The sequence below is a fragment of the Meleagris gallopavo genome, chromosome Z (assembly GCF_905368555.1).
Source record: "Meleagris gallopavo chromosome Z, MGAL_WU_HG_1.1, whole genome shotgun sequence".
In the NCBI taxonomy this organism is placed as follows: domain Eukaryota; kingdom Metazoa; phylum Chordata; class Aves; order Galliformes; family Phasianidae; genus Meleagris; species Meleagris gallopavo.
In genome coordinates, this window is record NC_139435.1 from 66,891,347 (window position 1) to 66,960,656 (window position 69,310).

The window sequence follows — 69,310 nt, forward strand, 5'->3', positions numbered from 1 at the left end:
GCACAGCCTTCATGTGTGTCAGCCAGTCCTCCCAACTTCGTATCATCATTGAACTTGCTGAGGGTGGCCACTATCCCCTCATCAAGGTCATTGATGAAGATGTTGAACAAGACCGGACCCAGCACAGACCCCTGGGGGACACCACTGGTTACAGGTCTCCAACTGGACTCTGCACCACCAACGACGACCCTCTGTGCTCTGCCAGTCAGCCAGTTCTCAATCCACCTCACTGTTCACTCATCTGTCCCACACTTTTTCAGCTTTGTTATAAGGATGTTGTGGGATCAAACGCCTTGCTGAAATTAAGGTAGACATCCACTGCTCTCCCCCCATCCACCCAGCCAGTGACAACATTGTAGAAGATTACCTGGTTGCTCAAGCATGACCTCCCTCTGGTGAACCCATGCTGATTACTCCTGATAACCTCCTTTTCTTCCAATTGTATGGAGATGGCATCCAGCACAAGCTGTTTCATCACCTTTCCAGGGACAGAGGTGAGGCTGACATGCCTGTAATTACCTGGATCTTCTTTCTTGCCCTCTTTGAAGACATAATCCATCAGTGACCAGGGCAGATTTCTTTTTGTTTTCTGTTAATTAGTTGTGGGGCAATGCTTCTTGTCCTGGTGATGTTTCAAATATTTTACTTATTGGCCAGTCCATGAAGACTTCTAAGATTCATGGATGCCTAGGTTCCCCATCCAATCTTGCTGTGCAGTCAATGCAACTCACTTACTCCAAGTGGCAGCAGTGGCATGATGGGTGGAGGGAACCTTCCCTTTAAACATTTAGCACCGGCAGTGAGGTGCTAAAAGGAGTTGTACCTATTGATTTCTCTGGGAGCAGCTCAAACCCCCTCCTTTTCAGTCATACTATAATACTTTTCAGGCCCTCAGTGTACTCGACTCCAGAATCCAAGAGGTCGGCCTCAGGTATCTCCTGGGGCCTCTGTCCAGCAGCAGTCTAGAGGATGTTTTTTACATCATGTCCCATCCTTACTGGCCCCACGGTCACGGCTCCACCTATCTCCTGTTTAATTTGTTTGAAAGCCTGCTGTTTCTCAGGGCTCCACCTAAAATTATTATTCTTCTGCATCACCTGATGAAGAGCTCTTACAATGAGGCTGTAGTTCAGATCATGCATTCTCCAGAAGCTTACTATGCCCAGAAAAGATCATGGCTCTTTCTTACAAGAGCAGTGAGACATAGCTGTAATCTTGTTGACCACATCCACTGGGATGTGACGATGCTCATCTTGCCATGTTACACCTAAGAACTGAATTTCGTGTGCGGAAATTCACTTTGTTTCGCTTAATAGCAAAACCTGCTCATAGAACGATCTGTGCTGCTTAACATCTTCTGTCTACAGCAGCTATTCCAAAAGACCGCCAGTACCCACAGGGCTCCATAAAATACCCCCTTCTGAGGAAATCAATATCAAGTATCCATGGAGCCCCTGTGCCAGTCAATAGGATGCTTAACCAGTGAGGCTTATTTAGCCTCCAACAAGTCAAGTCTTGGGAACCCCCAGTCACTCCAGAAATATAATTTCTGTCCCTTTGTGATTCAAGGGTGTTACAGTGCAGTGTGCGCCGGTGTCCACCAGTGCCTCGTATTTCTGTGGTTCTGATGTGCTGGGCCATGGAATCCACTCAGTCCAGTGCACTCCATTACCCCTTTCCACCCCCTGGCTGGGGGCAGGGCCCCTCTAATTGTTGCCTCTGTAGTTCTCCTCCTGTGAATCATGATCATGGTCTTTTCAGCTTTTGCTGTGCCCCACAGCAACTGGAGCGATCACATGCATGGAGGAGTTCGCCTTGGTTGTTGATCTGTCTTGCAATTCTTTTTCCTGTGCTCGTGATGCAGAAGCAGGATTTTTATGACATTTCTTTGTATCTCCTCCCTGCTCACATAGCTAGCTCCACAAGCCAATACCTGACATAGACTCTCAAGCAGGAGGACATCTGTCTTTAATAGCTGAGATATTGGATGATACAGGTAGGGAGGAAATCAATTCAGTCAGCCCCTTCAGTAAGCTGTTTTGAAAGTCCTGATTCTCACCAGGCGTCTCTGATACCACCATGAGTTCATCAGGCTCATCACAATGAAGCACGGTATACATTTCCTCCATCATATCTTCCTGTTTATTCTCCATTCTATCCAGTCTTTCAGTTACTTTCAAAATGGCAGAAACATCGGCTTGTGCTCAAAATCATGTAGCCTAATAATCAGTTCAAATAAAAGGGGTCTCCTTTGCCCTGTGACATACATTCCTGCTAGTGTATTGGCATTCTTTTCTGGTGCAGTTCTTGGAAGTTGATGCCACATACTTGGCATACACATGACACTCCAAGGATGATGCTCTTGGTGTGGATCATCAGGAACAAATGTGGTTTCATTTCCTCCATGATGTCTTCCAATGCTGGACTAAAAATAATGGAAAAAGCCTTTTGACCGGGCACTTCTCTTAAAAAATCTGGAAAACGCACTGCTAGACAAGTGTATCTTTCCGGTAGTTTTATGAGTGTGTCAGGCATCTTCAGAAAAAAATTGCTTTCTCATGTTGCATTTCTTTGTCACTGACTTCAAAGATTAACGTGGAAAGAGTCTGCATGTCTTGTTTTGCAACCTAGCTTCCTTTTGAACATTGGCTGTTATTTTCTGCACTGTTTTTGTCTTCATTTTAATATCAGCGTCACCCATACACTGGATAGGACCCAAAACCCAAAACATGTCATTTCCAGCTTTGCGGTAACTTTTTAACCATGGTTAATTTTTCAGGTGTAAGAAAGAGCTAAAGAACTTCTACTGGCTTATTTAAAGTTTTCCCATACTGAAATATTTTTCCACTCCTGCTTCTGATCACATGAATGTGGAAAAATTGGATCTGAAGATACTTTTACTCTGTCCACCTGAGTGTGTGTGTGTCTGTGTGTGTGTGTGTTTGCTTGAATGGCATCTGCTCCTCCTCATGAAGAAGGCTTTGACTGGGAGTACAGTCTAAGATGCTCAGCTGGAAGGTGCAAAGAAATTCTGCTGATCTATGGCAGCCAGATAACAGGGAACGCGCATGAACAGCAAAGTTGGTCCATATAAGCCAGAGGTGCCTAGGAATTTGCTCTGCTTGCCAGCAAGCACCAAAGTCTATTGTGCTCCCTTTTGGCTTGAAATTACAAAGCTGGCAATCCAATCTCCTGACACAATGTGAGCAATGGCTTCTTTGACCTGACCTATACATGTGAGTGCCTACAGACAGATCTCATGACAAGATTAGAGCAGCTGCATGCCAGAAGTCTGCTTCGCTAAGTGTATTTAGCAGAGTATTTGCAGTGTGCTGGATGAAGTACTTGCTTTTATCCTAAAGGATTTTCATGCATCTAGAAACCCAGCTTTTTTGCTCTCCTTAAATTAGTCTCTTGCAAACTAGTTTGGTCAACTAAAACAACTCTTAGTGAATCCAGTAGATCTGCTGGAAGGTGTCAAAACAAAGAAACAGAAACTGCCTATAGCCAAGGTACAGAGTCCTTTTTCAAAGAAAAATTAGGGATTGTCATAGTATCCAACATAATGAAGACTGAACTCACCTGAAGTTTTCAGGTGTGAACAGGAATAGCAAGTTATCAGAGGTGAAGGTGAAAGAAGGAGAAACAGAGGAACTCAGAAGAAGTGAAAGTACAGCAGAATTGAAGTCTTCACCTGCTAATGTTAGGACCCTGACTAGAGCTGTTACCTTCCTATGGATGTTCATATTAAGCAAGTGATGAGGGGCAATTCTTCTATCCCTACAACTGTGTACCTTGTGGACATAATTAGAGGAATAAAACATGCTTTAATAAATATTCTGCAGCATTCATAAGCATTGTTATGAAATACATTTGTCATCGATAGTAGAGAACTGACATTTTCCTTATTTATCCTACAAAGAACATGTATTTTACAAAACCACGACGTCACTGAGGCTAAAAGACATCTCTAGAACTCGTATTGCCCAGCAACCTCCACCAAGAGGAGGACCAGGACTGTCCAAAGCCATGGCCAGTCAGAATCTAATTTTTTCCAAGAACTGTGAATTCACAATGTCCTTGGGCAGCCTGCTCCAGCTTTCAGTCACCTCAATGAAAATCTGTGTTTTCTCCTGTTTAAATGAAATTTCCTTTGTTTCAGATTGTGCCTCATGGCCCAAAGTATGAGCTAAGTAAATAGTCAAGTAAATAAATGAATGAGATATGAGTGTCCTGCACATGTTGGAAAACAAAGTGAGAGGCATGTGTCTGAATAGCTTGATGTACATGGGTATTGAAAAACAGGAACTCAGAATGCAGGCTAAAAGTAATTGGTTTTCCTAATTTTCTCTTTCCTGTATGTTTCCAATACTCAAACTCCTATATGAGTTGGTAAGCTATTATGTAGAGGCTGCCTATTAGGTATAAAGCTTTACAAGCTCATTGTTGATAATGTCAATGTCAAGATGAAAATTCAGGCCCATTACAATATGTGGTACAAAGCTTTCCAAATTAAGTGTGGGTGTTTCAAGCTTGGGTCTTATCTCATTTGAAAATGAAATATGTTTGCAGTGCTTGGATGTGGGAAGACTAATTAGCACATCTGTTTCAAAATAAGGAGTAGAAACCTATCAGAAGGAAAATGGGAAGAGACACTGTTGACAGTTATAGAGGGCTTTACATCTGGAAAATAGTGCAGAAAAGATGCAAATGCATCGATTTCTCTAATCTGAAAGCAAGGAAAATGGTATTTCACACTGGCTGAGTTTTCCAAAGCAATCCCATAACCACATTTGCTTAATTGCAGCAAGCTAACATATTGAGTTCATTCTCAGGAGCCTACTGTTTTAATCATAATTCAGTCTTTTACTTTCCCAGATTCCAGCTCTCAGTTTCTCCAAGCAGGTAAAAGGAATGAAGGTATCAGAAAGCAGACAAACAAATAAGTGTCCACACATCTCATGGCAAATTCTGCTCTGATGAATGGCAGTGAAAGACTGGGATGCATTTAACACTCCTAGGTGACATTTGAAAGCAGCTGTATTTTAAATTCTACTTCCCTATTTCATCTTTTTCCTATGATCTTCCACTGGTTGAGAAGAGTTCCCTCAAATATCTTGTATAGGAACACACACAGATGCTTCTTTTATTCTTTATAAAAGCAGACTGAGGACACTGATGGTGGTATCATTTTCATTTACGTTCAAAGGCTCTAAATATAATTTACTAAAATAACATGGAAATCAGCCTTCTGTTACTGGAAGGGCTTTGTTGATGAGACTGGGAGATGGCAGGGCTGCTACCTGTGACATGTCTTACTGTAACGAGATGAAAGGGACATACTCAAGTCCAAAAAAATCAGCTATGGCCCAGGTGAGTGTCTTACTTCAGGTTGCTCAGTGGCACCAGATAACTGTGTTCAGATGAATATCTGTGCTGGCTAGAACAGAGTGACAAGAAAAAATATCCCAAACTGTTATATGTCAAAGGAAGAGAGTGGTATATGTAGAATTCAATTAGAGTTGTGACAGCGTAAGAAGGAAAGAAACCACCTGTCATCAGAATCCTCCATTAAGGAGCATCTGCAAAAGCACACTTCCTTATTCCATTTTCCCTATTAGGTGGTTTCCTATTTTCTTCTTCCTATCAATCCACAGGAAAAACACCCCAAAGTACCCATTCTTGCATGCTTATCTTAATCTTAGGAATGTCTGCTTTTGAAAAAGAGTTTCTTTTCAATTTGGTTATAAAACAAATTATTGTTAAAAGGAAATTCACATGTAGCTTAATAATAGTGGCTACATGAGTGAGCTAATTCTGACTTTTGCATAGCAAGAAATAATCTGGAATTTTAAATTACCTAGAAATATGTATTATATATTTCAATTTATCTATTGATCAAAAAAAGCTGTTGAAAGGGTATCTCATGTGTGTACTGTGCACGAGGTCTCCTTAATGCTCTGTCACATTTTTCTCAAAGCTAAGGCCTACAGGAGCAATCAAGCTTAGTCAAAGTCAACCTGCCTTTTATCAGCATCTCATCTTCAGCAACTGTAATCATTCCTGAAAATAAAGATGTCTTTTGTTATCTTGATGTCGTCAATGTTGAACACAGCAAACAAATTCAGCCTGATTTTCTTAAAATCAGATTAATCTGTGAGGCACAGAGTAATAAAAGCATGATTTTGATTATCAAAATGAGTGACAGCAGTTGTCAGGAGAATGCACGTGTCACACACACAGGTAAACTCGCCACAGCAAAACTATCTGTAACCATTCACACCAGTGCTCATCCTCACAGAAAAAGCCTTTCTTCAGGAGATCTTCAGGAAGAGAGACAGTTGTAGAAGTGAAAACCTAAGGGATTTGAGCAGATGTGTCCAGTAGCTCACTCAGTAAATAAGGTAGCAGAGACAAAAGTTCAAGTCCTCTTTTGGAGGAAGCTTGGTGATTTTTACCAATAACATTATACTAACTACAGCAAAGTCTGCTTGATTTTATGTCCTTACCAAAGTACATGAAACAGATGTTCCACTTATTTCTTTTTTTGCCTGTTGCTGTTCCTTTTACACCAAGAGTAAATGATACTGGCTATGCGAATGATCTTCTCTAGACTATTTCTCTGGGATTTTAAAATTACTGTCTTCTCAGTTTAAAAAAAATGGAACTTTGGCACCATTTTCCCATTTGCAATAATCCAGTGAAATACTGGCCCCATTTTGATGAGAATAAGGTGAATCATACTGCTTTCTTACAAGAAGACAAAACATGCTTGCTCCTTCCTCTGTTCTTGTGCACAAGGGCCTCCCACCAGAGTACCAATTCAGTTTATATGAGAAATTTCCTCAAGTGACTCTTCTCCCTGTGCATTTATTCATCGTCCATTTTGTTGTTGTTGAGTTGATTTCATTAGTAGTAGTACAAATAATATTATTGTTATTTTAAGAGTTGTATGTCAGCAAAGAAGGTTTACAGAATCATTCTTTCCCCCGTTTTGAAAAGCAAACTGAAAACCGAATCACAGAATCATAGAATTACTCAGGTTGGAAGGGACCTCAAGGATCATCAAGTCCAACTGCAGCCTAACCATAGTACCCTAACTCTAACAACCCTCTGCTAAATCATATCTACGAGCACCACATCCAGACGGCTCTTAAACACATCCAGGGACAGTGACTCAACCACCTCCCTGGGGAGCCTATTCCAATGTTTAAGCACCCTTTCTGTAAAGAACTGTTTCCTAACGTCCAACCTAAACTTACCCTGGTGCAAGTTGAGGCCATTTCTCCTCGTCACCTGTCACCAGTGAGAAGAGACCTATCCCGCTCTAACTGTAAGCACCTTTCAGGTACTAGAAGAGAGTAATAAGGTCTCCCCTCAGCCGCCTCTTCCCCAGACTAAACAGCCCCAGCTCCCTCAGCCTCTCCTCATAGGGCTGATTTTCCAAACCATTCATTAGCCTCGTTGCCCTCCTCTGGACCTGCTCCAGTACCTCCATGTCCTTTCTGTACTGAGGTGCCCAAAACTGAACACAGTACTCGAGGTGAGGCCTCACCTGGGCCAAGTACAGGGGCAGGACGACTTCCCTAGTCCTGTTCTCCACACCATTCCTGATACAAGCCAGGATGCCATTGGCCTTCTTGGCCACCAGGGCACACTGCTGGCTCATGTTCAGCCGACTGTCCATCAGAACACAAGGTCCCTTTCTATCAGGCAGCTTTCCAGCAACACCTCCCAAGCCTGTAGGGTTGCCTGGGGTTGTTGTGACCAAAATGCAGGACCCGACATTTGACCCAATTGAAACTCCTGCCGTTAACCTTGGCCCATCGATCCAGTCTGTCCAGGTCCCTCTGTAGTGCCCTTCTCCTCTCTGGCAGACCAACACTCCCTCCCAGCTTGGTGTCGTCTGCAAACTTACTGAGGGTGCATTCAATCCCCTCATCAAGATCATCAATGAAGATGTTAAACAGAAGCAGCCCCAGTACTGAGCCATGGGGGACACCGCTCGTGACTGGCCGCCAACTAGATCCAACTCCATTGATCACGACTCTTTGGGCCCAGCCATCCAGTCCATGCTTCACCCAGCGGAGCGTACACCCATTCAGACCATGAGCAGACAGCTTCTCCATGAGAATGTTATGGGGGACAGTGTCAAAGGCCTTACTGAAGTCCAGGTAGACCACACTGACAGCCTGACCCTCATCCACTAAGCAGGTCACCTTGTCATAGAATGAAATCAGGTTTGTTAGACAGGATCTACCATTCATAAACCCATGCTGACTGGGCCTGATCCCCTGGTTGACCTTTAATTGGTCCATGACCAATTCGTTCCATAACCTTCCCGGGCACCAAGGTGAGACGAGAGGCCTGTAGCTACCAGGATTATCTTTCCGGCCCTTTCTGAAGATGGGCATCACATTTGCCAATTTCCAATCCATCAGGACATCCCCAGTTAGCCAGGACCGCCGAAAAATGATGGATAGTAGCTTGGCAATCACATCTGCCAACTCCCTCAGCACTCTAGGGTGCAATTCATCTGGTCTCATGCACTTGCAAGCATCCAGTTTTCACAGCAGGTCCAAAACTATCTCGTCATGGATCATGAAGGGCTTATTCTGTTCCCCATCCCTATCTACCAGCGCAGGAGGCTGTGTTCCCAGGGAGTAACAAGTCTTACTATTAAAGACTGAGGCAAAGAAGGCATTAAGTACCTCAGCCTTATCCCTATCCCCGGTGACCAGGTTCCCCTCGGCATCCAGCAAGGGATGGAGATTTTCCCTAGCCTTCCTTTTGCTATTAATGTGTTCATAAAAGCATTTACTGTTTTCCCTTACCTTAGTGGCCAAGCTCAGTTCTAACTGTGCTATGGCTTTTCTAATTTTCTCCCTGCACAGCTTCACTACATACCTGTAATCCTCAAAGTAGCTTGCCCACTCTTCCAGAGACCGTAAACTTTCCTTTTCTTGAGTTCCAGCCAAAGGTCTCTTTTCAGCCAGCCCTGCCACCTTGCCCATCGGCTTGTCTTCCGTGACATGGGGACAGTAAGGTCCTGCACCTTTAAAACAATTTCCTTAAAATATTCCCAGCTTTCCTGGGCTCCCACACTCTCCAAAAGTACCTCCCAAGGGAACCCCTCAACAATGGTCCTAAAGAGTTTGAAGTCCGCCCTCCAGAAGTCTAAGGTGGCAGTTCTGCTGACTCCCCTCCGTGGTTCAACAAGGATAGAGAAGTCTAGCATCTCATGATCACTTTGCCCCAGACGGCCTCCAACCTTTACATCCCCCACCAGACCTTTTCTGTTAACAAACAGCAGGTCCAGGATATTGCTTCCCCTCATCAGCTCCCTCACCAGCTGTGTCAGGAAGTTATCTCCCACACACTTTAGGAACCTCCGGGTCTGTTCCCTGTCAGCTGTATTCTAGTTCCAGCAGATGTCTGGGAAGTTGAAGTCCCCCACCAGAACAAGGGGGACTGACCTAGAGACCTCCTGCTGCCTTTGATGTCTCAGCATCTGTATTGTCCCGGCTCCCACGGAATGCTCTTCCAGTGGGAATGCTCTTCCCACGGAATGCACGGATTACTGCTCTTCCAGTGATCTGTGTTGGCTTAAAAAGGCTACAGATGCCCAAGAGCTTCCGAGAGCTTACTTCTGTCATCCAGGTGCCAGGGTCTTTCAAAACCAAATCCAGTATAATCCTGGCATACTCCTTGTCCTCAGAGCTGCAGTCAGCAATGGTCTTTTCAAGGGTCATGAGGACGATGCCTGTAGTCTGAGAAGCGTCGAGGAGTTTTCTAAGCAGCTATGGTAGGAGGGAGAAAAGGGAGAGAAGACAAGTCAGACTGAGTGTGAGAACATGGTGTGGAGGGAGAAGACCAGAGGAAAAGGGCAAAAGAAGACACTTGCTTCAGGGCAGAAACATGCTGTGGGCCCCCACCTGTGCCCAAGCTTGTCTCTCAGGTATCCCTAAGCTGTAGAGGCAGCTCTGGGGTACAAAAAGAGGCAGAGAGAGCAGGCTGGAATGCTCATGTCTCCTTACCCGCACCCTGAAAGTGCTGACCATGAAACCACAAAGCTTCCAGATCTGCTTCTTGGCCCTCTCACGCACAATTTTGACCCCGGAGGAGGTGAAGGACTTCAGCAACTGTGAGGAGAGGAGCTGCTGGTTAGCCTGGGAGCTGCTGATACTCATTCCAGCAGAAGCAGGTCTGCCAAGCTCCTGGCTGGAACCACAGCATCCATCCAGGCTTCCCCTGAGCTCGAGCCAAGCCCATCATGGGGCTACTGCCACTAGGGCCGCGTGTTGGCTCCAGCTGCTGCCAGAGCCGTTTCCAAGGAGAAGGCTCAAATTCTACCAAAGGGACCTCTGGGGGCAGAGCTCTACAATAGACAGACCTCGAAGATTCTCCGCAGCCAATTATCGATGCTGCTGGTGAGATGGCTGTCTAGCATGATCTGCAGCATGTTGTCCATAGCTTTCAGGGTCTGTAAAGAGAACAGTGGGTTGTGGAAGTCTTTCAGAGGTCGCTCTCACCACCAGGAGATTGCTGTGAACCTCTCTGGCTACCAAGGAAGGACAACCACACATCCACACACAGGGGCTGCAGAGCCACAAAGCCGCTGTGCGCAGACTGGGCTACAAGCACATGATGTTGCTGGGCCCAGGGCATGAGAGGTAAGGGGTGAGGGGCAGCAAGGCCAGGAGCCTGCCCCGCAAGGATCTTTCTTAACCTCTGGACTCAAAGAATCTAGGGAGCAGCCCAGAGGCCTGAAGTTCAGTAGTTACACCTGGTACGTACATGGTTGTAGAGGCAAATGTTCAAGACCTTCCTTGGGGGAAGGTAGAAGATGACATTGCAGCAGACGTTTAAGAGATGTAGCATTTCATCTTCTGAAATTGCGTTCACTTCACTGCAAGTAGGGAGACCTTGATGTTAGGAGCAGTGCCTCTGTGCTGAGGCAGGGGTGGAACAGGTCCTCCCCTGGACAGGGCTCCCTGGGATGGATGGGGAGCTCTGCCAGGAGGCACCTCCTCCTCCACGGGGCTGGCCTGGGTCAGAGGACAGTCCTGATGCCACCAGGTTTGGGGCAAGAGCCAAGACCCAGCGGGGAGCTGCGTCAGGGCCACCAGGATCGTGCCCTGGGGATGTGCTGGCAAAACCAGGGGCTGGGTAGGTACCTCAAGACAGCAATAGCATTCATGCAGTGGTATCTCAGTGCTGTGCTCAGCTGCTCCCTGGGCTCCTCGTGCAATAGAGCCTGCAAAGCACAACTGGAATGGCACCTGGCAGCCACCAGCACCCGGCAGCCACCAGCACCCAGCACCAGCAAACCCGGCACTGGCTGGTAGAGCCTGAGTAGCCCCAGTGCCCTTTGACCAACGCTGGCACACAGATGCTGCTGTCCACCTCCACTGCTGAGGTCTCAGCAGCACCTCGAGTCCCATCTGGGGCACATCGGTGTCTGTGCATAATGTCCCTGCCTCCCTCTTCCCACGCCCTGTGCTCCTCAAGGACGCAGGTACATGGGTGCCATGTCCCCTCACCTCGATGTTCTCTGACAGATCGTTTAGGAAGCAGAAGACATCCAGGCCCTCTGTCAAGCCCTCTTTTCCAGCAGTGCTGCACAGTGAGCAGATGCAGTTCAGGAACTGCATCTTCTGCACCAGATCCTGGCAGGCACACAAGAGACCAAAGAGTGTGAGCGCAGAGAGCCACGGTCAGGGGGACTGAGTGTTGCAAGGTGTGGAGCAGTGTGGCAGGCCTGCAGGGCAGCAGCAGCTCTGTCCAGCCAGCAGCCCTGCTGCAGCCTGAAGGCAGAGCCAGAAGGACCATCCGGAGATGCAGGCACAGCCAAGACAGAGACGGCTGCTATTACCTTTTCCTTGCAGATGATATAGTCTTCGATGCAATCTACGGCCTCCTTTTCCATTTCATAAACAGGCAGCCAGTCAGCATCTAACCAAGGAAGAGAGTGAGCAGCGCTGTAGGGGGGCCAAAGGCAGGTGCGAGCAGAGGTCCCCCACCAGAACAAGGGGGAGCGACCTAGGGACCTCACCCAACTGTTTATAAAGTATCTCGTCTACCTCTTCATCCTGAGTGAGTGGCCTGTAGCAGACTCCCACACTAACGTCAGTCTTGTTGGCCTTTGCTTTTATTCTGATCCATATGCTATCGACCCTATCATCAACATTATTAATTTCCACACGTTCATACTCTTTTTTAACATAGAGAGCTACACCACCGCCTTTCCCACCCGGCCTGTCGCTTTTCAAAAGCCAGTAGCCCTCCATCACTGCACTCCAGCTGTGAGAGTCTTTCCACCACGTTTCCGTGATGGCAACAATATTCTGAACACACAGTGACCTCCAGCTCCTCTTGTTTATTACCCATGCTGCGTGCTTGGTCTCCTTGCGGGTGGCAGTAACCCTAGTACCCTCATGACCACACTCAGGTGTTTCCACAGCCACCAACCTCACACCTGCCCTCGTGTTCTTCCTACAAAGTGGTGAGTCATCCTCCTCTTCCACCAGGGCACAAGACCATGGGGTCTTACAAGCACATCCCTCTCCTGCAAGCACAGGGACGTTACGCTCAGGCTCTGTATCAGTGACCCCAGTTACACCCCCACCCCCCTTCGTACCTAGTTTAAAGCCCTCTGAGTGAACCTAGCCAACTCCCATCCTAAGACCACTCTCAACCGGTGAGAGAAGCCACTCTTATCAGCCACTAGCCGGCCCAGTCTCATGTAAACAGAGCTGAGGTCAAAAAACCCAAACCCCTGCCGGGCACACCAAGCTCTGAGCCAGGTATTCATCCGTTGGCCCATTATATCGAGTCCCTCATTATTCCCTATAGCTGGAAGGATAGAGGAGAACACAACTTGAGCTCCAGAACCCTTTACCTGTCTCCCCAAGGCTCTGAAATCCTTTTTCAGAGTCCTTAGGGAAGTTCTGCCTAAATCATCACTACCAACCTGAAACAACAGCAAGGGATAGTAATCAGTGGGCCGGACTAGGGAAGGAAGTTTCTTCCTCATATCCTTAACCCGGGCTCCCGGGAGGCAGCAGACCTCCCTGTGCAGAGGGTTTGGTCAACAGATTGGCCCTTCTGCTCCCTTCAGCAGAGAGTCACCAATAACAATGACCCGTCATTTTTTCCTAGTCGAGGAAGTTTTAATGCTAGGCGAAGACCGGTCAGATTTGGGGAGCATCACCAACTGGGAGAACCATCATCACCACCATTGTCCAGTTGACCCTGCAGAGCACTGAACCTGTTTTGCAGGGGCAATTGGGGGGGCTGGGGACTCACTGGGATGGCGTGCCTGCATCGCCGAGCAGGGGCCTTATGCCACTGCCCTACATCCCCCAATTCTTTGTCGTTGTTCCTGGGGGGTGGAGAGGATAGTGGGTTCACTGCAGCAGGAACACTGTCTGCGTGTAGGTTCCTCTCTGTCACCTGTTTGCAAGGCGGCAGGGGGTGACTTACTTCGTGCAGAGCCTCATCTGGCTGCTGAGATCTAGGGGCTGATAGGGTTTGGTACCAGCAATCAATCTCCCTCTCACATTCCTTAATGCTCCTCAGTCTCTCCACCTCATCCTGCAGGTTGGCCACAAGGCTGAGTAAGTAGTTTACCTGGTCACATCATACACAATCGCTGCCTCCCTCACCTAGCACTGCAAAGGTCTGTAGTGCCAGGCTCTGGCACTCACTACAGCCAGAGGACTGCACACCAGCACCTTGGTGTGGGGTCTCAGTCTGAGTACCCTCATTGTTCTTGGCAGCAGCCTTCCTTTCGTACGTGTGCGGGGCCTCAGTCTGGGTCTCCACAGTCTTCTTGGCTGCCGCTTTCCTTCTGTGAGAGCATGGGACCTCTCTCTGGGTCACCTCGTTACTTCTGGCAGCAGCCTTCCGCCGGGGCACAGCCATGGCTAAGCACAATACTTAACAGCACTGTACAGGTAGCCACGCGATTCACAGACCCGACCCTTCCTGTTTGTCTCTCGTGGGCTGCGGCACGCCCAGGCTGTTTCAAGGCACCGGGGGCGGGAATGCAGCGCCCTTACCCAGGCAACGCCCACGCGCTGCGTCAGCCGCTCTCGCGAGAGCTGCAGGGTTGCTTCGTTGGCTCCGGGGTTCCCCGAGGGAAGGAACCCTCGGAAATCCCCTTGGGCCCTGCGGTCGGTCGCTGCTGGTCCGTCCGGGGCGGCTGCGAGGCAGCTAAGATCAGCGATCGAAGATGGAGCTCCGAGTCTGGATTTCTGGGTCTCCAAGATATAAGAAAAGATGGTTTTTCCCCTTGAAATACAAACCCATTTGTCTTATTCCACATGACGCTCATGCTCAGGCACACAGCACTCTGAGCAGGCAGGAGCTTTGCTTCCCAGCACCTCAGCTTTGCAAGCAGCTAGGAGAACCATTAGTTTCCTGCTCCGTATCTGTCACAGGCCCAGCAAAATGAGCAGGTATCACAGAATCACAGAATCACAGAATTGTAGGGGTTGGAAGGGACCTCTAGAGATCATCGAGACCAACCCCCCTGCCAAAGCAGGTTCCCTACACCAGGTCGCACAGGTAGGCGTCCAGGCGAGACTTGAATATCTCCAGAGAAGGAGACTCCACAACCTCCCTGGGCAGCCTGTTCCAGTGCTCCGTCACCCTCACCGTGAAGAAGTTCTTACGCACATTCGTGCCAAACTTCCTATGCTGCAGCTTATGTCCGTTTCCCCTCCTCCTGTCTCCACGTACCACTGAAAAGAGACTGGCCTCACCACTATGGCCGCCACACCTCAGATATTTATAAACCTGGATCAGGTCCCCTCTCAGTCGTCTTTTCTCAAGGCTAAACAGACCCAGTTCACTTAGCCTTTCTTCATAGGGGAGATGCTCCAGGCCCTTCACCATCTTTGTGGCCCTCTGCTGGACTCTTTCCAAGAGATCCCTGTCTTTTTTGTACTGGGGAGCCCAGAACTGGACACAGTACTCCAGATGAGGCCTTACCAGGGCAGAGTAGAGGGGGAGGATCACCTCCCTCGACCTGCTGGACACGCTCTTCTTAATGCACCCCAGAATGCCATTGGCCTTCTTGGCCACGAGGGCACACTGCTGGCTCATGGCCAACCTGTCGTCCACCAGGACACCCAGGTCCCTCTCTGCAGAGCTCCTCTCCAGCAGCTCATCCCCCAGCCTGTATTGGTGCATGCAATTATTCCTCCCTAGGTGTAAGACCCTACACTTGCTTGTGTTGAACCTCATCCGGTTTCTTACTGCCCAGCTCTCCAGCCTGTCCAGGTCTCGCTGAATGGCAGCACAGCCTTCAGGCGTGTCAGCCAATCCTCCCAACTTCGTATCATCAGCAAACTTGCTGAGGGTGGCCACTATCCCCTCATCAAGGTCATTGATGAAGATGTTGAACAAGACCGGACCCAGCACAGACCCCTGGGGGACACCACTGGTTACAGGTCTCCAGCCAGACTCTGCACCACCAACGACGACCCTCTGCGCTCTGCCAGTCAGCCAGTTCTCAACCCACCTCACTGTCCACTCGTCTATCCCACACTTCCTCAGCTTTGTTATAAGGATGTCGTGGGAGACAGTATCAAACGCCTTTCTAAAATCAAGGTAGATTACATCTACCACTCTTCCCCCATCCACCCAGCATGTGACAGCATCATAGAAGGCCACCAAGTTGGTCGAGCACGACCTCCCCTTGGTGAACCCATGCTGACTACTCCTGATAACCTCCTTTTCTCCCAGTTGTCTGGAGATGGTATCCAGCACAAGCTGTTCCATCACCTTTCCAGGGACAGAGGTGAGGCTGACAGGCCTATAATTACCCGGATCTTCCTTCTTGCCCTTTTTGAAGACCGGAGTGACATTGGCTATCCTCCAGTCTTCAGGGACCTCCCCTGTTGTCCAAGACCTCTCAAAAATGATGGAGAGCGGTTCGGCAATGACCTCCGCCAGCTCTCTCAGCACACGTGGATGCACCCCATCAGGTCCCATGGACTTGTGGACCTTAGTACTGCCTAGGCGCTCACGCACGTCCTCTTTCCTGACTAAAGGGAAGTCTCCCATTCCCCAGACCCTCTCACTAACCTCCAGTGTGTGGGAAATCTGAGGGAGAGCCTTTTCACTGAAGACAGAAGTAAAGAAGGCATTCAGTATCTCTGCCTTCTCAGCATCCCCTGTTACGAGGACCCCCCCCTCACTTAGTAAGGGGCCCACATTCTCCCTAGTTTTCCTTTTGCTATTAACATACTTGAAGAAGCCTTTTTTATTATCCTTTATCACTTTAGCCAGATTCAATTCCAGATGGGCTTTAGCCTTCCTCGTTGCATCCCTGCAGGCCCTGACTACATTCCTATATTCTTCCCAAGTGATCAGACCCTTTTTCCACATTTCATGGACCTTCTTCTTTCCTTTGAGCTTGCGCATGAGCTCCTTGCTCATCCACAAAGGTCTCCTGCCACCTTTTCCCGATTTCTTGTTCACAGGGACGCACCGATCCTGAGCTTGGAAGAAGAGCTGTTTAAATGCTGACCAGCTCTCAGAGGCCCCCTTACCTTCTAACACCCGAGCCCACGGGATAGCTCCAAGTAGGTCCCGGAAGAGATCGAAGTTGGCTCTCCTAAAGTCCAGGGTAGCAATCCTACTTATTGCTTTGCTTCTTCCGCTCAGGATCTTGAACTCCACCATCTCATGATCACTACAACCCAAACTGCCCCCTACCTTTACTTCCTTAACAAGTCCATCCCTGTTGGTGAAAATAAGGTCCAGTAACACCCCTCCCCGCGTCGGTTCCTCCACCACCTGCATCAGAAAGTTGTCTTCAACGCACTGCAAGAACCGTCTGGACTGTGCGTGCCTGGCTATGTTGGTCGTCCAGCAAATATCTGGATAACTGAAGTCCCCCATAAGCACCAGTGCCTGGGAACGTGACGCTACATCCAGTTGCTTTTGGAAGGCCTCATCAGCCTCCTCATCCTGATCAGGGGGCCTGTAGTACACCCCCACAACAGTGTCACCCTTACCAGCCTGCCCCTTGATTCTCACCCATAAGCTCTCCACTGCTGCATCACTCTCCCCCAAGTGAATTTCAATACATTCTAGCTGCTCTCTCACATAAAGAGCAACTCCACCACCCCGCCTAGCCAGCCGATCTTTCCTAAAAAGCACATAGCCCTCCATGACAACATTCCAGTCATACGAGCTGTCCCACCACGTCTCCGTGATCGCGATGAGATCATGACCTTGCGACCGCACGCAGAACTCCAGCTCTTCCTGTTTATTCCCCATGCTACGTGCATTAGTATACAGGCACTTAAGAGAAGCAGCATCCCCCCACCTCTCTCCAAGCCTTTGAACTCCACTGTCTCCACCCATCAAGTCCTGTTTGGAGCCTCGAACTGCCCCCTCAGTCCCAGCGGTCGTCATTTTGTCCCCTTCCCCCTTCATACCTAGTTTAAACACCTGTCAATAAGTCCTGCCAGTTCCTCAGCTAGAACCCTCTTTTCCCATGGAGACAGGCTGCATCCATCTGCAGCCATCATGCCAGGTGCCGAGTAAATTGCCCCATGATCAAAAAAACCAAAACTCCTGCGTTTGCACCAACTCCTAAGCCACTTGTTCAAGAGATGGGTTTTTAGGCTCAACCCACTATCGTTTCCTGCCACTGAAGGTACAGATGTAATAACCACCTGCACACCTGTTCCTTCAACTACCCGCCCCAGTCGCCTGAAGTCATCTTTGATAGCCTTCAGGCTTATCTTACCAACTTCTTCACTGCCAGCCTGTACTATCAATAGTGGATAGTAGTCAGAAGGGCAGATCAGTCTGGGAAGTCTCCTAGCAATGTCTCTGACCCATGCCCCAGGGAGGCAGCACACCTCTCTGCGGGTAGGGTCGGGCCGGCATATAGGGCCTTCAGTTCCTTGCAGCAGGGAGTCGCCTATGACAACCACCCTTCTATCCTTTCGGGTGTAGGAAGTCTTGAGGCGCGGGGTTGACCGCTTCCCCCGAGGCACCCTCACAGGTGGGCCTCCTTCCACACCTGCACACACCTCTCCCTCGGGTTCCAGGGCCTCAAATCTATTCCGCAGAGGCACCTGGGGAGCCGAGCATGGTCTGGGGGGGGGACGCCCACAACGCCGAGTAGGTATCTGTTTCCACCCATCCTTCTCTCTCAAACAGCTTTGCTCTGCTCGGCAACAAAAGGGCAGAGGCTCCGCCACTGAGCAGTGGATATCACCTTGCCCTTTTGGGAGAGAGTTTTGTTCCAGTCCCACACCCCCTAGTTCTACATAAGTATTGTGAGGGGAAGGAGCAGACTGGGGGCTCACTATATCCGGAGCACAGTCTGTCTGTCGATTCCTCTCCGTCACTTGTTTGCAAGGCGACTGGAGGCCACATGCCCCATAGGGAGCCACAGTCGCATGCTGGGACCTCGGGGCCGATAGGGCCTGGCACCACCAGTCAATTTCCTTCTCACAGTCCTTGATGGCCCTCAGCCTGTCCACCTCTTCCCTCAGGCAGGCCACCAGACTGAGAAGGTCATTTACCTGGTCGCACCTTACACAGGCATTGCCTCCATCGCCTGGCACTTCAAGGGCCAGACTCTGGCACTCATTGCAGCCAGCAACCTGAACGCTAGCATGCTGCTTTGGGATCTCAGTCTGGGTCACCACGCTCTTCTTGGCTACAGCCCTCCTCTTACGTGTGCAGGGGACCTCTGTCTGGGTCTCCCCATGTTTCCTGGCAGTAGCCTTCCGCCGGGACGCAGCCATGGCAATCCAGAAGACCCACTAGCACCAGCACAATCAGAGTAGCATTACCAAGTGTGACTAATAGCTCCACCCTGTTACTGAAAGTGCTGGATCTGCCCACGCTCTTTTACAGGTCGTCGATGGGTGCAACCGCAATTACCACCCTCTTCACAGAGACAAAAACCCCTCCTTCCCGTCTGGGTGGCCAGTGGCGTGCCACTGCCCTCTTCAACGCCTTTATTAGGGAGGGGGAGGGAGCAGGGAACGGAGAGCCGCTACCCTGGCAACGCCCCCGCCACGTGAGCCGCTCTCGCGAGAGGTGCCGGGCTGCACCGATGCCTTGGGAATCCCTGGATGAGAGAAAACCGAGCGAGTCCCCTATGCACCCCGCGATCAGCCGCCTCAGATCTGCCTGGGGCAGCTCCGAAGCAGCAACCTCGGCGATCCTTGCTCAAGGCTGAGCTTGCCTATCGCTCGCTATTGCTCGGCTCCTTGCCTATCTTGCTCAAGGCTGCGTATGTGTCCGCCATGAAGTTAGTCTTATTTTGTACATGGGGGAGGGGGCGTGGGGGGCGGGTGGTGGCCTTGGCAGACCTTGAAGAAAGGCCACGAGGCTCTTAGGAATGATGATGCCGGTTTGGGAATTTTTTTCTTTTCTTCAGTGGAGCTGCAGGCTGTTGCTGATTGTCCAGTTCTCCAAAGGATCTGTATCCCCACCCGAGGCCTCTCGTCCCCCTGGAGAGAATCAACAGCATTTCCCAGCTGAGTATCGTCAGCAGACGTGCTGAGGATGCACTCCTATAGCCCACCGCTGCAGAAACCTTGCATGTAAGCTCAGCACAGGAGGACACCGATGGAACAGCTTTGCAGTCCGAGTCTTCCTTGTAAGGACAGATGTGATGCACAGAATCAAACCCCATAAAGCATGTAAGGTTATAAAGTAGGTATGTTTATTATGGTGCTGGGTGCGAGGATGATGACTCCTAACTCGCACAGCAAAACATTTGTTGGTATATAGATATAGTTGGTATATAGATATGGATAAGATGACACAACAGGTTGCTTGAACAGTTCCAAGATCTCATCATAATGTTCCAATTAGGTTGGGGAAATCATCTTGATATGTTCTGCCTCTGCGCGCATGCATGCTGCTCTCTGGAGGTCACAGGCAGAGGTCTTCTCCAAGTCTTCCTCGCAAAGGCTTTCTGGTGTACTTTTTGCCTTTGTCAGTCACTCACTATAGACCCAGTTCAACCAGCTAGGTTCCTATTCTTTGTCTCCAGATGTCCGTGCTCCTGGGCTCCTTGCGTTGTTAAGGGGGTCTGTCTTGCATGACAGGAATGCATGTCATGGCAACGTCACTGTACTAGAATTACATTTCAGATGGCTGTGCAAGGCCAGCAGCAAAGTGCTGCAAGCCTACTCCGTACTGATGACTCCTGCTGCCTTTGATGTCTCAGCATCTCTATTGTCTCGGCTGCCACGGAACGGACTGCCAGATGGATGTCATTTTCCAAAGGCTGAAGGGCTGCAACGGAAGGAAACAGAGCAGAGATGAAACCCACCGACTTGCAGAGAGCCACCAGCATCCCCTCCTGACCACATCATCCCCACTCATTGCTCCTCCAGGCCCTGAGGAGCACATGAGACTGAGGGATCAGCTGGTAGCCACTGCTCAGGAGTGCCCCCCCTGCCCCAGGAATGCTCCTCTGCCCCTGCAGCATTTCCTTGCAGCAGGGCAAGGCACAGCTGCATGCTGCCCAGGCTCTACCTCTGCTCCCAGCCCCAGCACACACAGCACTGCCCTCACTCACCATTGCAGATTTCATTCAGCATTTCCTCACTTTGTTCCCGGGAGTGCTGCACAGCCAGCCCTAGGGAAAAGAGCTCTCGTCAGACCCCCACTCCCCAATATGCTCCCCGGAGCGCAGACTGCAGCTCAGCCAGCCCAGCTGCTTCCCCTCCTGTGCTGCAGACAGGGATGGTGCCTGAGGAGGGACCTGAGCACGGCTCCTGTTGGGGCTGCTAGCACGGGCAGGCTGTATCTGGGGGCTGCAGGGCTGCGCCTTGCTGCCAGGGCAGGGCCCAAAGAGGGACCCGGGGGTTGGGCTCACTGATGAATGTGACAGCCTCGCATCGTATGGAAGTCTGAGAATCCTTCAGGTATGGAAGGCTCTGCCACAGGTATCCTTCCACTGTCCTCTTGTCCTGGTGCAGCTGGAGAAGAGCAGAAAGGCATGGGACTTGCAGAGCCTCCCCAGATGCTGGTGCAACCCCTCCTGCCAGCATCCCCTTTCCCCCAGCAAAAAGGTGGGCGCTGTGCGATTGTCCTCACCAAACACCTCCTGATCGCCGCTATGTACTCCTCCCGGGCCCGCTGCTTGAGCTCCTTCCACTTCAGGAATTTTGCACAAGCCACGAGGGCTTCCCCAGATGCCTACACAACAACAGATGCAGGGAGATGACACCACAGACACACTTCCCAGCATTTGAGTTCTTGCTGAACTCACTCTCCGTTCCCATCGCTGCCACCGCTGAGGTGTCGGCACACCCTCGCCTGCATACTGGTCAGGTCTGTCATTTGTACCTGTGCTACGCTCGGGGTCTCGTCACTCATGTGAAACAGCAGAGGCAGCAGGACACTGTGGACGGTCTCCTTAATGTTTCCCTTCTTATACCACAGCACAGCGTCCATTAAATCTTTGAAGAGGCGGATGGAACACTCTCGTACTTCACTTGATACCTGAGGGAGGAGAACAGGCGGACCTCAGCAACGCACTCTCACTGCCCGTGGTGAGCATGAGCGTAGGCATGGCTGATGTGAAAGGAGATGCTTTGGAGACACACTCTGCACAAAGGCGCTGTGCAGTCGTGCAAAGCACTGAAACAGGTTTCCAGCACGGGATGCCTGTGCCTCAGAGTGTTCCCCCAGCCACCCCACCAGGTTAAAGGAGAGCTCCTCAGGCACCAGGACGATCAGGAGACAGGGCTGGCCCTCGGCAGTGCCTCCAGGGCACACGCTGCCCACTCAGCCCCCAGCTCCCTCCTATGGCTCCTGGAGAGAATGCCTGGTGTGGGTAGAGGAGGGAGCACTGGAGGGTTTTAAAGAAACCTTTGGCAGAAGATGCTTGGCACAACTGGGCCAGAGGCACAGGGGCCTCACACCACCAAGAACAACCAAGGTGTGCTGCCAAGACAAGGCCTGCTGGGCTGCAGAGCCCAGAAGACATCTCATTCTCGAGAGCAGGAGAGGCAAAGAAATGAGAAGGCTCTCCGGTTGAGCACCCACCCAGGGAGCTCAGCCTCCCACTCCCACTAAGCAGACTTACATGATTAAAAAGAGGCAGAATCTTCTCAGCCAGCTCCAGAGCAATGGGACTGGCATGCCTCTTCCCCAGATGGCGCATTACATTTCTGAAGATGTTCAGCACCTTCAGAGTAACGGGCGTGTTGGCAAACTGCTGGGTCTCCATGATGTCTGGAAGCAGGGCCCGTATTTCTCTTACCTGTACAAAACATACAATTTTCTTTTCATCAAGACAACAGTGGCTTAAAAGCTCTGATTACAGAGCACCAGCCACACACTTTGCTTGCTGGCAGCTGCCACACGAATGGCAGCGCCAGACTCTGGGCAGGCGCGCACTTATCGTGATGGGGAAGGTAGGAGAAGGAGGGCAGGTGAGCAAGGACGCCATGCCCCCTGCTCGGCCACCCCCTTTTCCAACAGGCCCCCAGGTAACCCATCTGGAAAGCTCCTGGAAATCTCCCCAGGCAGCCACCATGCCCCACCGCAGCCATCACCCCAACTCATGGGTCTTGGGCAAGGCCAAGGCACAGTGTTGCCCACCACCCCAGCGCCAGGCTGCCAACAGGAAGGCTGCATTTTGACTAGGTCCTGCTCACCATCTCAGGTCTCTCGGACAGCAGGTCCAGGCCTCTGAGCACCAGCCAGAGCAGTGGCAGGCTTTCAATCTTGAGAAGCCTCTGCAGGACTGCTGGCTTACACAGCTCTTTCAGGATGTCATCAGTAGGGCGCATCATCTGAAACAAAGGCAGCAATGAGAGCCAGGCAGAGGCAGCACGACTCCCTGCACCCTGCACTTCCTGGCTCCTCTTGCGGCTCAGGGCTGGGCACTGGGGAGACACAGCCTGGCCTGGGGCAGCAGCGCCTTTGGAGGGCCCCACCATCCCTCTGTGTGCCAGGCCTAGCGCTATGCTGAATGACTTTCTGGCCTGCTCCTCCTGCCCTCTGACCCCCCACACTCTTTGAGTCGTGATTGACTTGGAAGATTTGGCACAAAAATAACTCCGGATTTTGGTGGTGATGGGCACTAAAGCCTGCGCAGCCTGCATGGAGGCAATGGCTCTCCCCGGCCCCAGCCGTGGCTCTGACGCTGCAAAAGCCCTGTCTCAGGTTTCCAGTCTGGGGAGCAAGGTAGTGGGAGGCAGGAAGCTGGGCAAAGAGAGCCCAGAAGGAGAGCATGGTGCCTTGTCCAGTAACTCACAGTGAAGCGAAGGAGGCCCAATTCCGCTGTGGTGATGTTAAATATCTTGCACAGCTGATGGTCCTGGAGAACATTGCTCAGTTCGTCCAAGATCCTCTCTGAAGATTCCAGCACGGGAAGCATGCTGTTCCAAATGTCCAGGGTAGTGCTGCAAAGAAAGAGCAATGCTGTGTCAGCAGGGCTGGCTCAGCCACAGCGCCATGGCTCAGGCAGGCCCGGAAGACCCCAGGCTGTGCTGCAGCCCTGGCCCTGCCACTCGACGTGCTTGGGGAGGCCTGGTGGCCTGGCCTGGGCAAGCAGGAGGGGCTGAGATGGTCTTCCTCGAGGGCCAGGGCAGGAGCCTGACAAGAGGTTTTGGCCTGCCGTGGTCAGCATTGGCTGCTGCAGTCCTGAGCGGCCCACCGGCACTGGAAAGCACAGTGGGATGGAGCGCCTGCTCCTCGGGGGTGTCCTGCAGCTTTCCTTGGCTCTGACAGCAGGAGCGTCTCTGAGCTCTGCTCTCCTCATGGAACAAACATGCAGGGCTGTCTGAGCTGGTACCTGTCACACTGGGGAAAGTCGATCAAAACACTCCTCAGGACCTCTCCGGGAAACTGGATGGTCAGAATGTCAAGCAGCGAGAAGAGCGTCTTCTGACGTGATTTGCTGTTCCTTCGCAGATTTCTCTGGATGGATCCCAGAATGTCTGGCAGCTGTTGCAAGAACATGGGGAGAACGCTGCTGTCACTGCAGACATTTGCGCCCCAGCCACTGCTATTGCTGCCATTCCCGTTGCTTTTTGCTGGTTTAAAACAGCTTCATATCCCAAACAGCAGTGGAGGGGAGAGCATATCATTGGTATGGCTGATGCAAAAGGAGATGCTTCAGAGTCATACTCTGCACAAAGGCGCTGTGCAGTCATGCAAAACAGTGCAACAGGTTTCCAGCACGGGGTGCCTGTGCCTCAAGTGCTCCCCCAGCCACCCCACCAGGTCATAGCAGAGCTTCCCACTCCTACTCAGTCTGTGCAGAGGCCGTGCTTCTCCCTTGCCTAAGCCACAGCCCCAGCTCTGCCCCTGCCCTGCCCTGCCCCAAGTTTCCAGCCTGGGGAGGAGGCAGCGGGAGACAGGGAGCTGAGCAAAGAGAGCCCTGAAGGACAGCATGGTGCCTTGTCCAGTAACTCACAGTAAGACGAAGGAAGCCCAGCCCCATTGTGGTGATCCTGCGTGGCTGTTTGTCGTGGAGAACGCTGCACAGTTCATCCAAGATTTTCTCTGAAGATTCTGGCATGGTAAGCACCATCTTCCAGATCTCCAGGGTAGCGCTGCAAAGAAGGAGCAATGCTGTCAGCAGGGCTGCCTCAGCCACAGCGCCATGGCTCAGACAGGTCCAGCAGGCCCCAGGCTGTGCTGCACCCCTGGCTCTGCCACCCTGTGTGCTTGAGATGGCCTGGGGGCAAGAGGGGCTGAGGTGGCCTTCCCAAAAGGGCAGGGCAGGAGCCAAATGGGGGCTCTGGGCTGCCTTGGTGGGTGTGAGCTGATGCAGCCTTGAGTGGCCCACCGGCACTGGAAAGTACAGTGGGATGGAGCGCCTGCTCCCTGGACTGTCCTGCAGCTTTCCTTGGCTCTGGCAGCAGGAGCATCTCTGAGTCCTTCTCAGGGAACAAATATGCGCGGTGTCAGGGCTGATACCTGTCACTGTGTGGTAGTTGGGTCAACACGCTTGTTAACACATCTCTTGGAAACTGGCAAGCCAGCACGTCAAGCACTGAAGAGAGGATTGCTTGAACTGACACGCTGTTTCTTTTCAGCTTTCTGCAGATGAACTTCAGAATCTCTGGTACCTGTTGGGAGGACAGAAGGAGAATACTGCTGCTGCTGTACTGCAGCCATTTGCCCTGCTGCCACTGAGATTACTGCTCTTCCCAGTGATCTGTGTTGGCTTAAAAAGGCTACAGATGCCCAAGAGCTTCTGAGTGCTTACTTCTGTCATCCAGGTGCAAGGGTCTTTCAAAACCAAATCCAGTATAATCCTGGCATACTCCTTGTCCTCAGAGCTGCAGTCAGCAATGGTCTTTTCAAGGGTTGTGAGGACGATGCCTGTAGTCTGAGAAGCGTCGAGGAGTTTTCTAAGCAGCTATGGTAGGAGGGAGAAAAGGGAGAGAAGACAAGTCAGACTGAGTGTGAGAACATGGTGTGGAGGGAGAAGACCAGAGGAAAAGGGCAAAAGAAGACACTTGCTTCAGGGCAGAAACATGCTGTGGGCCCCCACCTGTGCCCAAGCTTGTCTCTCAGGTATCCCTAAGCTGTAGAGGCAGCTCTGGGGTACAAAAAGAGGCAGAGAGAGCAGGCTGGAATGCTCATGTCTCCTTACCCGCACCCTGAAAGTGCTGACCATGAAACCACAAAGCTTCCAGATCTGCTTCTTGGCCCTCTCACGCACAATTTTGACCCCGGAGGAGGTGAAGGACTTCAGCAACTGTGAGGAGAGGAGCTGCTGGTTAGCCTGGGAGCTGCTGATGCTCATTCCAGCAGAAGCAGGTCTGCCGAGCTCCTGGCTGGAACCACAGCATCCATCCAGGCTTCCCCTGAGCTCGAGCCAAGCCCATCATGGGGCTACTGCCACTAGGGCCGCGTGTTGGCTCCAGCTGCTGCCAGAGCCGTTTCCAAGGAGAAGGCTCAAATTCTACCAAAGGGACCTCTGGGGGCAGAGCTCTACAATAGACAGACCTCGAAGATTCTCCGCAGCCAATTATCGATGCTGCTGGTGAGATGGCTGTCTAGCATGATCTGCAGCATGTTGTCCATAGCTTTCAGGGTCTGTAAAGAGAACAGTGGGTTGTGGAAGTCTTTCAGAGGTCGCTCTCACCACCAGGAGATTGCTGTGAACCTCTCTGGCTACCAAGGAAGGACAACCACACATCCACACACAGGGGCTGCAGAGCCACAAAGCCGCTGTGCGCAGACTGGGCTACAAGCACATGATGTTGCTGGGCCCAGGGCATGAGAGGTAAGGGGTGAGGGGCAGCAAGGCCAGGAGCCTGCCTCGCAAGGATCTTTCTTAACCTCTGGACTCAAAGAATCTAGGGAGCAGCCCAGAGGCCTGAAGTTCAGTAGTTACACCTGGTACGTACATGGTCGTAGAGGCAAATGTTCAAGACCTTCCTTGGGGGAAGGTAGAAGATGACATTGCAGCAGACGTTTAAGAGATGTAGCATTTCATCTTCTGAAATTGCGTTCACTTCACTGCAAGTAGGGAGACCTTGATGTTAGGAGCAGTGCCTCTGTGCTGAGGCAGGGGTGGAACAGGTCCTCCCCTGGACAGGGCTCCCTGGGATGGATGGGGAGCTCTGCCAGGAGGCACCTCCTCCTCCACGGGGCTGGCCTGGGTCAGAGGACAGTCCTGATGCCACCAGGTTTGGGGCAAGAGCCAAGACCCAGCGGGGAGCTGCGTCAGGGCCACCAGGATCGTGCCCTGGGGATGTGCTGGCAAAACCAGGGGCTGGGTAGGTACCTCAAGACAGCAATAGCATTCATGCAGTGGTATCTCAGTGCTGTGCTCAGCTGCTCCCTGGGCTCCTCGTGCAATAGAGCCTGCAAAGCACAACTGGAATGGCACCTGGCAGCCACCAGCACCCGGCAGCCACCAGCACCCAGCACCAGCAAACCCGGCACTGGCTGGTAGAGCCTGAGTAGCCCCAGTGCCCTTTGACCAACGCTGGCACACAGATGCTGCTGTCCACCTCCACTGCTGAGGTCTCAGCAGCACCTCGAGTCCCATCTGGGGCACATCGGTGTCTGTGCATAATGTCCCTGCCTCCCTCTTCCCACGCCCTGTGCTCCTCAAGGACGCAGGTACATGGGTGCCATGTCCCCTCACCTCGATGTTCTCTGACAGATCGTTTAGGAAGCAGAAGACATCCAGGCCCTCTGTCAAGCCCTCTTTTCCAGCAGTGCTGCACAGTGAGCAGATGCAGTTCAGGAACTGCATCTTCTGCACCAGATCCTGGCAGGCACACAAGAGACCAAAGAGTGTGAGCGCAGAGAGCCACGGTCAGGGGGACTGAGTGTTGCAAGGTGTGGAGCAGTGTGGCAGGCCTGCAGGGCAGCAGCAGCTCTGCCCAGCCAGCAGCCCTGCTGCAGCCTGAAGGCAGAGCCAGAAGGACCATCCGGAGATGCAGGCACAGCCAAGACAGAGACGGCTGCTATTACCTTTTCCTTGCAGATGATATAGTCTTCGATGCAATTTACGGCCTCCTTTTCCATTTCATAAACAGGCAGCCAGTCAGCATCTAACCAAGGAAGAGAGTGAGCAGCGCTGTAGGGGGGCCAAAGGCAGGTGCGAGCAGAGGAAGGAGCTCTGCCTTCTCTAGCCCTGGTCCCGCTTCCCTGGCACAGTCTGCCCGTGCCTGTCAGGACAAGGGGCCCTGGTGTCAAGCAGGGGGCACTCGCTGCCCCAGCTCTGCCCACCCCGCTGGGGAGGGACCCTCACTCACCAGCATTCAGTGACTGCACCTCAGTCACCTGGTAGAACTCCGATGGAGGTTTTCTCTCCTGGGGAGCCTCACTCTTGGCCCAGGCCACCCTGGGTTTTTTAGGGGGTTTCCTCTCCATCCCGTGGGATGAGGGCTGAGGGTGGGGAGAGGGCAGCCGTGGGACTGCCAAAGAGAAAGAGAAACGACGTGGGCTGCGCTCGGGGGCTCCTCGCCAGACCCGCACACTCCTGCCCTGTCGCCTCGCTGTCCTGCCGGACACTGGGGGGCTGCTGTGTCAGTGCCAGCTGTCCCTGGGTATCACAGGGACGGGTCACAAAGGGTCCCTCTGTGACCCACTGCCCCGCCCGGGCGGGGCTGGTTCCAGGCCCCTGGTTGCAATGGCGTAGACCAGACTCCCCAGATGGAGAGGGAATGTGTGTGCCTGCTTACCCAGAAAGCTTTGGAAGTGGGCCTGAGAGCGGCTGGACTGCCCAGACTTTCGTGTTTCTGCTGTGAGGCCGGAGGGGGCCGCAGCAGAGCAGAGGAGGAAGATGAAGACTCGCTGTCAGCTCAGCAGCTGTTTTGCTCATAGGCTTGTGAGCTCCAAGGCATTTATTTCTGAATCATAAAGATGTAAATGATAAGTTTCACACAGGAGATACAGTTCCATGCCTTTATTTCTGTTTAGCTGACAATACGCTTTCAAATAATTGGGAACATCTTGATGCCACCTGGGCAGGACTTCCGCAATGCAATTCAGTCAGCTTTGATACTTGTCTTCACTGTACTTCATACAGACATAGAAATCAAGTTAAGCTGAACTGTTAATACTGATATTAAGGCATAAGAAGCCTTATGGAGCCACAAAACAATCAGAAGAGAATAATGCAAGATTTTAACTGAAGATCTGGTAACTTTGCAGAACATACATAAACTCTGGTTCTTTGGATTCTAGATTGTCTGGGTTGGCACAATTTTCATATTTTTAGATGGTCTGCTTGAAAACTAGATGACTAATATTTGTTGGGTGTTTTTTTTTTTTTTTTTGTGAGTGAGGATGCAACAGCAAGCTTTTCTCGGTTCTGTATATCCTGAGTGCCTAAATCATTTTTTATCCACCACATTTGAGCTTGCTGACATGTAAAACCTCCAGCTACAGTCAAAGCCTGTCACACAAAGACACTGTCTCACAAGAAAATATTTTAAAAAGTGATGCTTCTAATAAGAAATTTTGATGATGAAATTTTGATGATGCATGTCATTTTTTGGTTATAGCTTTATGTGCAGCCTGTGTTAAGTTGCTGTTCCATTCAACTGTTTGTAGTTGAACTCAAAGCCGATGAAGTAGACACAGTTGACCCACTTTGAGGCGTTATTAGTTATTGTGAGTTTCCACCAAGGTGTATAATGGATTACTTCTCTTTACATGATTGGAAAATCAAGGAAAGATAATGGGAAATTCAAATATGGAGAGAGATGATTGTGGTGGAACACTTGATGCGGTGTGAAAGTAAATGTCTTCTTCAGAAGTTTATGTGACAGCTGCTGGGCAACTGGCCAGGTTCCGTAGGACTGGTTTTCCTCAGAAAAAACTGGCCAAGTCACATCAGCAGGATCTGAAGATCATCCTTCCATTACTGAAAACCCATGGTTTCCTTGTTCTGCTCTGGTGCATTTTACAAAATGCACCTATTTGCAGCAGTAAAACAACATGCTCATATCGATTTAAATCTTTGACGCTTTCTTAATCTATTTAAATAATTGGGAAAACATTGAAAACACAGACATGGCACCACTGGTCAGAACCAGCAAGTCGCTTCTTGAGTTCTGGAGACAGCTGCATTTTAATGCTTTATATCGAGCTTTATGTCAACTATTTCTTTCTCAGAAGAGAAATAGTTCCCTTCTTCTGTACTCTCCCCCACTGCACTATGCTTCTGTAGCTTGTCCCAGGTCTGCATCTCTTGGCAGGCTAAAGTCCTCACGGAATCACAGGGGTTGGAATGGACCTCAAGAGATCATCAAGTCCGGCCCCCCTGCTACAGCAGATACCCTACAACAGGTCACTTAGGTAGGCGTCCTGCCAGGCCTTGGATATCTCCATAGAAGGAGACTCCACAGCCTCTCAGGGCAACCTGTTCCAGCGCTCCATCACCCTTACCGTACAGAAGGTCTTCCACATCTTAGAACGGAACTTCCTATGTTCATCTTTTAGGCTATTACTTCTCGTTCTCCAAGTTTAATTAGTGGCAGCTTATCCTGTTGTGGCAATTGTGGAGCACTGTCCTTCAATTCAAATAGCAGTTTCACTCCCCTGGCTGTGCTGAGAACACACACGATTGCTGGAAGCCACCATATTGCACCTCAGACCTTACCTCACCTCACCTGCGTGTCAGGCTTTGTTTGCTAGACTCAGCCATCTTCTTTCTCACAGCACAGGATTTCTGTGCTCTGCATCCCTATCAAGCCTGTTTCTGCTTGAGTTCTGACTGTTTCTTTCTTGAAAATAAATGACAAGGAGGCTATTCTCTAGTTTGCTTTGTTTCATATTTTTGTTCTCTGCCCTACAGATCACCTATCACTGACTACACGGCTTAGGTCAGCTCTGCCCAGATTTTAGGGCCAGCAGATAATCCTTCATCCGCTGTGACTGAAGATACAAAAACTTGCCCCACACCTTCTGTAGACAAGCTGCTGTTCTACTTTAAACAAACAAACAAATAAGCAAAGAAAACAAAAACAAAAACAAAACCTGAAGCAAACAAGAAATAAGCCCTGCTAGCCTGCGGTGCAAGAAGTAATCTACTGTCCTTCCAGAAACATATGGATAGATACACATATGTTCTTTGCCCTAAGAAAAGACTCTGGTAATAGTCTCTATTGCCCGTTCCCATACGCATACCCACACGCAAAGACTGTCTATTTTCCCTTTTGCCCACTGATTCACTTCAAATGCAGCCCATTTCAGATCTGTTGTGGCCTTCAGGCAGCGATATGGAAAACCAACGTCAAGGTATTGAGCTCTGGCTGGAATGAGGACCTGATTTGAGCCAGGAGGAATGGCAATAAGTGCAAAAGGGAACTCCTGTGTTGTTTGTTGTCTACAATTCCTGAGATTGTTGATACAAGATAGGGACATTTGGGTTTCAGTATAAACCACAGAATGATTCCATGGATTTTGGCTGTTATTTCTGGCACGGGCCATGTTTTGCTATGACTATATTCCATCCCGTCTGCAATTCTGGTCTTGCCTCCCTAGCACTTAGTGAATAAGGTCACAAAAGTGGAACCCAAATATGAACTAAAACGTGTTTACATGTTGTCCTGAAGCTGGGCAAACTCTGAGTGCCCAGCCAGTGGTCCTCTGCAGCAACTGAAAACATTAAAAGAGGCAGGCAAGAAAGATGGTAGGTCATGACTGGAGAAATGTGCACTTCTACAGAGGTTTGCATGTCTTGCTCAGTAACAAGCGTATTCTTTGCCTGACCATGGCCAGGCTGAAGCTACAGCTGCGAGCGCAGCGTTGCTGATAAACAAAGTGGTATTGCTCTACGCTAGTTCCATCTGTTAAGAAGGGTGAAACATGCTTGCAGTTTTGCAGCTGGGTTCTCAAATACTGCTCCTTCAGGGAATGCTCTAAAAAAATCAAGTCTGAGGTTTGCTCAAAATAGCAAAGAAATACTGTATAAAAACTGAGGGTACCTACCAGCTATCTAGAAAATCACATGGTTGATGAGACATATACACGTGTTTCCTACATAAATGTGATTACTACATGAGTAAAAATAAAGACATACACATGGATTTTTATTAATAGGAGATGAAGGCTCTAAGAGGTTGGCAAATGTGGTCTTTTGTGGCCAGGTCTAAAGATTGATCCCGTTCTCTTTGTTTTGTAGTTGGGGGGTTTTTTTGGTCATGTTTCTTCACTGACACAAAATGCACAAAAACGCTCAGATGATTTCCCCAAGGTAACACTGATTTTCATCAGTGCACACCTAGAGGAACTAGGGCTTATATAAATCTATCCCAGGCTTCCAGTGTAGGGATTGTGCTGGCTAGAATAAAGTAATGTCTTTTCCCAGGCAGCTGCCTGTATTCTCTTGGACAAGAAAATAATGTTTTTGAACGTGATGTTCTCAACAGATTGCTGAAACTGTGCATTTTATGTGTCAATGATCCAGACTTTTAAAAATGTTAGAAGAGGGAAAATTCATTGGACAGACCTTTTAGTCGGAGAAGAGAGTACAGAAAATATGTTTCAAAGCACTTCTCCATAGTAGGTAGCAAGAGCTTGATTCATCAACATTCTGAATTTTGTTTCTGGCTCACCATCATTTCTCTTTGAATTCTGGAAAAAAACATCAGTTTTTGTTTGCCACTCCATTTTCAGTTGACATCACTGCAGATTTTCAAGTGGGATGTTGCAATCAGACTTTCAGCTCAAAAATTTGATCATGTCTCTGCTGGACTTTCGGAAGCCCAGTCATACCAGAGAAATGTATGCCTTGGAAGAGCTGCCCAGGAAGGCTGTGGAGTCACGAGCCCTGGACGTGTTCAAGAGACATGGAGAGGTGTCTCTGATGAACTTGGCTAGTGGGCATGGTGGGGATGGTCTAGGGTTGGACTTGATGAATTTAGAGGTCTATTCCAACCTTAAGGATTCTGCGATTCTTTGAAAAAGAACTCTGTACCTTGGCTATAGGCAGTTTCTGTTTCTTTGTTTTGACACCTTCCAGCAGATCTACTGGATTCACTAAGAGTCGTTTTAGTTGACCAAACTAGTTTGCAAGGGGCTAATTTAAGGAGAGCAAAAAAGCTGGGTTTCTAGATGCATGAAAATCCTTTAGGATAAAAGCAAGTACTTCATCCAGCACACTGCAAATACTCTGCTAAATACACTTAGCGGAGCAGACTTTTGGCATGCAGCTGCTCTAATCTTGTCATGAGATCTGTCTGTAGGCACTCAGATGTATAGGTCAGGTCAAAGAAGCCATTGCTCACATTGTGTCAGGAGATTGGATTGCTAGCTTTGTAATTTCAAGCCAAAAAGGAGTACAATAGACTTTGGTGCTTGCTGGCAAGCAGAGCAAACTCCTAGGCACCTCTGGCTTGTATGGACCAACTTTGCTGTTCATGTAACATGGCAAGATGAGCATCGTCACATCCCAGCGGATGTGGTCAACAAGATTACAGCTATGTCTCACCGCTCTCGTAAGAAAGAGCCATGATCTTTTCTGGGCATAGTAAGCTTCTGGAGAATGCATGATCTGAACTACAGCCTCATTGCTTACAAAGCTCTTCTTCAGGTGACGCAGAAGAATACTAGTTTTAAGTGCTACTGAGCAAATTAAACAGGAGATAGGTGGAGCCGTGACCGTGGGGCCAGTAAGGATGGGACACGATGTAAAAAACATCCTCTAGACTGCTGCTGGACAGAGGCCCCAGGAGATACCTGAGGCCGACCTCTTGGATTCTGGAGTCGAGTACACTGAGGGTCTGAAAAGTATTATAGTATGACTGAAAAGGAGGGGGTTTGAGCTGCTCCCAGAGAAATCAATAGGTACTGATACACAGCTCCTTTTAGCACCTCAACTGCCGGTGCTAAATGTTTAAAGGGAAGGTTCCCTCCACCCATCATGCCACTGCTGCCACTTGGAGTAAGTGACTTGCATTGATTGCACAGTACCTTGTGGAGTTAGCTACACGAGCATGAAGGATTTACGAAGAAGTGACATAAAAACCCACTTCTGCAAGAGGAGCCCAGTTCCCCCAACCTTTCCTCATAGGAGAGGTGCTCCAGCCCTCTGATCATCTCAGTGGCCCTCCTCTGGACCCGCTCAAAGAGCTCCACGTCCTTCCTGTACTGGGGGCCCTTTATCTGGACGCAGTACTGCAGATGGAGCCTCGCAAGATCTGAGCAGAGGGGGACAATTACCTCACTCTCCCTGCTGACCACCTCTTTTTTAATGCAGCCCAGAGCAAAGGTTGGCCTTCCGGCCTGCAAGTGCACACTGCTGGCTCACATCCAGCTTCTTGGCCACCAGGTCTGCCTGTTTTGATGACAGAGCACCATCCTTTAGGAAGACATTGTTTTTACATCTGGTCTTTGGACTGCTCTTGTCCAAAAGTTTTTGCTAGCAACCTTGTCATGTTATTGAGATTTGCTATTGAGACAGAAAACTCAGAGTGCCAAAAGGAATGGATTATTTCACAAAGTAAAGCAGGAAGAAGAAGTCAGGGTGAGTAGTAGGAAAGTCAGTAGCACAAAGACACAGAGCGAGGATTTCTGTTACAAGTAGGTTATTGCCACAGGTAGATGAGAGCTCAGCAAAATCTTACCCTTCAATTCAATGCATGCTGTGTTTGCTCGTTTGGTACATCGTGCAGCTCCGTGTATCTCTGATGGCAGTCTTTGCTTAAGCAGTCACAGCTACAGCCTACCAACCCCTTCCCTCTCTATTCTTTATAGCCAAGCAAATGCCATCTATATGCAAATGCCTGACCATTTGCCATGTAGGTGGCCCATGATGCCATCCAAACTCCTTGCTCTCCTGTATCTCCTGCTTTCTATTTCTTTACCAGTGCTGTAATGTTCCAGCTCAGTCTTTCCTCCCTCTGTCCTTGTGTAAAAGGGCTTCCCACCAGAGTACCAATTCAGTTCATTGAGAAATTTCCTCAAGTGACTCTTCTCCCTGCACATTTATACATCATCCGTTTTATTGTTGTTGAGCTGATTTCATTAGTAGTAGTACAAATAATATTATTGTTATTGTAAGAGATGTATGTTAGCAAAGAAGGTTTGCAGAATCATTCTTTCCCCCATTTTGAAAAGCAAACAGAAAACCAAAGATAGAGCTCTGAGTCTGGATTTCTGGGTCTCCAAGATATAAGAAAAGATGTTTTTTCCCCTTGAAATACAAACCCATTTGTCTTATTCCACATGACGCTCATGCTCAGGCACACAGCACTCTGAGCAGGCAGGAGCTTTGCTTCCCAGCACCTCAGCTTTGCAAGCAGCTAGGAGAACCATTAGTTTCCTGCTCCGTATCTGTCACAGGCCCAGCAAAATGAGCAGGTATCTTGCTCAAGGCTGCGTATGTGTCCGCCATGAAGTTAGTCTTATTTTGTACATGGGGGAGGGGGCGGGGGGGGCGGGTGGTGGCCTTGGCAGACCTTGAAGAAAGGCCACGAGGCTCTTAGGAATGATGATGCCGGTTTGGGAATTTTTTTCTTTTCTTCAGTGGAGCTGCAGGCTGTTGCTGATTGTCCAGTTCTCCAAAGGATCTGTATCCCCACCCGAGGCCTCTCGTCCCCCTGGAGAGAATCAACAGCATTTCCCAGCTGAGTATCGTCAGCAGACGTGCTGAGGATGCACTCCTATAGCCCACCGCTGCAGAAACCTTGCATGTAAGCTCAGCACAGGAGGACACCGATGGAACAGCTTTGCAGTCCGAGTCTTCCTTGTAAGGACAGATGTGATGCACAGAATCAAACCCCATAAAGCATGTAAGGTTATAAAGTAGGTATGTTTATTATGGTGCTGGGTGCGAGGATGATGACTCCTAACTCGCACAGCAAAACATTTGTTGGTATATAGATATAGTTGGTATATAGATATGGATAAGATGACACAACAGGTTGCTTGAGCAGTTCCAAGATCTCATCATAATGTTCCAATTAGGTTGGGGAAATCATCTTGATATGTTCTGCCTCTGCGCGCATGCATGCTGCTCTCTGGAGGTCACAGGCAGAGGTCTTCTCCAAGTCTTCCTCGCAAAGGCTTTCTGGTGTACTTTTTGCCTTTGTCAGTCACTCACTATAGACCCAGTTCAACCAGCTAGGTTCCTGTTCTTTGTCTCCAGATGTCCGTGCTCCTGGGCTCCTTGCGTTGTTAAGGGGGTCTGTCTTGCATGACAGGAATGCATGTCATGGCAACGTCACTGTACTAGAATTACATTTCAGATGGCTGTGCAAGGCCAGCAGCAAAGTGCTGCAAGCCTACTCTGTACTGATGACTCCTGCTGCCTTTGATGTCTCAGCATCTCTATTGTCTCGGCTGCCACGGAACGGACTGCCAGATGGATGTCATTTTCCAAAGGCTGAAGGGCTGCAACGGAAGGAAACAGAGCAGAGATGAAACCCACCGACTTGCAGAGAGCCACCAGCATCCCCTCCTGACCACATCATCCCCACTCATTGCTCCTCCAGGCCCTGAGGAGCACATGAGACTGAGGGATCAGCTGGTAGCCACTGCTCAGGAGTGCCCCCCCTGCCCCAGGAATGCTCCTCTGCCCCTGCAGCATTTCCTTGCAGCAGGGCAAGGCACAGCTGCATGCTGCCCAGGCTCTACCTCTGCTCCCAGCCCCAGCACACACAGCACTGCCCTCACTCACCATTGCAGATTTCATTCAGCATTTCCTCACTTTGTTCCCGGGAGTGCTGCACAGCCAGCCCTAGGGAAAAGAGCTCTCGTCAGACCCCCACTCCCCAATATGCTCCCCGGAGCGCAGACTGCAGCTCAGCCAGCCCAGCTGCTTCCCCTCCTGTGCCGCAGACAGGGATGGTGCCTGAGGAGGGACCTGAGCACGGCTCCTGTTGGGGCTGCTAGCACGGGCAGGCTGTATCTGGGGGCTGCAGGGCTGCGCCTTGCTGCCAGGGCAGGGCCCAAAGAGGGACCCGGGGGTTGGGCTCACTGATGAATGTGACAGCCTCGCATCGTATGGAAGTCTGAGAATCCTTCAGGTATGGAAGGCTCTGCCACAGGTATCCTTCCACTGTCCTCTTGTCCTGGTGCAGCTGGAGAAGAGCAGAAAGGCATGGGACTTGCAGAGCCTCCCCAGATGCTGGTGCAACCCCTCCTGCCAGCATCCCCTTTCCCCCAGCAAAAAGGTGGGCGCTGTGCGATTGTCCTCACCAAACACCTCCTGATCGCCGCTATGTACTCCTCCCGGGCCCGCTGCTTGAGCTCCTTCCACTTCAGGAATTTTGCACAAGCCACGAGGGCTTCCCCAGATGCCTACACAACAACAGATGCAGGGAGATGACACCACAGACACACTTCCCAGCATTTGAGTTCTTGCTGAACTCACTCTCCGTTCCCATCGCTGCCACCGCTGAGGTGTCGGCACACCCTCGCCTGCATACTGGTCAGGTCTGTCATTTGTACCTGTGCTACGCTCGGGGTCTCGTCACTCATGTGAAACAGCAGAGGCAGCAGGACACTGTGGACGGTCTCCTTAATGTTTCCCTTCTTATACCACAGCACAGCGTCCATTAAATCTTTGAAGAGGCGGATGGAACACTCTCGTACTTCACTTGATACCTGAGGGAGGAGAACAGGCGGACCTCAGCAACGCACTCTCACTGCCCGTGGTGAGCATGAGCGTAGGCATGGCTGATGTGAAAGGAGATGCTTTGGAGACACACTCTGCACAAAGGCGCTGTGCAGTCGTGCAAAGCACTGAAACAGGTTTCCAGCACGGGATGCCTGTGCCTCAGAGTGTTCCCCCAGCCACCCCACCAGGTTAAAGGAGAGCTCCTCAGGCACCAGGACGATCAGGAGACAGGGCTGGCCCTCGGCAGTGCCTCCAGGGCACACGCTGCCCACTCAGCCCCCAGCTCCCTCCTATGGCTCCTGGAGAGAATGCCTGGTGTGGGTAGAGGAGGGAGCACTGGAGGGTTTTAAAGAAACCTTTGGCAGAAGATGCTTGGCACAACTGGGCCAGAGGCACAGGGGCCTCACACCACCAAGAACAACCAAGGTGTGCTGCCAAGACAAGGCCTGCTGGGCTGCAGAGCCCAGAAGACATCTCATTCTCGAGAGCAGGAGAGGCAAAGAAATGAGAAGGCTCTCCGGTTGAGCACCCACCCAGGGAGCTCAGCCTCCCACTCCCACTAAGCAGACTTACATGATTAAAAAGAGGCAGAATCTTCTCAGCCAGCTCCAGAGCAATGGGACTGGCATGCCTCTTCCCCAGATGGCGCATTACATTTCTGAAGATGTTCAGCACCTTCAGAGTAACGGGCGTGTTGGCAAACTGCTGGGTCTCCATGATGTCTGGAAGCAGGGCCCGTATTTCTCTTACCTGTACAAAACATACAATTTTCTTTTCATCAAGACAACAGTGGCTTAAAAGCTCTGATTACAGAGCACCAGCCACACACTTTGCTTGCTGGCAGCTGCCACACGAATGGCAGCGCCAGACTCTGGGCAGGCGCGCACTTATCGTGATGGGGAAGGTAGGAGAAGGAGGGCAGGTGAGCAAGGACGCCATGCCCCCTGCTCGGCCACCCCCTTTTCCAACAGGCCCCCAGGTAACCCATCTGGAAAGCTCCTGGAAATCTCCCCAGGCAGCCACCATGCCCCACCGCAGCCATCACCCCAACTCATGGGTCTTGGGCAAGGCCAAGGCACAGTGTTGCCCACCACCCCAGCGCCAGGCTGCCAACAGGAAGGCTGCATTTTGACTAGGTCCTGCTCACCATCTCAGGTCTCTCGGACAGCAGGTCCAGGCCTCTGAGCACCAGCCAGAGCAGTGGCAGGCTTTCAATCTTGAGAAGCCTCTGCAGGACTGCTGGCTTACACAGCTCTTTCAGGATGTCATCAGTAGGGCGCATCATCTGAAACAAAGGCAGCAATGAGAGCCAGGCAGAGGCAGCACGACTCCCTGCACCCTGCACTTCCTGGCTCCTCTTGCGGCTCAGGGCTGGGCACTGGGGAGACACAGCCTGGCCTGGGGCAGCAGCGCCTTTGGAGGGCCCCACCATCCCTCTGTGTGCCAGGCCTAGCGCTATGCTGAATGACTTTCTGGCCTGCTCCTCCTGCCCTCTGACCCCCCACACTCTTTGAGTCGTGATTGACTTGGAAGATTTGGCACAAAAATAACTCCGGATTTTGGTGGTGATGGGCACTAAAGCCTGCGCAGCCTGCATGGAGGCAATGGCTCTCCCCGGCCCCAGCCGTGGCTCTGACGCTGCAAAAGCCCTGTCTCAGGTTTCCAGTCTGGGGAGCAAGGTAGTGGGAGGCAGGAAGCTGGGCAAAGAGAGCCCAGAAGGAGAGCATGGTGCCTTGTCCAGTAACTCACAGTGAAGCGAAGGAGGCCCAATTCCGCTGTGGTGATGTTAAATATCTTGCACAGCTGATGGTCCTGGAGAACATTGCTCAGTTCGTCCAAGATCCTCTCTGAAGATTCCAGCACGGGAAGCATGCTGTTCCAAATGTCCAGGGTAGTGCTGCAAAGAAAGAGCAATGCTGTGTCAGCAGGGCTGGCTCAGCCACAGCGCCATGGCTCAGGCAGGCCCGGAAGACCCCAGGCTGTGCTGCAGCCCTGGCCCTGCCACTCGACGTGCTTGGGGAGGCCTGGTGGCCTGGCCTGGGCAAGCAGGAGGGGCTGAGATGGTCTTCCTCGAGGGCCAGGGCAGGAGCCTGACAAGAGGTTTTGGCCTGCCGTGGTCAGCATTGGCTGCTGCAGTCCTGAGCGGCCCACCGGCACTGGAAAGCACAGTGGGATGGAGCGCCTGCTCCTCGGGGGTGTCCTGCAGCTTTCCTTGGCTCTGACAGCAGGAGCGTCTCTGAGCTCTGCTCTCCTCATGGAACAAACATGCAGGGCTGTCTGAGCTGGTACCTGTCACACTGGGGAAAGTCGATCAAAACACTCCTCAGGACCTCTCCGGGAAACTGGATGGTCAGAATGTCAAGCAGCGAGAAGAGCGTCTTCTGACGTGATTTGCTGTTCCTTCGCAGATTTCTCTGGATGGATCCCAGAATGTCTGGCAGCTGTTGCAAGAACATGGGGAGAACGCTGCTGTCACTGCAGACATTTGCGCCCCAGCCACTGCTATTGCTGCCATTCCCGTTGCTTTTTGCTGGTTTAAAACAGCTTCATATCCCAAACAGCAGTGGAGGGGAGAGCATATCATTGGTATGGCTGATGCAAAAGGAGATGCTTCAGAGTCATACTCTGCACAAAGGCGCTGTGCAGTCATGCAAAACAGTGCAACAGGTTTCCAGCACGGGGTGCCTGTGCCTCAAGTGCTCCCCCAGCCACCCCACCAGGTCATAGCAGAGCTTCCCACTCCTACTCAGTCTGTGCAGAGGCCGTGCTTCTCCCTTGCCTAAGCCACAGCCCCAGCTCTGCCCCTGCCCTGCCCTGCCCCAAGTTTCCAGCCTGGGGAGGAGGCAGCGGGAGACAGGGAGCTGAGCAAAGAGAGCCCTGAAGGACAGCATGGTGCCTTGTCCAGTAACTCACAGTAAGACGAAGGAAGCCCAGCCCCATTGTGGTGATCCTGCGTGGCTGTTTGTCGTGGAGAACGCTGCACAGTTCATCCAAGATTTTCTCTGAAGATTCTGGCATGGTAAGCACCATCTTCCAGATCTCCAGGGTAGCGCTGCAAAGAAGGAGCAATGCTGTCAGCAGGGCTGCCTCAGCCACAGCGCCATGGCTCAGACAGGTCCAGCAGGCCCCAGGCTGTGCTGCACCCCTGGCTCTGCCACCCTGTGTGCTTGAGATGGCCTGGGGGCAAGAGGGGCTGAGGTGGCCTTCCCAAAAGGGCAGGGCAGGAGCCAAATGGGGGCTCTGGGCTGCCTTGGTGGGTGTGAGCTGATGCAGCCTTGAGTGGCCCACCGGCACTGGAAAGTACAGTGGGATGGAGCGCCTGCTCCCTGGACTGTCCTGCAGCTTTCCTTGGCTCTGGCAGCAGGAGCATCTCTGAGTCCTTCTCAGGGAACAAATATGCGCGGTGTCAGGGCTGATACCTGTCACTGTGTGGTAGTTGGGTCAACACGCTTGTTAACACATCTCTTGGAAACTGGCAAGCCAGCACGTCAAGCACTGAAGAGAGGATTGCTTGAACTGACACGCTGTTTCTTTTCAGCTTTCTGCAGATGAACTTCAGAATCTCTGGTACCTGTTGGGAGGACAGAAGGAGAATACTGCTGCTGCTGTACTGCAGCCATTTGCCCTGCTGCCACTGAGATTACTGCTCTTCCCAGTGATCTGTGTTGGCTTAAAAAGGCTACAGATGCCCAAGAGCTTCTGAGTGCTTACTTCTGTCATCCAGGTGCAAGGGTCTTTCAAAACCAAATCCAGTATAATCCTGGCATACTCCTTGTCCTCAGAGCTGCAGTCAGCAATGGTCTTTTCAAGGGTTGTGAGGACGATGCCTGTAGTCTGAGAAGCGTCGAGGAGTTTTCTAAGCAGCTATGGTAGGAGGGAGAAAAGGGAGAGAAGACAAGTCAGACTGAGTGTGAGAACATGGTGTGGAGGGAGAAGACCAGAGGAAAAGGGCAAAAGAAGACACTTGCTTCAGGGCAGAAACATGCTGTGGGCCCCCACCTGTGCCCAAGCTTGTCTCTCAGGTATCCCTAAGCTGTAGAGGCAGCTCTGGGGTACAAAAAGAGGCAGAGAGAGCAGGCTGGAATGCTCATGTCTCCTTACCCGCACCCTGAAAGTGCTGACCATGAAACCACAAAGCTTCCAGATCTGCTTCTTGGCCCTCTCACGCACAATTTTGACCCCGGAGGAGGTGAAGGACTTCAGCAACTGTGAGGAGAGGAGCTGCTGGTTAGCCTGGGAGCTGCTGATGCTCATTCCAGCAGAAGCAGGTCTGCCGAGCTCCTGGCTGGAACCACAGCATCCATCCAGGCTTCCCCTGAGCTCGAGCCAAGCCCATCATGGGGCTACTGCCACTAGAGCCGCGTGTTGGCTCCAGCTGCTGCCAGAGCCGTTTCCAAGGAGAAGGCTCAAATTCTACCAAAGGGACCTCTGGGGGCAGAGCTCTACAATAGACAGACCTCGAAGATTCTCCGCAGCCAATTATCGATGCTGCTGGTGAGATGGCTGTCTAGCATGATCTGCAGCATGTTGTCCATAGCTTTCAGGGTCTGTAAAGAGAACAGTGGGTTGTGGAAGTCTTTCAGAGGTCGCTCTCACCACCAGGAGATTGCTGTGAACCTCTCTGGCTACCAAGGAAGGACAACCACACATCCACACACAGGGGCTGCAGAGCCACAAAGCCGCTGTGCGCAGACTGGGCTACAAGCACATGATGTTGCTGGGCCCAGGGCATGAGAGGTAAGGGGTGAGGGGCAGCAAGGCCAGGAGCCTGCCCCGCAAGGATCTTTCTTAACCTCTGGACTCAAAGAATCTAGGGAGCAGCCCAGAGGCCTGAAGTTCAGTAGTTACACCTGGTACGTACATGGTCGTAGAGGCAAATGTTCAAGACCTTCCTTGGGGGAAGGTAGAAGATGACATTGCAGCAGACGTTTAAGAGATGTAGCATTTCATCTTCTGAAATTGCGTTCACTTCACTGCAAGTAGGGAGACCTTGATGTTAGGAGCAGTGCCTCTGTGCTGAGGCAGGGGTGGAACAGGTCCTCCCCTGGACAGGGCTCCCTGGGATGGATGGGGAGCTCTGCCAGGAGGCACCTCCTCCTCCACGAGGCTGGCCTGGGTCAGAGGACAGTCCTGATGCCACCAGGTTTGGGGCAAGAGCCAAGACCCAGCGGGGAGCTGCGTCAGGGCCACCAGGACCGTGCCCTGGGGATGTGCTGGCAAAACCAGGGGCTGGGTAGGTACCTCAAGACAGCAATAGCATTCATGCAGTGGTATCTCAGTGCTGTGCTCAGCTGCTCCCTGGGCTCCTCGTGCAATAGAGCCTGCAAAGCACAACTGGAATGGCACCCGGCAGCCACCAGCACCCGGCAGCCACCAGCACCCAGCACCAGCAAACCCGGCACTGGCTGGTAGAGCCTGAGTAGCCCCAGTGCCCTTTGACCAACGCTGGCACACAGATGCTGCTGTCCACCTCCACTGCTGAGGTCTCAGCAGCACCTCGAGTCCCATCTGGGGCACATCGGTGTCTGTGCATAATGTCCCTGCCTCCCTCTTCCCACGCCCTGTGCTCCTCAAGGACGCAGGTACATGGGTGCCATGTCCCCTCACCTCGATGTTCTCTGACAGATCGTTTAGGAAGCAGAAGACATCCAGGCCCTCTGTCAAGCCCTCTTTTCCAGCAGTGCTGCACAGTGAGCAGATGCAGTTCAGGAACTGCATCTTCTGCACCAGATCCTGGCAGGCACACAAGAGACCAAAGAGTGTGAGCGCAGAGAGCCACGGTCAGGGGGACTGAGTGTTGCAAGGTGTGGAGCAGTGTGGCAGGCCTGCAGGGCAGCAGCAGCTCTGCCCAGCCAGCAGCCCTGCTGCAGCCTGAAGGCAGAGCCAGAAGGACCATCCGGAGATGCAGGCACAGCCAAGACAGAGACGGCTGCTATTACCTTTTCCTTGCAGATGATATAGTCTTCGATGCAATTTACGGCCTCCTTTTCCATTTCATAAACAGGCAGCCAGTCAGCATCTAACCAAGGAAGAGAGTGAGCAGCGCTGTAGGGGGGCCAAAGGCAGGTGCGAGCAGAGGAAGGAGCTCTGCCTTCTCCAGCCCTGGTCCCGCTTCCCTGGCACAGTCTGCCCGTGCTTGTCAGGACAAGGGGCCCTGGTGTCAAGCAGGGGGCACTCGCTGCCCCAGCTCTGCCCACCCCGCTGGGGAGGGACCCTCACTCACCAGCATTCAGTGACTGCACCTCAGTCACCTGGTAGAACTCCGATGGAGGTTTTCTCTCCTGGGGAGCCTCACTCTTGGCCCAGGCCACCCTGGGTTTTTTAGGGGGTTTCCTCTCCATCCCGTGGGATGAGGGCTGAGGGTGGGGAGAGGGCAGCCGTGGGACTGCCAAAGAGAAAGAGAAACGACGTGGGCTGCGCTCGGGGGCTCCTCGCCAGACCCGCACACTCCTGCCCTGTCGCCTCGCTGTCCTGCCGGACACTGGGGGGCTGCTGTGTCAGTGCCAGCTGTCCCTGGGTATCACAGGGACGGGTCACAAAGGGTCCCTCTGTGACCCGCTGCCCCGCCCGGGCGGGGCTGGTTCCAGGCCCCTGGTTGCAATGGCGTAGACCAGACTCCCCAGATGGAGAGGGAATGTGTGTGCCTGCTTACCCAGAAAGCTTTGGAAGTGGGCCTGAGAGCGGCTGGACTGCCCAGACTTTCGTGTTTCTGCTGTGAGGCCGGAGGGGGCCGCAGCAGAGCAGAGGAGGAAGATGAAGACTCGCTGTCAGCTCAGCAGCTGTTTTGCTCATAGGCTTGTGAGCTCCAAGGCATTTATTTCTGAATCATAAAGATGTAAATGATAAGTTTCACACAGGAGATACAGTTCCATGCCTTTATTTCTGTTTAGCTGACAATACGCTTTCAAATAATTGGGAACATCTTGATGCCACCTGGGCAGGACTTCCGCAATGCAATTCAGTCAGCTTTGATACTTGTCTTCACTGTACTTCATACAGACATAGAAATCAAGTTAAACTGAACTGTTAATACTGATATTAAGGCATAAGAAGCCTTACGGAGCCACAAAACAATCAGAAGAGAATAATGCAAGATTTTAACTGAAGATCTGGTAACTTTGCAGACCATACATAAACTCTGGTTCTTTGGATTCTAGATTGTCTGGGTTGGCACAATTTTCATATTTTTAGATGGTCTGCTTGAAAACTAGATGACTAATATTTGTTGGGTGTTTTTTTTTTTTTTTTTTTGTGAGTGAGGATGCAACAGCAAGCTTTTCTCGGTTCTGTATATCCTGAGTGCCTAAATCATTTTTTATCCATCACATTTGAGCTTGCTGACATGTAAAACCTCCAGCTACAAACAGTCAAAGCCTGTCACACAAAGACACTGTCTCACAAGAAAATATTTTAAAAAGTGATGCTTCTAATAAGAAATTTTGATGATGAAATTTTGATGATGCATGTCATTTTTTGGTTATAGCTTTATGTGCAGCCTGTGTTAAGTTGCTGTTCCATTCAACTGTTCGTAGTTGAACTCAAAGCCGATGAAGTAGACACAGTTGACCCACTTTGAGGCGTTATTAGTTATTGTGAGTTTCCACCAAGGTGTATAATGGATTACTTCTCTTTACATGATTGGAAAATCAAGGAAAGATAATGGGAAATTCAAATATGGAGAGAGATGATTGTGGTGGAACACTTGATGCGGTGTGAAAGTAAATGTCTTCTTCAGAAGTTTATGTGACAGCTGCTGGGCAACTGGCCAGGTTCCGTAGGACTGGTTTTCCTCAGAAAAAACTGGCCAAGTCACATCAGCAGGATCTGAAGATCATCCTTCCATTACTGAAAACCCATGGTTTCCTTGTTCTGCTCTGGTGCATTTTACAAAATGCACCTATTTGCAGCAGTAAAACAACATGCTCATATCGATTTAAATCTTTGACGCTTTCTTAATCTATTTAAATAATTGGGAAAACATTGAAAACACAGACATGGCACCACTGGTCAGAACCAGCAAGTCGCTTCTTGAGTTCTGGAGACAGCTGCATTTTAATGCTTTATATCGAGCTTTATGTCAACTATTTCTTTCTCAGAAGAGAAATAGTTCCCTTCTTCTGTACTCTCCCCCACTGCACTATGCTTCTGTAGCTTGTCCCAGGTCTGCATCTCTTGGCAGGCTAAAGTCCTCACGGAATCACAGGGGTTGGAATGGACCTCAAGAGATCATCAAGTCCGGCCCCCCTGCTACAGCAGATACCCTACAACAGGTCACTTAGGTAGGCGTCCTGCCAGGCCTTGGATATCTCCATAGAAGGAGACTCCACAGCCTCTCAGGGCAACCTGTTCCAGCGCTCCATCACCCTTACCGTACAGAAGGTCTTCCACATCTTAGAACGGAACTTCCTATGTTCATCTTTTAGGCTATTACTTCTCGTTCTCCAAGTTTAATTAGTGGCAGCTTATCCTGTTGTGGCAATTGTGGAGCACTGTCCTTCAATTCAAATAGCAGTTTCACTCCCCTGGCTGTGCTGAGAACACACACGATTGCTGGAAGCCACCATATTGCACCTCAGACCTTACCTCACCTCACCTGCGTGTCAGGCTTTGTTTGCTAGACTCAGCCATCTTCTTTCTCACAGCACAGGATTTCTGTGCTCTGCATCCCTATCAAGCCTGTTTCTGCTTGAGTTCTGACTGTTTCTTTCTTGAAAATAAATGACAAGGAGGCTATTCTCTAGTTTGCTTTGTTTCATATTTTTGTTCTCTGCCCTACAGATCACCTATCACTGACTACACGGCTTAGGTCAGCTCTGCCCAGATTTTAGGGCCAGCAGATAATCCTTCATCCGCTGTGACAGAAGATACAAAAACTTGCCCCACACCTTCTGTAGACAAGCTGCTGTTCTACTTTAAACAAACAAACAAACAAACAAACAAATAAGCAAAGAAAACAAAAACAAAAACAAAACCTGAAGCAAACAAGAAATAAGCCCTGCTAGCCTGCGGTGCAAGAAGTAATCTACTGTCCTTCCAGAAACATATGGATAGATACACATATGTTCTTTGCCCTAAGAAAAGACTCTGGTAATAGTCTCTATTGCCCGTTCCCATACGCATACCCACACGCAAAGACTGTCTATTTTCCCTTTTGCCCACTGATTCACTTCAAATGCAGCCCATTTCAGATCTGTTGTGGCCTTCAGGCAGCGATATGGAAAACCAACGTCAAGGTATTGAGCTCTGGCTGGAATGAGGACCTGATTTGAGCCAGGAGGAATGGCAATAAGTGCAAAAGGGAACTCCTGTGTTGTTTGTTGTCTACAATTCCTGAGATTGTTGATACAAGATAGGGACATTTGGGTTTCAGTATAAACCACAGAATGATTCCATGGATTTTGGCTGTTATTTCTGGCACGGGCCATGTTTTGCTATGACTATATTCCATCCCGTCTGCAATTCTGGTCTTGCCTCCCTAGCACTTAGTGAATAAGGTCACAAAAGTGGAACCCAAATATGAACTAAAACGTGTTTACATGTTGTCCTGAAGCTGGGCAAACTCTGAGTGCCCAGCCAGTGGTCCTCTGCAGCAACTGAAAACATTAAAAGAGGCAGGCAAGAAAGATGGTAGGTCATGACTGGAGAAATGTGCACTTCTACAGAGGTTTGCATGTCTTGCTCAGTAACAAGCGTATTCTTTGCCTGACCATGGCCAGGCTGAAGCTACAGCTGCGAGCGCAGCGTTGCTGATAAACAAAGTGGTATTGCTCTACGCTAGTTCCATCTGTTAAGAAGGGTGAAACATGCTTGCAGTTTTGCAGCTGGGTTCTCAAATATTGCTCCTTCAGGGAATGCTCTAAAAAAATCAAGTCTGAGGTTTGCTCAAAATAGCAAAGAAATACTGTATAAAAACTGAGGGTACCTACCAGCTATCTAGAAAATCACATGGTTGATGAGACATATACACGTGTTTCCTACATAAATGTGATTACTACATGAGTAAAAATAAAGACATACACATGGATTTTTATTAATAGGAGATGAAGGCTCTAAGAGGCTGGCAAATGTGGTCTTTTGTGGCCAGGTCTAAAGATTGATCCCGTTCTCTTTGTTTTGTAGTTGGGGGGTTTTTTTGGTCATGTTTCTTCACTGACACAAAATGCACAAAAACGCTCAGATGATTTCCCCAAGGTAACACTGATTTTCATCAGTGCACACCTAGAGGAACTAGGGCTTATATAAATCTATCCCAGGCTTCCAGTGTAGGGATTGTGCTGGCTAGAATAAAGTAATGTCTTTTCCCAGGCAGCTGCCTGTATTCTCTTGGACAAGAAAATAATGTTTTTGAACGTGATGTTCTCAACAGATTGCTGAAACTGTGCATTTTATGTGTCAATGATCCAGACTTTTAAAAATGTTAGAAGAGGGAAAATTCATTGGACAGACCTTTTAGTCGGAGAAGAGAGTACAGAAAATATGTTTCAAAGCACTTCTCCATAGTAGGTAGCAAGAGCTTGATTCATCAACATTCTGAATTTTGTTTCTGGCTCACCATCATTTCTCTTTGAATTCTGGAAAAAAACATCAGTTTTTGTTTGCCACTCCATTTTCAGTTGACATCACTGCAGATTTTCAAGTGGGATGTTGCAATCAGACTTTCAGCTCAAAAATTTGATCATGTCTCTGCTGGACTTTCGGAAGCCCAGTCATACCAGAGAAATGTATGCCTTGGAAGAGCTGCCCAGGAAGGCTGTGGAGTCACGAGCCCTGGACGTGTTCAAGAGACATGGAGAGGTGTCTCTGATGAACTTGGCTAGTGGGCATGGTGGGGATGGTCTAGGGTTGGACTTGATGAATTTAGAGGTCTATTCCAACCTTAAGGATTCTGCGATTCTTTGAAAAAGAACTCTGTACCTTGGCTATAGGCAGTTTCTGTTTCTTTGTTTTGACACCTTCCAGCAGATCTACTGGATTCACTAAGAGTCGTTTTAGTTGACCAAACTAGTTTGCAAGGGGCTAATTTAAGGAGAGCAAAAAAGCTGGGTTTCTAGATGCATGAAAATCCTTTAGGATAAAAGCAAGTACTTCATCCAGCACACTGCAAATACTCTGCTAAATACACTTAGCGGAGCAGACTTTTGGCATGCAGCTGCTCTAATCTTGTCATGAGATCTGTCTGTAGGCACTCAGATGTATAGGTCAGGTCAAAGAAGCCATTGCTCACATTGTGTCAGGAGATTGGATTGCTAGCTTTGTAATTTCAAGCCAAAAAGGAGTACAATAGACTTTGGTGCTTGCTGGCAAGCAGAGCAAACTCCTAGGCACCTCTGGCTTGTATGGACCAACTTTGCTGTTCATGTAACATGGCAAGATGAGCATCGTCACATCCCAGCGGATGTGGTCAACAAGATTACAGCTATGTCTCACCGCTCTCGTAAGAAAGAGCCATGATCTTTTCTGGGCATAGTAAGCTTCTGGAGAATGCATGATCTGAACTACAGCCTCATTGCTTACAAAGCTCTTCTTCAGGTGACGCAGAAGAATACTAGTTTTAAGTGCTACTGAGCAAATTAAACAGGAGATAGGTGGAGCCGTGACCGTGGGGCCAGTAAGGATGGGACACGATGTAAAAAACATCCTCTAGACTGCTGCTGGACAGAGGCCCCAGGAGATACCTGAGGCCGACCTCTTGGATTCTGGAGTCGAGTACACTGAGGGTCTGAAAAGTATTATAGTATGACTGAAAAGGAGGGGGTTTGAGCTGCTCCCAGAGAAATCAATAGGTACTGATACACAGCTCCTTTTAGCACCTCAACTGCCGGTGCTAAATGTTTAAAGGGAAGGTTCCCTCCACCCATCATGCCACTGCTGCCACTTGGAGTAAGTGACTTGCATTGATTGCACAGTACCTTGTGGAGTTAGCTACACGAGCATGAAGGATTTACGAAGAAGTGACATAAAAACCCACTTCTGCAAGAGGAGCCCAGTTCCCCCAACCTTTCCTCATAGGAGAGGTGCTCCAGCCCTCTGATCATCTCAGTGGCCCTCCTCTGGACCCGCTCAAAGAGCTCCACGTCCTTCCTGTACTGGGGGCCCTTTATCTGGACGCAGTACTGCAGATGGAGCCTCGCAAGATCTGAGCAGAGGGGGACAATTACCTCACTCTCCCTGCTGACCACCTCTTTTTTAATGCAGCCCAGAGCAAAGGTTGGCCTTCCGGCCTGCAAGTGCACACTGCTGGCTCACATCCAGCTTCTTGGCCACCAGGTCTGCCTGTTTTGATGACAGAGCACCATCCTTTAGGAAGACATTGTTTTTACATCTGGTCTTTGGACTGCTCTTGTCCAAAAGTTTTTGCTAGCAACCTTGTCATGTTATTGAGATTTGCTATTGAGACAGAAAACTCAGAGTGCCAAAAGGAATGGATTATTTCACAAAGTAAAGCAGGAAGAAGAAGTCAGGGTGAGTAGTAGGAAAGTCAGTAGCACAAAGACACAGAGCGAGGATTTCTGTTACAAGTAGGTTATTGCCACAGGTAGATGAGAGCTCAGCAAAATCTTACCCTTCAATTCAATGCATGCTGTGTTTGCTCGTTTGGTACATCGTGCAGCTCCGTGTATCTCTGATGGCAGTCTTTGCTTAAGCAGTCACAGCTACAGCCTACCAACCCCTTCCCTCTCTATTCTTTATAGCCAAGCAAATGCCATCTATATGCAAATGCCTGACCATTTGCCATGTAGGTGGCCCATGATGCCATCCAAACTCCTTGCTCTCCTGTATCTCCTGCTTTCTATTTCTTTACCAGTGCTGTAATGTTCCAGCTCAGTCTTTCCTCCCTCTGTCCTTGTGTAAAAGGGCTTCCCACCAGAGTACCAATTCAGTTCATTGAGAAATTTCCTCAAGTGACTCTTCTCCCTGCACATTTATACATCATCCGTTTTATTGTTGTTGAGCTGATTTCATTAGTAGTAGTACAAATAATATTATTGTTATTGTAAGAGATGTATGTTAGCAAAGAAGGTTTGCAGAATCATTCTTTCCCCCATTTTGAAAAGCAAACAGAAAACCAAAGATAGAGCTCTGAGTCTGGATTTCTGGGTCTCCAAGATATAAGAAAAGATGTTTTTTCCCCTTGAAATACAAACCCATTTGTCTTATTCCACATGACGCTCATGCTCAGGCACACAGCACTCTGAGCAGGCAGGAGCTTTGCTTCCCAGCACCTCAGCTTTGCAAGCAGCTAGGAGAACCATTAGTTTCCTGCTCCGTATCTGTCACAGGCCCAGCAAAATGAGCAGGTATCTTGCTCAAGGCTGCGTATGTGTCCGCCATGAAGTTAGTCTTATTTTGTACATGGGGGAGGGGGCGGGGGGGGCGGGTGGTGGCCTTGGCAGACCTTGAAGAAAGGCCACGAGGCTCTTAGGAATGATGATGCCGGTTTGGGAATTTTTTTCTTTTCTTCAGTGGAGCTGCAGGCTGTTGCTGATTGTCCAGTTCTCCAAAGGATCTGTATCCCCACCCGAGGCCTCTCGTCCCCCTGGAGAGAATCAACAGCATTTCCCAGCTGAGTATCGTCAGCAGACGTGCTGAGGATGCACTCCTATAGCCCACCGCTGCAGAAACCTTGCATGTAAGCTCAGCACAGGAGGACACCGATGGAACAGCTTTGCAGTCCGAGTCTTCCTTGTAAGGACAGATGTGATGCACAGAATCAAACCCCATAAAGCATGTAAGGTTATAAAGTAGGTATGTTTATTATAGTGCTGGGTGCGAGGATGATGACTCCTAACTCGCACAGCAAAACATTTGTTGGTATATAGATATAGTTGGTATATAGATATGGATAAGATGACACAACAGGTTGCTTGAGCAGTTCCAAGATCTCATCATAATGTTCCAATTAGGTTGGGGAAATCATCTTGATATGTTCTGCCTCTGCGCGCATGCATGCTGCTCTCTGGAGGTCACAGGCAGAGGTCTTCTCCAAGTCTTCCTCGCAAAGGCTTTCTGGTGTACTTTTTGCCTTTGTCAGTCACTCACTATAGACCCAGTTCAACCAGCTAGGTTCCTGTTCTTTGTCTCCAGATGTCCGTGCTCCTGGGCTCCTTGCGTTGTTAAGGGGGTCTGTCTTGCATGACAGGAATGCATGTCATGGCAACGTCACTGTACTAGAATTACATTTCAGATGGCTGTGCAAGGCCAGCAGCAAAGTGCTGCAAGCCTACTCCGTACTGATGACTCCTGCTGCCTTTGATGTCTCAGCATCTCTATTGTCTCGGCTGCCACGGAACGGACTGCCAGATGGATGTCATTTTCCAAAGGCTGAAGGGCTGCAACGGAAGGAAACAGAGCAGAGATGAAACCCACCGACTTGCAGAGAGCCACCAGCATCCCCTCCTGACCACATCATCCCCACTCATTGCTCCTCCAGGCCCTGAGGAGCACATGAGACTGAGGGATCAGCTGGTAGCCACTGCTCAGGAGTGCCCCCCCTGCCCCAGGAATGCTCCTCTGCCCCTGCAGCATTTCCTTGCAGCAGGGCAAGGCACAGCTGCATGCTGCCCAGGCTCTACCTCTGCTCCCAGCCCCAGCACACACAGCACTGCCCTCACTCACCATTGCAGATTTCATTCAGCATGTCCTCACTTTGTTCCCGGGAGTGCTGCACAGCCAGCCCTAGGGAAAAGAGCTCTCGTCAGACCCCCACTCCCCAATATGCTCCCCGGAGCGCAGACTGCAGCTCAGCCAGCCCAGCTGCTTCCCCTCCTGTGCCGCAGACAGGGATGGTGCCTGAGGAGGGACCTGAGCACGGCTCCTGTTGGGGCTGCTAGCACGGGCAGGCTGTATCTGGGGGCTGCAGGGCTGCGCCTTGCTGCCAGGGCAGGGCCCAAAGAGGGACCCGGGGGTTGGGCTCACTGATGAATGTGACAGCCTCGCATCGTATGGAAGTCTGAGAATCCTTCAGGTATGGAAGGCTCTGCCACAGGTATCCTTCCACTGTCCTCTTGTCCTGGTGCAGCTGGAGAAGAGCAGAAAGGCATGGGACTTGCAGAGCCTCCCCAGATGCTGGTGCAACCCCTCCTGCCAGCATCCCCTTTCCCCCAGCAAAAAGCTGGGCGCTGTGTGATTGTCCTCACCAAACACCTCCTGATCGCCGCTATGTACTCCTCCCGGGCCCGCTGCTTGAGCTCCTTCCACTTCAGGAATTTTGCACAAGCCACGAGGGCTTCCCCAGATGCCTACACAACAACAGATGCAGGGAGATGACACCACAGACACACTTCCCAGCATTTGAGTTCTTGCTGAACTCACTCTCCGTTCCCATCGCTGCCACCGCTGAGGTGTCGGCACACCCTCGCCTGCATACTGGTCAGGTCTGTCATTTGTACCTGTGCTACGCTCGGGGTCTCGTCACTCATGTGAAACAGCAGAGGCAGCAGGACACTGTGGACGGTCTCCTTAATGTTTCCCTTCTTATACCACAGCACAGCGTCCATTAAATCTTTGAAGAGGCGGATGGAACACTCTCGTACTTCACTTGATACCTGAGGGAGGAGAACAGGCGGACCTCAGCAACGCACTCTCACTGCCCGTGGTGAGCATGAGCGTAGGCATGGCTGATGTGAAAGGAGATGCTTTGGAGACACACTCTGCACAAAGGCGCTGTGCAGTCGTGCAAAGCACTGAAACAGGTTTCCAGCACGGGATGCCTGTGCCTCAGAGTGTTCCCCCAGCCACCCCACCAGGTTAAAGGAGAGCTCCTCAGGCACCAGGACGATCAGGAGACAGGGCTGGCCCTCGGCAGTGCCTCCAGGGCACACGCTGCCCACTCAGCCCCCAGCTCCCTCCTATGGCTCCTGGAGAGAATGCCTGGTGTGGGTAGAGGAGGGAGCACTGGAGGGTTTTAAAGAAACCTTTGGCAGAAGATGCTTGGCACAACTGGGCCAGAGGCACAGGGGCCTCACACCACCAAGAACAACCAAGGTGTGCTGCCAAGACAAGGCCTGCTGGGCTGCAGAGCCCAGAAGACATCTCATTCTCGAGAGCAGGAGAGGCAAAGAAATGAGAAGGCTCTCCGGTTGAGCACCCACCCAGGGAGCTCAGCCTCCCACTCCCACTAAGCAGACTTACATGATTAAAAAGAGGCAGAATCTTCTCAGCCAGCTCCAGAGCAATGGGACTGGCATGCCTCTTCCCCAGATGGCGCATTACATTTCTGAAGATGTTCAGCACCTTCAGAGTAACGGGCGTGTTGGCAAACTGCTGGGTCTCCATGATGTCTGGAAGCAGGGCCCGTATTTCTCTTACCTGTACAAAACATACAATTTTCTTTTCATCAAGACAACAGTGGCTTAAAAGCTCTGATTACAGAGCACCAGCCACACACTTTGCTTGCTGGCAGCTGCCACACGAATGGCAGCGCCAGACTCTGGGCAGGCGCGCACTTATCGTGATGGGGAAGGTAGGAGAAGGAGGGCAGGTGAGCAAGAACGCCATGCCCCCTGCTCGGCCACCCCCTTTTCCAACAGGCCCCCAGGTAACCCATCTGGAAAGCTCCTGGAAATCTCCCCAGGCAGCCACCATGCCCCACCGCAGCCATCACCCCAACTCATGGGTCTTGGGCAAGGCCAAGGCACAGTGTTGCCCACCACCCCAGTGCCAACAGGAAGGCTGCATTTTGACTAGGTCCTGCTCACCATCTCAGGTCTCTCGGACAGCAGGTCCAGGCCTCTGAGCACCAGCCAGAGCAGTGGCAGGCTTTCAATCTTGAGAAGCCTCTGCAGGACTGCTGGCTTACACAGCTCTTTCAGGATGTCATCAGTAGGGCGCATCATCTGAAACAAAGGCAGCAATGAGAGCCAGGCAGAGGCAGCACGACTCCCTGCACCCTGCACTTCCTGGCTCCTCTTGCGGCTCAGGGCTGGGCACTGGGGAGACACAGCCTGGCCTGGGGCAGCAGCGCCTTTGGAGGGCCCCACCATCCCTCTGTGTGCCAGGCCTAGCGCTATGCTGAATGACTTTCTGGCCTGCTCCTCCTGCCCTCTGACCCCCCACACTCTTTGAGTCGTGATTGACTTGGAAGATTTGGCACAAAAATAACTCCAGATTTTGGTGGTGATGGGCACTAAAGCCTGCGCAGCCTGCATGGAGGCAATGGCTCTCCCCGGCCCCAGCCGTGGCTCTGACGCTGCAAAAGCCCTGTCTCAGGTTTCCAGTCTGGGGAGCAAGGTAGTGGGAGGCAGGAAGCTGGGCAAAGAGAGCCCAGAAGGAGAGCATGGTGCCTTGTCCAGTAACTCACAGTGAAGCGAAGGAGGCCCAATTCCGCTGTGGTGATGTTAAATATCTTGCACAGCTGATGGTCCTGGAGAACATTGCTCAGTTCGTCCAAGATCCTCTCTGAAGATTCCAGCACGGGAAGCATGCTGTTCCAAATGTCCAGGGTAATGCTGCAAAGAAAGAGCAATGCTGTGTCAGCAGGGCTGGCTCAGCCACAGCGCCATGGCTCAGGCAGGCCCGGAAGACCCCAGGCTGTGCTGCAGCCCTGGCCCTGCCACTCCACGTGCTTGGGGAGGCCTGGTGGCCTGGCCTGGGCAAGCAGGAGGGGCTGAGATGGTCTTCCTCGAGGGCCAGGGCAGGAGCCTGACAAGAGGTTTTGGCCTGCCGTGGTCAGCATTGGCTGCTGCAGTCCTGAGCGGCCCACCGGCACTGGAAAGCACAGTGGGATGGAGCGCCTGCTCCTCGGGGGTGTCCTGCAGCTTTCCTTGGCTCTGACAGCAGGAGCGTCTCTGAGCTCTGCTCTCCTCATGGAACAAACATGCAGGGCTGTCTGAGCTGGTACCTGTCACACTGGGGAAAGTCGATCAAAACACTCCTCAGGACCTCTCCGGGAAACTGGATGGTCAGAATGTCAAGCAGCGAGAAGAGCGTCTTCTGACGTGATTTGCTGTTCCTTCGCAGACTTCTCTGGATGGATCCCAGAATGTCTGGCAGCTGTTGCAAGAACATGGGGAGAACGCTGCTGTCACTGCAGACATTTGCGCCCCAGCCACTGCTATTGCTGCCATTCCCGTTGCTTTTTGCTGGTTTAAAACAGCTTCATATCCCAAACAGCAGTGGAGGGGAGAGCATATCATTGGTATGGCTGATGCAAAAGGAGATGCTTCAGAGTCACACTCTGCACAAAGGCGCTGTGCAGTCATGCAAAACAGTGCAACAGGTTTCCAGCATGGGGTGCCTGTGCCTCAAGTGCTCCCCCAGCCACCCCACCAGGTCATAGCAGAGCTTCCCACTCCTACTCAGTCTGTGCAGAGGCCGTGCTTCTCCCTTGCCTAAGCCACAGCCCCAGCTCTGCCCCTGCCCTGCCCTGCCCCAAGTTTCCAGCCTGGGGAGGAGGCAGCGGGAGACAGGGAGCTGAGCAAAGAGAGCCCTGAAGGACAGCATGGTGCCTTGTCCAGTAACTCACAGTAAGACGAAGGAAGCCCAGCCCCATTGTGGTGATCCTGCGTGGCTGTTTGTCGTGGAGAACGCTGCACAGTTCATCCAAGATTTTCTCTGAAGATTCTGGCATGGTAAGCACCATCTTCCAGATCTCCAGGGTAGCGCTGCAAAGAAGGAGCAATGCTGTCAGCAGGGCTGCCTCAGCCACAGCGCCATGGCTCAGACAGGTCCAGCAGGCCCCAGGCTGTGCTGCACCCCTGGCTCTGCCACCCTGTGTGCTTGAGATGGCCTGGGGGCAAGAGGGGCTGAGGTGGCCTTCCCAAAAGGGCAGGGCAGGAGCCAAATGGGGGCTCTGGGCTGCCTTGGTGGGTGTGAGCTGATGCAGCCTTGAGTGGCCCACCGGCACTGGAAAGTACAGTGGGATGGAGCGCCTGCTCCCTGGACTGTCCTGCAGCTTTCCTTGGCTCTGGCAGCAGGAGCATCTCTGAGTCCTTCTCAGGGAACAAATATGCGCGGTGTCAGGGCTGATACCTGTCACTGTGTGGTAGTTGGGTCAACACGCTTGTTAACACATCTCTTGGAAACTGGCAAGCCAGCACGTCAAGCACTGAAGAGAGGATTGCTTGAACTGACACGCTGTTTCTTTTCAGCTTTCTGCAGATGAACTTCAGAATCTCTGGTACCTGTTGGGAGGACAGAAGGAGAATACTGCTGCTGCTGTACTGCAGCCATTTGCCCTGCTGCCACTGAGATTACTGCTCTTCCCAGTGATCTGTGTTGGCTTAAAAAGGCTACAGATGCCCAAGAGCTTCTGAGTGCTTACTTCTGTCATCCAGGTGCAAGGGTCTTTCAAAACCAAATCCAGTATAATCCTGGCATACTCCTTGTCCTCAGAGCTGCAGTCAGCAATGGTCTTTTCAAGGGTTGTGAGGACGATGCCTGTAGTCTGAGAAGCGTCGAGGAGTTTTCTAAGCAGCTATGGTAGGAGGGAGAAAAGGGAGAGAAGACAAGTCAGACTGAGTGTGAGAACATGGTGTGGAGGGAGAAGACCAGAGGAAAAGGGCAAAAGAAGACACTTGCTTCAGGGCAGAAACATGCTGTGGGCCCCCACCTGTGCCCAAGCTTGTCTCTCAGGTATCCCTAAGCTGTAGAGGCAGCTCTGGGGTACAAAAAGAGGCAGAGAGAGCAGGCTGGAATGCTCATGTCTCCTTACCCGCACCCTGAAAGTGCTGACCATGAAACCACAAAGCTTCCAGATCTGCTTCTTGGCCCTCTCACGCACAATTTTGACCCCGGAGGAGGTGAAGGACTTCAGCAACTGTGAGGAGAGGAGCTGCTGGTTAGCCTGGGAGCTGCTGATGCTCATTCCAGCAGAAGCAGGTCTGCCGAGCTCCTGGCTGGAACCACAGCATCCATCCAGGCTTCCCCTGAGCTCGAGCCAAGCCCATCATGGGGCTACTGCCACTAGGGCCGCGTGTTGGCTCCAGCTGCTGCCAGAGCCGTTTCCAAGGAGAAGGCTCAAATTCTACCAAAGGGACCTCTGGGGGCAGAGCTCTACAATAGACAGACCTCGAAGATTCTCCGCAGCCAATTATCGATGCTGCTGGTGAGATGGCTGTCTAGCATGATCTGCAGCATGTTGTCCATAGCTTTCAGGGTCTGTAAAGAGAACAGTGGGTTGTGGAAGTCTTTCAGAGGTCGCTCTCACCACCAGGAGATTGCTGTGAACCTCTCTGGCTACCAAGGAAGGACAACCACACATCCACACACAGGGGCTGCAGAGCCACAAAGCCGCTGTGCGCAGACTGGGCTACAAGCACATGATGTTGCTGGGCCCAGGGCATGAGAGGTAAGGGGTGAGGGGCAGCAAGGCCAGGAGCCTGCCCCGCAAGGATCTTTCTTAACCTCTGGACTCAAAGAATCTAGGGAGCAGCCCAGAGGCCTGAAGTTCAGTAGTTACACCTGGTACGTACATGGTCGTAGAGGCAAATGTTCAAGACCTTCCTTGGGGGAAGGTAGAAGATGACATTGCAGCAGACGTTTAAGAGATGTAGCATTTCATCTTCTGAAATTGCGTTCACTTCACTGCAAGTAGGGAGACCTTGATGTTAGGAGCAGTGCCTCTGTGCTGAGGCAGGGGTGGAACAGGTCCTCCCCTGGACAGGGCTCCCTGGGATGGATGGGGAGCTCTGCCAGGAGGCACCTCCTCCTCCACGAGGCTGGCCTGGGTCAGAGGACAGTCCTGATGCCACCAGGTTTGGGGCAAGAGCCAAGACCCAGCGGGGAGCTGCGTCAGGGCCACCAGGACCGTGCCCTGGGGATGTGCTGGCAAAACCAGGGGCTGGGTAGGTACCTCAAGACAGCAATAGCATTCATGCAGTGGTATCTCAGTGCTGTGCTCAGCTGCTCCCTGGGCTCCTCGTGCAATAGAGCCTGCAAAGCACAACTGGAATGGCACCCGGCAGCCACCAGCACCCGGTAGCCACCAGCACCCAGCACCAGCAAACCCGGCACTGGCTGGTAGAGCCTGAGTAGCCCCAGTGCCCTTTGACCAACGCTGGCACACAGATGCTGCTGTCCACCTCCACTGCTGAGGTCTCAGCAGCACCTCGAGTCCCATCTGGGGCACATCGGTGTCTGTGCATAATGTCCCTGCCTCCCTCTTCCCACGCCCTGTGCTCCTCAAGGACGCAGGTACATGGGTGCCATGTCCCCTCACCTCGATGTTCTCTGACAGATCGTTTAGGAAGCAGAAGACATCCAGGCCCTCTGTCAAGCCCTCTTTTCCAGCAGTGCTGCACAGTGAGCAGATGCAGTTCAGGAACTGCATCTTCTGCACCAGATCCTGGCAGGCACACAAGAGACCAAAGAGTGTGAGCGCAGAGAGCCACGGTCAGGGGGACTGAGTGTTGCAAGGTGTGGAGCAGTGTGGCAGGCCTGCAGGGCAGCAGCAGCTCTGCCCAGCCAGCAGCCCTGCTGCAGCCTGAAGGCAGAGCCAGAAGGACCATCCGGAGATGCAGGCACAGCCAAGACAGAGACGGCTGCTATTACCTTTTCCTTGCAGATGATATAGTCTTCGATGCAATTTACGGCCTCCTTTTCCATTTCATAAACAGGCAGCCAGTCAGCATCTAACCAAGGAAGAGAGTGAGCAGCGCTGTAGGGGGGCCAAAGGCAGGTGCGAGCAGAGGAAGGAGCTCTGCCTTCTCCAGCCCTGGTCCCGCTTCCCTGGCACAGTCTGCCCGTGCTTGTCAGGACAAGGGGCCCTGGTGTCAAGCAGGGGGCACTCGCTGCCCCAGCTCTGCCCACCCCGCTGGGGAGGGACCCTCACTCACCAGCATTCAGTGACTGCACCTCAGTCACCTGGTAGAACTCCGATGGAGGTTTTCTCTCCTGGGGAGCCTCACTCTTGGCCCAGGCCACCCTGGGTTTTTTAGGGGGTTTCCTCTCCATCCCGTGGGATGAGGGCTGAGGGTGGGGAGAGGGCAGCCGTGGGACTGCCAAAGAGAAAGAGAAACGACGTGGGCTGCGCTCGGGGGCTCCTCGCCAGACCCGCACACTCCTGCCCTGTCGCCTCGCTGTCCTGCCGGACACTGGGGGGCTGCTGTGTCAGTGCCAGCTGTCCCTGGGTATCACAGGGACGGGTCACAAAGGGTCCCTCTGTGACCCGCTGCCCCGCCCGGGCGGGGCTGGTTCCAGGCCCCTGGTTGCAATGGCGTAGACCAGACTCCCCAGATGGAGAGGGAATGTGTGTGCCTGCTTACCCAGAAAGCTTTGGAAGTGGGCCTGAGAGCGGCTGGACTGCCCAGACTTTCGTGTTTCTGCTGTGAGGCCGGAGGGGGCCGCAGCAGAGCAGAGGAGGAAGATGAAGACTCGCTGTCAGCTCAGCAGCTGTTTTGCTCATAGGCTTGTGAGCTCCAAGGCATTTATTTCTGAATCATAAAGATGTAAATGATAAGTTTCACACAGGAGATACAGTTCCATGCCTTTATTTCTGTTTAGCTGACAATACGCTTTCAAATAATTGGGAACATCTTGATGCCACCTGGGCAGGACTTCCGCAATGCAATTCAGTCAGCTTTGATACTTGTCTTCACTGTACTTCATACAGACATAGAAATCAAGTTAAACTGAACTGTTAATACTGATATTAAGGCATAAGAAGCCTTACGGAGCCACAAAACAATCAGAAGAGAATAATGCAAGATTTTAACTGAAGATCTGGTAACTTTGCAGACCATACATAAACTCTGGTTCTTTGGATTCTAGATTGTCTGGGTTGGCACAATTTTCATATTTTTAGATGGTCTGCTTGAAAACTAGATGACTAATATTTGTTGGGTGTTTTTTTTTTTTTTTTTTTGTGAGTGAGGATGCAACAGCAAGCTTTTCTCGGTTCTGTATATCCTGAGTGCCTAAATCATTTTTTATCCATCACATTTGAGCTTGCTGACATGTAAAACCTCCAGCTACAAACAGTCAAAGCCTGTCACACAAAGACACTGTCTCACAAGAAAATATTTTAAAAAGTGATGCTTCTAATAAGAAATTTTGATGATGAAATTTTGATGATGCATGTCATTTTTTGGTTATAGCTTTATGTGCAGCCTGTGTTAAGTTGCTGTTCCATTCAACTGTTTGTAGTTGAACTCAAAGCCGATGAAGTAGACACAGTTGACCCACTTTGAGGCGTTATTAGTTATTGTGAGTTTCCACCAAGGTGTATAATGGATTACTTCTCTTTACATGATTGGAAAATCAAGGAAAGATAATGGGAAATTCAAATATGGAGAGAGATGATTGTGGTGGAACACTTGATGCGGTGTGAAAGTAAATGTCTTCTTCAGAAGTTTATGTGACAGCTGCTGGGCAACTGGCCAGGTTCCGTAGGACTGGTTTTCCTCAGAAAAAACTGGCCAAGTCACATCAGCAGGATCTGAAGATCATCCTTCCATTACTGAAAACCCATGGTTTCCTTGTTCTGCTCTGGTGCATTTTACAAAATGCACCTATTTGCAGCAGTAAAACAACATGCTCATATCGATTTAAATCTTTGACGCTTTCTTAATCTATTTAAATAATTGGGAAAACATTGAAAACACAGACATGGCACCACTGGCCAGAACCAGCAAGTCGCTTCTTGAGTTCTGGAGACAGCTGCATTTTAATGCTTTATATCGAGCTTTATGTCAACTATTTCTTTCTCAGAAGAGAAATAGTTCCCTTCTTCTGTACTCTCCCTCACTGCACTATGCTTCTGTAGCTTGTCCCAGGTCTGCATCTCTTGGCAGGCTAAAGTCCTCACGGAATCACAGGGGTTGGAATGGACCTCAAGAGATCATCAAGTCCGGCCCCCCTGCTACAGCAGATACCCTACAACAGGTCACTTAGGTAGGCGTCCTGCCAGGCCTTGGATATCTCCATAGAAGGAGACTCCACAGCCTCTCAGGGCAACCTGTTCCAGCGCTCCATCACCCTTACCGTACAGAAGGTCTTCCACATCTTAGAACGGAACTTCCTATGTTCATCTTTTAGGCTATTACTTCTCGTTCTCCAAGTTTAATTAGTGGCAGCTTATCCTGTTGTGGCAATTGTGGAGCACTGTCCTTCAATTCAAATAGCAGTTTCACTCCCCTGGCTGTGCTGAGAACACACACGATTGCTGGAAGCCACCATATTGCACCTCAGACCTTACCTCACCTCACCTGCGTGTCAGGCTTTGTTTGCTAGACTCAGCCATCTTCTTTCTCACAGCACAAGATTTCTGTGCTCTGCATCCCTATCAAGCCTGTTTCTGCTTGAGTTCTGACTGTTTCTTTCTTGAAAATAAATGACAAGGAGGCTATTCTCTAGTTTGCTTTGTTTCATATTTTTGTTCTCTGCCCTACAGATCACCTATCACTGACTACACGGCTTAGGTCAGCTCTGCCCAGATTTTAGGGCCAGCAGATAATCCTTCATCCGCTGTGACAGAAGATACAAAAACTTGCCCCACACCTTCTGTAGACAAGCTGCTGTTCTACTTTAAACAAACAATTTAAACAAACAATTTAAACAAACAGCAATAGCATTCATGCAGTGGTATCTCAGTGCTGTGCTCAGCTGCTCTGAGTCCTTCTCAGGGAACAAACATGCAGGGCTGTCTGAGCTGGTACCTGTCACACTGGGGAAAGTCGATCAAAACACTCCTCAGGACCTCTCCGGGAAACTGGATGGTCAGAATGTCAAGCAGCGAGAAGAGCGTCTTCTGACATGATTTGCTGTTCCTTCGCAGACTTCTCTGGATGGATCCCAGAATGTCTGGCAGCTGTTGCAAGAACACGGGGAGAACGCTGCTGTCACTGCAGCCATTTGCGCTCCAGCCACTGCTATTGCTGCCATTCCCGTTGCTTTTTGCTGGTTTAAAACAGCTTCATATCCCAAACAAACTGAGAGCTCCTCAGGCACCAGGACGATCAGGAGACAGGGCTGACCCTCGGCAGTGCCTCCAGGGCACACGCTGCCCACTCAGCCCCCAGCTCCCTCCTATGGCTCCTGGAGAGAATGCCTGGTGTGGGTAGAGGAGGGAGCACTGGAGGGTCTTAAAGTAACCTTTGGCAGGAGATGCTTGGCACAGTGGCCAGGATGGGCCCCAGCACAGGGGCCTCACATCACCAAGAACAGCCTATCACTTACAGTGATGGGGAAGGTAGGAGAAGGAGGGCAGGTGCGCAAGGATGCCATGCCCCCTGCTCGGCCATCGTCTCACTCAGTTGCAGACTCCCCCTCCATGGCTACAGCTCACCTCTGCAGAAGCTGATGGCAGCCTGAATGTGGATTGTGGAGAGGTGTGTGGGGGAGGAGGACGGAGGTGGCAGCAACCTCCAAGGGTGACGAGAAGGCCAGGTCCAGCCACAGCTTCTTGAGGGCCACTCCTCCCGGGGATGAGGAGTGGTTACACAAAGTTGAGCACAGAGGGTGATAGAGAAGGAAGGGAGTAGGGAGACAGGGATAGAAAGCGGGTGAGAGGAAGGTTGGGTGGTCAGGAAGGGGAGGAAGAAGGGAAAACTGAAAAAAAATATTTCTGGAAAACCTTAAACCACACATCTATTTTAGACAGACTGTTATATCTAATATTCATTCAGAAATGTTTGAGTTGGAAGTGATCCTTTAAGTCCCCTCCCATGCAATGAACAGCGACACCTACAGGTGTCAATTTGCTCAGAACTGAGTCCAACCTGACCTTGAGTGTCTCTGAGGACAGGACATCCACAGCCTCTCTTCCTGGGCCTCACCACTCTTCTTGAAATAACTTTTTCCTTATATCAAGTCTAAATCTCCCTTCTTCAAATTTGAAGCCATTTCCCCCTGTCATACTACAACAGACACTCTGCTCATGAGTCTCTCCCTTTCTTTCTTCTATCCCCCCTTTAGATACTGAAAGGTCACCAACAGGATATGCGGAGTCTTCCCTTCTCCAGGCTGAACATCTGCAGCTCTCTCAGCCTGAGAGGGGAGGTGCTCTATCCCTTGAACATCCATGCTTCAATTCCTTCTGGACCTATGTCAATGCTAAGCAAATACTTTCATTTCACAAATTTGGAGCTTGAAGACCTGTCAAAAAACCTTTCAGACCTAATTTCTAAACGCATAAAAGCCCACTTAATTTAAGATTTAAGCATAGAATGTCAGTACTTATTCTTCCAAATGGAGCTTTTCATAATGTTGGTTATTTCTTTGCCTGTGAGGAAGGAAAAGAGCCATTTCTACCACCAAGGTTATTTGGCTTTTCTGTTTTGCTTTATTTCCTGATAAGGGGCCTGTAAAATCTGAATTACTAGTGATTGCTATCAGAGAGTATAATGTATTTATATCAGAGAAAGTGGGAAGTGGGTTAAAAGCAAGTAATGCACTGCAATCACCATCAACCCCCCTCCAAAAGAAAAGAAAAGAAAAGAAAAAAAAGTAGTCAATGCAACTCCCCATCTATATTTTGCTCTCAAACAGTGCTATCCTATTTGCATTATCTCTAGATCTAAGTCCATGACAGGGGGGCACAGGCCCAGAAAGCAAGAGAAAAGGAAAAAAAAAAAAAAAAAAAAAAAAAAAAAAAAAAAAAGGAGAGACAAAAGAGCGAAGGAAAAAGAAAGAAAGAAAGAAAGAAAGGGTAAGAGTTTGCTGCGCGATCCAGCCGGCCCCGGCCCCGCAGCAAGCCGCGCCACGGTCTGCGCGTTCCGGGAGAGGGGAGAAGGGCAGAGAGCTAGCAGAGAGGATTAACAAAGAAAAACACAACGGCAACGATCTGAGGAGGAACGGTAATTTACTAAATCGAACACATTCAAACAAAATGAGAGAGAGAGAGAGAGATCAAAACGGCCAAAGTGCGAGTCCCCCAGATAGTGCACGGGAAGCACGTGCCCTTCTCCGAACCGAGCTGAGCAGAGCCAGAGAGGGAGTGTCGCTGGGGTCCTGTCCGGAGGGCCACTGTCTTCCTCTTCTCACCAAGTCCTCCGGAAATGCCACCTCTCCCCTCCCATCAGAAGACTCAAAATGCCCATAAGAGACAGTAAACAGAACCTGCGTTAAATAAGGGTTTTTCTTTTAAAAGCCAATGAATTTGCAAGTGTATGCAAGTATACATTCAGTATTCACTGCAAGGCAGTCTATAAACTGCTAACTACAAAGTATCACTGCAAATAACAACAGCTCTTATATAGACACAACAAACACTTGATCTAGCAAAGATGTAATCACATGGATTAAGGAACCAGGCAGTGTGAAACAACTGCACACTCATACCAGCATCACTTGTTGCAGTGATTTACTCACATGCAACACCATCCATCTGAAGGCAAGTCACGTTGTGGCTGATTGTGACTCTAACCAACAGCTGCAATTTCTGAAAATGCTCCTTAAGGGATGTCTTTTGAAGGTTCAGGAAAAAGATGGAAAAGGAGTTTGATGCAGCATCCTGCCAGTCTTTCACAATTCCTGCATAGTTTTTCTCCTTCCCCATCTGCCCAATGAACTACCACTCTTCACTGCTCCTTGGACTCTATACAGTAATAAGACAGGCTACCAGACTTGAGACGTTTTTCAAAGACATATTTACACTTATCTTTGTCTTTACAAAGTTATTCTAAGTCATTATTTCTATACAAGATGCTGTTTCAGCTGAAAGAGTCATGTATTGCTTCAAAACAATAGGAAAGTCGGAGGAAAAAGGGCTCTGTAGAAAATACATTTTTCTTGTGTATCTAAAGCAGTACTTATCAGCTCCATAAATAATGACTTTCCATAATCTTATTGGTGGGGAAAAGTCTCATTTGTGGCTTTGATGGAAGTGGCAATAAATTTAACTTTTCAGAATAATTATTTCTGCTATTTTGGTTTGTTGCACTGCGTACTCTTCATAGAATCGTAGAAGCACAGAACATTCTGAGTTGGAAGAGACCCATAAGGATATTCTTCAAAGACAATGAATCTTATTTCTCTTTTAAAGGAGATTTTTGGCACATAGATGTATTAAGATGATATTTCAGTCTTGCTGACATCAAGAGAAAAGGGCTGCCTTGTGGGCAAAATTGAAGAGGGGAATTGGACATTTTTTTCCATTTTCTTTTGTAGTCCTTCTTTACTATTGTGACACACGACAGGATCATAGAACCATAGAATGGCTTAGGCTGGAGGACACTATAAAGATCATCCAGTTCCAACTCCTGCTACCATGACAGTGTTGCCAACACTAGACCAGATTGCTCAGGATCCCATCCGACTTGGACTTGAATGCCTCTAGAGGTGAGGCATCCACAACCCACAACACCCCGGGCAGTCTGTGCCAGCACCTCATTACCCTCTGAGTAAAAAATTTCTTCCTAATGTCTAACCTAAATCTCCCTTCTTTTAGCTTAAAGCTATTCCTGCTAGTCCTGTCATTGTCAGATCATGTGAAAAGTGTGCCCTGCTTCTGCTTGTAATCTCTCTTCAAGCACTAAAAGGCCAGAAGGTCTCCTCAGAGCCTTCTCCAAGCTAAACAAGCCAAAATCCCACAGCCTTTCTTCATATGAGAGATGCTCCAGCTTTTTGATTGTCTTCATGATCCTCCTCTGCACCCACTCCAACAGCTGCACATCCTTCCAGTGCTAGGGTCCTCAGGCTTGGACTCAGTAGTCCCAATGGTGTCTCACAAGGGAAGAGTAGAGAGGGACAGCTACTTCCCTCTCTCTGCTGGCCTCCTCTTTTGATGCAGCCCTGGATACCATTGGTCTTCCAGGCTGCAAGTGCGTGCTCTGACTCATGCATAGGATTCTGTCCATCAGGGCACAGGATTCTGTCCATCAGGGCTGCTCTCAATGAGTTCTTCTCCCAGTTTATACTTGTATCTGGAATTGCCTCGACCTAAATGCAACATCTCACACTTGGCCTTGTTGAACTTCAATAGGTTCTCCTCTTTTAACTTCAGTTCTCTTTTTGATCTTGTCCAGGTCCCTCTAGTTGGTATCCCCTCATTCTATTGTGTCAGCTGTGCCACTCGGTGTCATCAATAAACTTGCTGAGGATACACTCTACCCCACTGTCTGTCATTAATCAAGATGTTGAAGACTACCAGTCCCAAGATGGACCCTTGGAGAACACCACTTGAGATCAGCCTGGACACAGAGCCACTGACTACAAGCTACAACTCTCTGCCTATGACCAACCAATTCTTCATCCATCTAATAGTCTACCCAACAAATCCATATCTTTCCAATTTATACATAAGAATATGATGTAGAACTATAGCAAAGGCCTTACACAAGTCCAGGTAGATGACAGCAGTTTCTCTTTCTTTGTACATTGATGCTGTCTTTTCATCATAGAAGGCCACCAGATCGGTCAAGCATGATCTACCCTTGGTGAAGCCGTACTGGCTGTCTCGGATCACCTGTTCATCCCTCATGTGTCTTAGCAGATCTCCTAGGAGGATCTGCTCCATCATCTTCTCAGGCACAGACATGAGAGGTCAGCCCCTCCACCTCTCTGAAAGGTTGTGGTCTGCAGCTTTGATGTTCCTATGGAAGCTGGCATTATCTGGGATAGCTCTTTATTTGTTGCAGAAGACATCCCTACATACTCGCTACTACCTCTGCTCAGACCATTATAATTCACAACAGAAAAATAGAAGAAACCAGGCACACTATATCTGCATCACCATAGCAAATGGCTCTGCTAGTAGAAATGAGGGAAAGTTACATCACAGAAATAGACAAAGTATGGTGCTGAATGATTCAACTAACCAAAGTTAAATCTGTAAGATGTAAATACTATGGACTGAACAGAGTGAATGATTTGCAAGAACAGATTTCTGCAAGACCAAACAACTGCTGTGAATTAAATAGCACCATGAAGAGATACAGAGAATATCAATACAGGCAAATATAGAAGGATATGCCTGGCAGCCTTTTGCTCAGCCAATCAGATTAGCAAACTGTGTGTTAAAAAGTCTTTTAGAAATTTTTTACTGCCCTGCATCTCAGGAAGGAAGAGCTTTTAACAGGCAGAATGGGCTCTGGATATCTGAAAGAATGCCAGAATTGAGCTTGACTTTTGTACTTTACCAGGACTACTTGTCACTGTCACTCTTCTGTTAAAAAGCAGTTTTCAGCACAGCCCTGAGAATTCAAACACTCACTTTCCTTTGAAATTCCTGGGATGTGCTATTTTGAAAATCACAGTCTGAGAAATTAAATCACGATCAGTATTGAATGTCTAATCTGAAGCTTAGGTGATGAAGAAGACTTCTCCTCTGTAGTGCTGACTTCATAGGTGTTGACATAGAGCTTTTAGAAAGCAAAATTTACAGATATACCAAGTTGCTAACGTTGCTGCAACATATGCTGATCCTGGAACTGAAATCAAATTTCATAGACAGGAAGGAAGTTCTAAGCTTGCTAAGTTGTATATCAGGCCGATTTCTTTTTTTCTTTCACAGTTCATATGGAATTATACTGTACAGAGCATCATCAGATACTTAAGCTAGCCTAAATATTATGAACTGCAGGGATCTATTTTCCTCCCAATTGCAGAAACAGTGTGATGTATTAATTGACCACTTACACACTTTGTCTGGTTTTCATCCTCCTTTCTTCACTGAATTTTATCTTATTATTTATTGTTATTTCTCTCTGAATTGCTCTATTCTTTCACCTATTTCAGCCTGCAGAAAAATAATTTATCTGTTTAAACATTAAAAAATTTGTTTAAGTATTGAAGAGTGATGTTTTTCTCATGGTTGTTAAGCAGGATTTAAGTTGCTTACAAATCTCTTACACTGAGCTCCAGTAAAACTGGTGACAGAAATCACACCATTCTACTCTCAGCAGCAAGCTAACTGTTCTATCCCTTTCTTATTGGGATATTTATTTATTGTTAAGGCTAGAGTATGGCACACTCAAATAAAAATTGAATCTGTGGTGCTGTTGTCACTTTCAGTAGCTTTGTTCTTTATTTTTCCTTTTCAAACAAAATAGCATTATGCACACCTTTCTAATCATAATCAGTCAAATGAGGATTTTTTTTTCTTTTTTTTTTTTTGGTTGAAGTGTTGGAATATGAAGTTTCTTCTGTTAAATTTTTCATGCAGACTATGAGAATACCACAGAGAGAACTTCCTTATCCTATTTCTTTTGAAATGACTCATAAACTTTTAAATATAGGTTAGAGACAAAATATTTTCTTAACTCTTTACTATTTCAGAAGAAATGTTTTGTTTGAAACTTAGAATAAAGTCATCACCTCTTCAAAGTTCCTTGAGCTCCTTATTATGCGTGATGCACCTTTACCACAAAAAGAAAGGATATTGTATGTACTTTTTTTCAACATAGTAGAAATCTCTCCACTTGTCTTGCTCTTAGAAGTTAGGATCAAGTTTCAAGATTTCTGCATCAGAGGGGGGGAAAAAATTAATTTCATATCATAAGGTTGCAAAAACGAATTCTGAACTAAAAATGTAGCTTCTGAAAAACAGGGTAAGTATTCATTGCTTCAGTTTTATAGATAGCCAATTTATATACTTCTCTAAACTATTCCGTGCAATTTCTGTAGCAATTCTGTGAATCTTACAAAAATCCTGCTTAATTATCTTCTGTTCTTTTGTCAACTATTTGAAAAGTTGTGGAGTTTGAGTTTATTAGTTTGAGTTGGGAATACTGGCTGTAGGGACTATGCTGCCAGTGCCAGGTACTATGGATCTTGCTTCATTTGTTGGCCTCCTAAATGTTACTATCATTCAAATAAGAGTAATTACCAAAATAAACAAAAGTTCTATTCATTTGTTTTTGAATCAACAAATCAACAGAAAGGCTCTCATCAGAAGCCTGGATATATTAAGAAATGGTAAACATTGTGCTTTCAGTTATTAATTCCAGTCCAAAGTCTGCAATGAAAGAAAGCCTTAAATAAATGGAAGGGTTCCAGTACACCAGAATGTGTTATATAATTTTATTTAAATTATTACAAATGCAATCAGCTCTGTCATATGGCAGGCAGAGGAGAAAGATTAGAGCACTTTGAATAATGGAATCTGACGATATTTAGCTAAACCAAAAAGCTGAATTCAAAATTGATTTTTACCAAGGCAAAATATTGTATTGACTCAAGGCAAAATATTGGTTTGACTCAAGAAAAAATGTTTAGTTCTATTAAGGACAAATGAAATGACTCATTTGATCAGGCAGGAAACATCATTTCTGAGTTTCAAGTTACGACCATACAAAAACATACCTTCTAAAACCCCCCATCACTTTGAAATAAATGTCAAAACAGAACATTCAACTTTGTAAACAGTTGCTTCTTTAA

The 69,310-nt window shown here is 49.8% G+C and overlaps 3 protein-coding genes across 3 annotated transcripts; all 3 read right to left on the bottom strand.

Annotated features, from left to right (window-relative positions):
* Window positions 1–20,132: 20,132 nt before the first annotated feature.
* LOC109364245 (uncharacterized) lies at window positions 20,133–27,858 on the bottom strand. The gene is made up of 19 exons (XM_085213233.1): window positions 27,741–27,858; window positions 27,457–27,536; window positions 27,125–27,250; window positions 26,759–26,838; window positions 26,379–26,490; window positions 25,975–26,064; window positions 25,619–25,723; window positions 25,229–25,381; window positions 24,937–25,088; window positions 24,431–24,569; window positions 23,807–23,958; window positions 23,267–23,414; window positions 22,665–22,802; window positions 22,091–22,267; window positions 21,349–21,504; window positions 21,097–21,198; window positions 20,876–20,978; window positions 20,576–20,635; window positions 20,133–20,289 (listed from the first exon to the last, which is right to left on the bottom strand). The coding sequence occupies exons 1-19, from the start codon at window positions 27,856–27,858 to the stop codon at window positions 20,141–20,143; spliced, it is 2,340 nt and encodes a 779-aa protein (XP_085069359.1). The 3' UTR covers window positions 20,133–20,140.
* A 7,822-nt stretch (window positions 27,859–35,680) lies between these two features.
* LOC104915211 (uncharacterized) lies at window positions 35,681–43,398 on the bottom strand. The gene is made up of 19 exons (XM_085213270.1): window positions 43,281–43,398; window positions 42,997–43,076; window positions 42,665–42,790; window positions 42,299–42,378; window positions 41,919–42,030; window positions 41,515–41,604; window positions 41,159–41,263; window positions 40,769–40,921; window positions 40,477–40,628; window positions 39,971–40,109; window positions 39,347–39,498; window positions 38,807–38,954; window positions 38,205–38,342; window positions 37,631–37,807; window positions 36,889–37,044; window positions 36,637–36,738; window positions 36,416–36,518; window positions 36,116–36,175; window positions 35,681–35,829 (listed from the first exon to the last, which is right to left on the bottom strand). The coding sequence occupies exons 1-19, from the start codon at window positions 43,396–43,398 to the stop codon at window positions 35,681–35,683; spliced, it is 2,340 nt and encodes a 779-aa protein (XP_085069396.1).
* A 7,689-nt stretch (window positions 43,399–51,087) lies between these two features.
* Window positions 51,088–58,948, bottom strand: LOC146542356 (uncharacterized). Its single transcript, XM_085213200.1, has 17 exons — window positions 58,831–58,948; window positions 58,547–58,626; window positions 58,215–58,340; window positions 57,849–57,928; window positions 57,469–57,580; window positions 57,065–57,154; window positions 56,607–56,813; window positions 56,319–56,471; window positions 56,027–56,178; window positions 54,357–54,504; window positions 53,755–53,892; window positions 53,189–53,365; window positions 52,447–52,602; window positions 52,195–52,296; window positions 51,974–52,076; window positions 51,674–51,733; window positions 51,088–51,387 (listed from the first exon to the last, which is right to left on the bottom strand). The coding sequence occupies exons 1-17, from the start codon at window positions 58,946–58,948 to the stop codon at window positions 51,239–51,241; spliced, it is 2,151 nt and encodes a 716-aa protein (XP_085069326.1). The 3' UTR covers window positions 51,088–51,238.
* Window positions 58,949–69,310: the final 10,362 nt, after the last annotated feature.

What these genes read in the sequence shown, in the direction of transcription:
- LOC109364245 (XM_085213233.1), bottom strand. Translation starts at nt 27,858, where the DNA reads ATGGAGAGGAAACCCCCTAAAAAACCCAGGGTGGCCTGGGCCAAGAGT. An exon ending in TTCTGCCTCTTTTTAATCAT is followed by an intron (nt 21,505 to 22,090) that starts GTAAGTCTGCTT and finishes CTCCTCCCTCAG; the next exon opens with GTATCAAGTGAAGTACGAGA. An exon ending in AGACCCCGAGCGTAGCACAG is followed by an intron (nt 21,199 to 21,348) that starts GTACAAATGACA and finishes GTTGTTGTGTAG; the next exon opens with GCATCTGGGGAAGCCCTCGT.
- LOC104915211 (XM_085213270.1), bottom strand. Translation starts at nt 43,398, where the DNA reads ATGGAGAGGAAACCCCCTAAAAAACCCAGGGTGGCCTGGGCCAAGAGT. An exon ending in ATCTGTCAGAGAACATCGAG is followed by an intron (nt 42,379 to 42,664) that starts GTGAGGGGACAT and finishes TGTGCTTTGCAG; the next exon opens with GCTCTATTGCACGAGGAGCC. An exon ending in GACTTTCCCCAGTGTGACAG is followed by an intron (nt 38,955 to 39,346) that starts GTACCAGCTCAG and finishes CTTTCTTTGCAG; the next exon opens with CACTACCCTGGACATTTGGA.
- LOC146542356 (XM_085213200.1), bottom strand. Translation starts at nt 58,948, where the DNA reads ATGGAGAGGAAACCCCCTAAAAAACCCAGGGTGGCCTGGGCCAAGAGT. An exon ending in TGTCCGAGAGACCTGAGATG is followed by an intron (nt 53,366 to 53,754) that starts GTGAGCAGGACC and finishes TGTTTTGTACAG; the next exon opens with GTAAGAGAAATACGGGCCCT. An exon ending in AGACCCCGAGCGTAGCACAG is followed by an intron (nt 52,297 to 52,446) that starts GTACAAATGACA and finishes GTTGTTGTGTAG; the next exon opens with GCATCTGGGGAAGCCCTCGT.